The sequence below is a fragment of the Nicotiana tomentosiformis genome, chromosome 5 (genome assembly GCF_000390325.3).
Source record: "Nicotiana tomentosiformis chromosome 5, ASM39032v3, whole genome shotgun sequence".
In the NCBI taxonomy this organism is placed as follows: Eukaryota; Viridiplantae; Streptophyta; class Magnoliopsida; order Solanales; family Solanaceae; genus Nicotiana; species Nicotiana tomentosiformis.
In genome coordinates, this window is record NC_090816.1 from 28,902,145 (window position 1) to 28,974,233 (window position 72,089).

A 72,089-nucleotide genomic window follows, 5' to 3' on the forward strand; every position below is an offset into this window, starting at 1 on the left:
GGATTCAGATGAATCTGTTGCTGCAACTCTTTATCCGCCTTTGTCAGTAGGTGCAATTGCGTGCATTTACTGTCTCCGACTCTAGCATGTGCATGTATATGTATGTAATGTACATATGCATGTATATATAAAATGTGTATTAAACACACTTCGGAAAAAGTTTAGGGTATATTTGGAAAGCCACTTGGTAATTGGAATTCGTATAATTACTAGGGTAGTAATTACACAACCTAGTAATTAGATAGCCTAGTAATTACGATGACCTGTTTGTTTGTCATAGCATAATTACAGTATAATTACAAACGTACTGTTTGGTTGCACAAGTGTAATTCATAGATAAATTAAATTTTAAATGAAATAATTATTGAAACTTACAAGTTAATATAATAAATATATGCCTATAAATAATTTTTTATAAGTATAAATGATATTAGATTTGGTATGTAAGATGCATATTTTTCTTGAGTATACACTAATTAGTAATCATTTGTTTATAACTAATATTGTAAAAATAATTGATATTTTTAATTAATAATATTTAGTTTAATTAATTAATAAACTAAAAATATACGTTTTGTAATAACATCATAGAATTCATGTTTGATAAAATAATTAATATTATAAATATAATGTGTAACTTTATGCAAATGTTTGACAAAATTAATCTATCACGCTAACTAATAAATGAATAACATGTAATGTGAAATAACAAGCCAAGACTACTTTAACAAGTAAATTGAAATCATAAATATAACACACTTTCAAAATTCCAAAAAATAAAATTTAACATATGTCAAATTCCAACATGATAAAAATAAGTTCCAATACAACTTAAGATTAGGAAACATAATAAGTTTATAACATCATTCAACAACGAAATTTTACTTTAATGACATCACTCGTTATATGACAAGTTTGTTAATGACTTATTATTTCTAATATTAGGAGTTGTAGTTTGAAAAACTAGAATAATAATGCAGTTACGCTAAATGAAGAAAATAAAACAAATAAGAAAAAAATATACGAGCAATTACATGGAATGAAAAGAAGTAAAGGTAGAGAAATAAAAAATAAATAATGTACAAAGAAAATATATTTTAATATTAAAAATAAAATAAAAAATTAAATTAAAATAATGGAAACAAAAAGTTATAAAGAAAATAAATTAAAATTAAAATAAAAAGGAAAGAAATTAAAATGCAACCTTGTAATTACACAGTAATTACCACCAATTCCCACATCCCCTTGAGAATTGGAGAGTGTAATTATACATCTCCAATTACACCCAATTCCATGCTGACCAAGTAATCACTTGGTCAGACCAAATAATCACTTAGTCGGACAAACATGTCAAACTGTGTAATTATATCCAAATCCAATTCATAGGTGGCTTTCCAAACATGCTCTTAGTGTATAAAAGAGTGCGATATTAATTTGGCTACAAGCTCGAAGAGTAAACTAAGTATGTATTAATTAATAAGCCTAATTATATTCGCTTCTGTAACATTTTAATGCATCGCTTATGTTTTAACCAATATAATGCACAAGTACTCATTGTGCATAGTTCCTTGTTGACAAAAAACAAAATTGATTACAAATGCATAACTAAAGTATTTTGAGAAAAACATCTAATTCTCTCTCAAATTTGCTTGAGCATGGATTGCGGGGAAAAAAGGAATGATTCTGTAAAATATATGCCTCATTGGACCATAAGTAAATGATTCTACAAAGTGACTCACTAGAGAATTTTGAAGTCTGTGGTCGTAGCTGATCCAAATTTGTACCACCCAATATTCTCCTGTATTAATTATTATTTCAAGTGCAGAACCTTATGCTGCAATAAAAAAAAATATGTACTAGGTTTTTCTATAAATCTTGAGGATTCTGTTCGGGAAATTTTTTTTATTCAAACCCGGTGTAAATTAAGGTAATATATAGTACATACAACAACAACAATATACCCAGTATTATTCCACATTAAGATAATATATAGTACATATAAATAAAAAAACTTGCCACATTTTTTGTATCAATTATTGCCCATTTATTCTGGAATAATCTTTTTAGGAGGGACAATTTTACATATTTCTGCCAATTCCTTCTGTTATTAAGTACGACTAATACTAATTCGATGTGTTTCAAATGGTTAAGTGGTAAAACTTAGGTAAAATACACATTTGCAGCACTTCTTTGATTGTTACATGCATCTTTCATCCATGTGTATCAAGGCTCCAAATAAGCAAAATTTAGCACTTTGAACAATTCATGCGATATTTTCTTAACCTTTTTTCAAGATGTTTGAGATTTTTCTTGGTTTAATAAGAGATTATATCTAAAATATCTGTTTAAATATGATTTTGCTGAAATTATCTTGTATTGTTATTATTTGTTGTCAGTATTTCTTTCATCTTTTCTTTATTCGAGGGTTTATCAGAAACAACTTCTCTGCCCTTCAAGGGTAAGGGTAAGGCTGCGTACATCTTACTCTCCCCAAATTTCACTTATGGAAATTCACTGGATTGTTGTTGTTGTTGTTGTTGTTATTTGCTGAATTGGCTTGGTGATTATGTGACGTTTAAATTAAAAATAAATAATTATTGGATCACCATATTAGATTACGTGAACCGACTCATTTAAAAATCTAACGTATTATAGAGGATAATTTTCTTGTTTCTTGTGACTTTGTTGCCAAAAATAACTTATTTTGCACATAAATCTGATAATTAGGCAAGCATAGCGCCACAAGTAGAATAAATTCACAACATCAGTAGAATTTTAATCTTTGAAAATGAGACATAAATTTATTTGCACAAAGATGCATTTTCACATTATCCTAAAATGTTTTCTGAGGATAAAAAAAGGTAAATTATATATAAGTAGACTTTTATTTTGATTGGACTGAAGAGTTTCTCTTTCATTTGAATTAGTGGCCAAAAAAAGGAGGCATCAAATGATTCACCCTTGCACACTGTGTCAAATATGGAATCCAAGCCAAAACTACAACTCCTTTTCTTGTCAAGAATTGAGGATAATGAAATGAGAGCAAACTATATAAAATGTATACATAATGGAGCAAAAAGTAAGAGTGGACCAAACATAATTTAATTGCTATAAAGCTTTTGAGTGGAGTTCCATATTCCCACTCGAAAAGACAACCTTTTAAAAGAGAAAAAAGTGGAGGAAAAAGGAAAGAAAAGAAAAGAAATACCCTATCTTTTTAACCTCCCAAAAGTTATTCCTCTCCCACACAAAAGAACATCAACTAGGAACCAAGAAAGTGATCCCTTTTCATTTCTTCCCCTACTTTTGAGAGCACATATGCCTCCAACATATTAATCGGAGTATCAAAAAATACTTACTTATACTCCATGTTTATATCAATCAAATTAATTTAATTTCAAGAATTCTAAATTAAAGTGTTAATTTATACTCTTTGATCCATAATAAGTGATCTTTTAGCTTTTAGCATACCTCTTAAGAAAATACTAATTTCTAGAGAAATAAAGTATTTTACTAAATTACCCTTAATTAAAATTTGCATATTGTTAAATTGACACATGGAATATGTAAAGGGCAAAATTTGAAAAGTAAAATTAATTCCTTCTTGATATGTAGAAGGATACTTATTTTGGACCAAAATAAAGAAGCCAAAAAGTTACTTATTAAAGGAGTATCACTTAACTATGATTAATTGATTAAAGTCAAATACGTTATCTTATAGTATTAATTAATTTGGTATAATTAAGCACCATATGCAAAATTAATAAGATTCTATTGGAAATAATATTCTTATGAGTTATAATCAAACCCCTCACCCTAACCCGCTTCTTGATTTTGGGGTGGGGGTGGGGGGATTTATAAGGATAGGATTCCCTTTAGTACCTCTAAAATTTGGCAGACTTTCTAGGGCAAGTCAACTAGAAAGCTGACCTTTTTGTATCATTATTCTAAGAGAACATTTTTCTCTGATGGTGCCTCCCACTTTGGTAATTTAGGGCAGTGTGGTATTGTTTTTACATGCATATATAAAAGAATATAATATGATCTGTACAGCATTAATAACTTAGTGACCCTTCTAATTCTCACATGTTAATTACTTCATCCAATCCATAATAGGTGATCAATTTGACTTGGCACACCCATTAAGAAAATATAAAATTCTAGACAAAAATAGTTAGTGTGACTAAACTATCATTAATTAAATGTTACAGCATAGTTAATACGAGGAGTAAAAGACTTTTTAGGGATACGTACAAATTGGGTAATTTTGAAAAAACAAATTAAATTTTTTCTTGATTATATAAATGGACACTTATTGTTTATTATGGACCGGAAATAATACTACTCACTTATTATATAAATTGAATTTTTTCTTAATTATATAAATGGACACTTATTGTTTATTGTGGACAGGAGGAAATACTACTCTCTTAGTTTGACTAATCACTATCCAATTTTTGACCATAGCTTTGGAAACCTCAAATGTCTCTTAGTATTATGTGCTTATTAGCATTGGCTGAGCTAGGGTAGAATGAAGTTCATCTGAATTTTCTTCGCCAATTTTTTTATTTTATATAGCGACAACAATAACCTAGTAAAATTTCATAAGTGGAGTGTGAGGAGGATAGTGTGTATGCAGACCTTACCCCTATTCCGGGGAGTAGAGATGTTATTTTCAATATACCCACTGCTCAAGAAAACGAAAAGAGATAATATATCAATATCATCAACAAAAACTATATGAATAATAACAACATCATATGAACTAGTAAATAGATGAATAACAATAACCAGCAAATAGGGCTCGGTACTATAAAATGAAAGAATAGTGTAAAAACAACAATAATCGCTAGAACCCCTAAGACAAAACCCTCTCAGACTAGCCTCACACCCGGTATGAAATAGAAAAATGCTCAGCTACCTCATAACCTACAAACCTAATACTCGACCTCCACACCTTCCTATCAAGGGCCATGTCCTCGAAAATCTGAAGTCATGCCATGTCCTGCCTGATCACCTCTCCCCAATACTTCTAAGGTCGCTCTCCACCTCTTCTCGTACCCGCCAAAGCCAACTGCTCACACCTCCTGATGGGGTCATCTGGGCTTCTCCGCACGTGCTCGAATCATTTAAGTCTCGCGTCACGCATCTTTCCGTCCATAGGGGCCACACCCACATTTTCTCGAATATCTTCATTTCTAATTTTATCCATCCTGGTGTGTCCGCACATCCACCTCAACCTCCTCATTTTTGCTACTTTCATCTTCTGGATATGTGAGTTCTTAACTGGCCAACACTCTGTCCCATACAACATGGCCGGTCTGACCATCGCTCTATATAAAACTTACCTTTGAGTATCGGTGGCACTTTCTTGCCACACAGAACTCTAAAAGCTAACCTTAATTTCCTCCACCTCAATCCTATACGGTGTGTGATATCCTCGTCGATCTCTCTTGGGGATGACCTGTGATCCAAGCCTCACGTCCAAGCCCGCTTCCCCTAACTCGGCGCTAAACTTGCACTCCATAAAACTTACCTTTGACTTTAATCTATATATATATATATATATATATATATATATATATATATATATATATATATATATATATATATATATATTAGATGAATTATCGAATAGAATTGCTCTAATTTTTACTACATTTTTTGTATATATCATAACACTTCACGTATACCTCAAAACATTCATGTCAATATCTAAAAAGGATAAATCTTAATATTCATCCATCATAATTAATTATATGACTATCTTTTAATTTTGGAAGTCACTTACAAGTTGCAATGTTGTTTTATACAACTTTTAAAGATTATAAGGATTTGTTCAGTTAACTATCAAAATTTTAAACTTTGATGCGATATTTTTGATTGTTCTTTCATATATTCTTCCACTAGTACTAATATAATAAATTAAACAAATTTATATCTTAAACTTTGTATTCCACCAAACACTATCATACATTATGAGGAAGAAGTAATTGTTTCACTGAAAAGTTTCACTTCATCATGTCTTCGATGTAATTCCCTTTTCATAAGTACTGTTACGCGGCGCCTTCCTGAAGTTACTTGAAAGGGCGATGTAAGGCTAAGCAACCGATGTCAGTGCGATTGCTGTCCGCCAACTGAGGTCTCCTCCGTACGCTAGACTAGATTGTCAGTGCCATACGGGAAAACCAATATCGTGATCAATTGAAAGAGAGAGCAGAAAAGAGAATTGAGAATGAAAGAAAGCTTGATTGTATTGAATGAATACTATTACAGAAAAATAATACGGTGTCGGGGAGGGAGAGATACCAGTACAGAGAATTATTTTCTTGCTTGAAAGTTTGATTGCTTGGTTCCCCTTAATAATGCTTAAAAAAAATAAACCAAAGTTACATGACTAGACCTATGAAAGCTGGAAAATCACAGTTAAAGAAAATGCAATAAAACTACTCTATATTTACAATGAAAAGGACTTAGTCTTCTACGAAGCAGAAACAAGTTTGTTGGCAGCAACTTTGTCTTTAGCATCAGGGTCTGCGCACGCGACACTGTTGGCATCTGCCTGTGGCTGGGCGCTGGCGATGGCTATCGGTGGGGCGACAGAGGCACATGCGCGCTTGTCACTTGGAGCTGCCGAGACCACGGGGCCGACCGTGGCGACGGGCGTTGGGAGGCTGGCCAGGACGCCACGGGGCGCGTCCAAGGGTCATGGGGCATGGTTGGAAAGCCGCCCATGACATTCTCCCCCACCTGAGTTGGCGACGTCCTCGACGCCTTCCTTGCAAGGTAATCATCAATCAGGCTCTTGTAGGCTTTGAGGTTTGTTCCCCTCTCCCAAGTATTCTCATCTACATCACATCCCTGCCATTTCACCAAGAACTCCTGGTGATTTTTTCTTGAGGCGTGAATCACTCGATCATCAAGAATAGCTTCAGCACGCCTTTTCCCGGTTGAATTGGGATCTCGAATACTTGGTATTGTGAGTTGGCTTCGTGAAGGATCCTCTATATCTTCCCGAAAAGATTTCAGGAGACTGACATGGAAAACATGATGGATTTTCCACCAAGCTGGGGTATCCACCCAGTATACAACTTTCCCAATGCGCCTTTCAATGGACAAGGGTCTAATATATTTTTGCAATAGGCGAGGGTCATGGACCCCTGCAAATAAGTACCGCTTTGGGATTTTGACCATCACTTTGTCTTCCACTTGGTATTCAACAAAGCGGCGATTCTGATCAGCATGCCTCTTCATCCGCTTTTAGGCTTTGACAAGATAGCTCTGCACTATCTCTAAATTTTGCTTCCATTCTTTTGAGAAGCTAGCAGCTCGAGGAGATTTTGACATGTTTGGTGCGTTCACTGTGTGTGGGAGTAGCGGTTGCTGTCCGATAACAATTTCAAAAGCGCTTTTGTTGGTACTTCAGCTCTTTTGTGAATTGAAACACAGTTGAGCAGCATCCAGAAGCTTCACCCAGTTCTTCTGCGATCCGGTCACAAAGTGCCGGAGATATTCCTCTAGCAGGCCATTGAATCGCTCCGTCTGGCCATCAAATTGCGGATGAAAACTTGAGCTATGACTTAATTTTGACCCGAGACACTTAAAGAGTTGGGTCCAAAAATTGCTAGTGAAGCGTGAGTCGCGATCACTAACAATGTCTTTAGGTAGGCCCCAATATTTGATGACATCAGAGAAGAATAGTCGAGCTGTATCTTCTGCTGATATATATTGTGGGGCTGCTATAAAGGTAGCATACTTGGAAAACCGATCCACCACAACCAAGATAGTTGTGAGATCTCCGACCTTGGGCAATCCGGTGATGAAGTCCAGGGAAACGCTTTCCCAAGGTCTTTTTGGTACAGCTAGTGGTTCCAAGAGCCCTGCCTGCGTCAAGCGGTCTGACTTATCTTTTTGGCATACTAGACAAGTCTTCACATACTGAGCGACGTCATCGACCATTTGAGGCCAATAATATGCACGGCGAAGTAATGCCATGGTGCGTTCCTCGCCGGGATGACCGGCCCACAAAGTATCGTGGCATTCTGCAAGAAGAGTCCGTCGCAGATCTCCTCCTTTAGGAACATAAAGTCGGTTCCCTTTCACCTTCAGGAACCCATCTTTGGTGTAGAACTGGCAAGTCTTGCCCTGTCCTACCAAATCAACCAAATACTGTGCAGCAGGATCCTTGATGAGTAGATCCTGTATCTGGTCTTTTATGCTGGTGGTTACTTCGCTTCCCTTTAGGGCGGCGAGTACACACACCGATGCTAGATCAGCTCTCCGAATGAGTGCATCAACAACATGATTGGTCTTCCTACTTCGGTACTCCAGGTTGAAGTGGAATTTTGCTAGGAGTTCCTTCCACCTAGCATGTCAACCATTCAACTTTGGCTGGGTCATGAAATGGCTAACGGCTGTGTTGTCTGTCTTGACCACGAATGGGGCTCCCAGTAGATAATGCCTCCAAAGGCGTAAGCAATGAACGACAGCCAATAATTCTTTCTCATGGGCGGCATAGCGCCGCTCTGTATCCTTCAATTTTCGGCTCTCATACGCTACGGGATGCCCTTCTTGTAGCAATACTCCACCAAGTGCATAGTCGGAGGCATCCGTTTGCACTTCGAATGGCTTGGCCAAGTCAGGGAGGGCCAAGACTGGGCTACTAGACATAGCCATTTTCAATGCGTCGAAGGCCTCTGCCCGCTTGGGGCCCCAATCCCATGGTATGACCTTTCTGAGAAGTTCTGTCAGCGGCACTGCAATGAGGGAGTAACTTTTCACAAAACGCCGATAGAAGTTGCATAGGCCAAGGAACGACCTCAAGGCGTGGATATCCTTAGGAGGCGGCCATTCTGTGATGGCCTGAATCTTCTGCTAGTCCATCTTGATCCGCCCTTCTCGATGACATGTTCGAGGAAGTCAATTTGTTTCTGAGCAAAGGAGCATTTGGATAGCTTCGCATATAATTTGTGCTCCCGCAGTCGGTCTAGGACCTTCCGCAAATGCTCCAGGTATTCTTCCAGTATCTGTCTATATACCACAATGTCATCCAAATAAACCACGACGAATTCATCAATGTATTCTTGGAAGATTTGGTTCATCAAGGTGCAAAATGTGGCGGGCGCGTAAGTCAAGCCAAAGGGCATAACCAGGAAGTCGTACGACCCTTATCTTGTCACACAGGTCGTCTTGTGCTCATCGCCCTTTGCAATCCGAACTTGCCAATAACCTGTCCTCAGGTCTATTTTGGTGAATACCGTGGCACCACCCAGTCTATCAAACAAGTCTGCCATTAGCAGAATAGGGTACTTGTTTTTCACGGTGATTTTATTTAGAGCCCGGTAATCCACACAGAGTCGTAAACTACCATCATGTTTCTTTTGGAATAGCATAGGGGACCCGTATGGGGATTTGAAGGGCATGATGATCCCTGTTTCTAGCATTTCCGTCAAGTTTCACCGGTACTTCTTTGGCTATTCCACCCACTGGCTGAGGTGGTGAGTTGATAGCCTTGACACGACCTTTGCCCTTTCCTACAACTAGGCCAAGGCACTCCACCTGAGTCGAGGCTAAGTAGTTGTGGGTAGCACCCGTGTCTATCATCGCCTGAATAGGCTTGCCATTTACCTTCATGTCAACGAACATTAAGGTCCTCTCTTGATGAGGAGGAGTCCTCTTGTTCGCCTTCTTTTTCCCTTTCTTAGCGATTAGACAAGGGTCCTTCTTCTTACGGATACCAGCACTGGTTCCCGCTAGGGGCTCAGAAATAGAGCCAACAATGGCATTGAATGCACCAACTGGTTCGATCTGGTCCGCATCATCGGCATCGTCATCCGTCCCATCCTCAAAATCTTGATGGGCGTTCATCTGTACATGTGGGCATTCATTATTCCAATGTGGTCCGCCGCAATGACGGCATCCTAAGGGGGTTTTCCTCCCCCGATCATTGTTGTTAGAAGCAGCGCTAGTACTGCTTGAGGAGGGAGCCTTAGATTTGGTTGTACTTCGGTCTCCTCCACTTCTTCTAGGACCACCAGTGTTTGGCTGGCCTCCCTTGTATCCTCCTCGGACAGGCTATTGAGGCATGTCCTTCCGGGCTTCCACTTGGTAATCCCCAAGGCACTCTGCTACTTGGATTGCCTTAGGTAACGTGTCTACCCTTTGTCTTTGCAACTCCATGCTGGCATAAGGTTTCAACCCTTCCAGGAAGGTGAAGAATTTGTCTTTATCCCCCATGTCGTGGATGTTCAGCATGAGCGCAGAGAATTCCCACACGTAATCCCGCACTGATTTGGTCTGGCGGAGCTCCCGTATCTTTCTCCTAGCATTGTATTTAATATTTTCGGGGAAGAACTGTAGGCGTATGGCTGCCTTCAGTTATGCCCATGTCTCGAGGGCATCTTCACCAGCCTTGATGGCTTCGTATTTCACCCGCCACCAGAGTTTGGCATCACCCTGTAGCTTCTTCTAGGGCCCCCACGGCATCGAAGTATTGTTCGATGTCGAAGATGAAGTTTTCCACTTCTTTGGCATTCCGAGCTCTACTGTATGGCTTTGGCTCAGGAATTTTCAGTTTTTGGGCCACATGGGCGAGGTTCACAATACCCCCGATTTGGTTTTCACCTCCTCGAAGCAGGCCTTGTTAAGCAGCATTGACAACGTTGAGCTGGCCTGTCAAGTTGTCTATAGTTTGTTGCATGGCAGTCACCCTGTCTGCCTCTTGTGCCCTGTTGGCTAAATCATCGGCGCGCTCCTGTTGGAGGACCTCAAATTTACCAAAAATTTCGGCTGCCTCTATGGCTGCCATTTGCCGGTCTCCTTCAGAGTCGCGACTGATGTTTTCTATGTCAACTTCGGCCTGGATCAGTCTACGGTCCAGGTCGTCTAACCTTTGCACTAGGTTGGTCTTTAGATCAGGCACCATTTCCACGATGGGCCGTAATGCATCAACTGTTCCCTCAAGGGTCGCGATGCGATCCCCATAATTCACCATGATCAGAAATGGTGGTAATTGCAATGTAATCCCTCGTCCGATGTCGAGCCTAGGCTTTGATACCAACCGTTATGTGACGCCTTCCTGAAGTTCCTTGGAAGGGCGACGTAAGGCTAAGCAACCGATGTCAGTGTGATTGATGTCTCCCAACTGAGGTCCCCTCCGTACGCTAGACTAGATTGTCAGTGCCATACGGGAAAACCAATGTCATGATCAATTGAAAGAGAGAGCAGAAAAGAGAATTGATAATGAAAGAAAGCTTGATTGCATTGAATGAAAGCTATTACAGAAAAATAACACGGTATCGGGGGGGAGACACCAGTACAGAGAATTGTTTGCTTGCTTGGAAGTTTGATTGCTTGGTCCCCTTAATAATGCTTAAAAAAAATAAACCAAAGTTACATGACTAGACCTATGAAAGATGGAAAATCACATTTAAAGAAAATACAGTAAAACTACTCTATATTTACAATGAAAAGGACTTAGTCTTCTACAAAGCAGAAATAAGTCTGTTGGCAGCAACTTTGTCTTTAGCATCAGGGTCTGCGCGCGCGGCATTATCTGCGCGCGCGGCGCTGTTGGCATCTGCTTGTGGCTGGGCGCTGGCGATGGCTATCGGTGGGGCAACAGAGGCACATGCGCGCTTGTCACTTGGAGCTGCCGAGACCACGGGGCCGACCGTGACAACGGGCGTTGGGAAGCTGGCCAGGACACCACGAGGCACGTCAAAGGAGTCATGGGGCATGGTTGGAAAGCCGCCCATGACAATACTAATGTTTTTTAAAAGTTAGGGAAAGAATCACTTCATAAAAGCCCAACACACTGTGTAGGGAATTAATCCTTTTCTCTTAGTTAATCTAATGCTTTTTTCTTGAGATATGGATGATGATGGTGCACAAAAAAGACAATGAAAAAGTTATAGGGGAACATTATAAGTCAACTTTTTGTCCGAAAGCTCTTTGTAAGAATTATTTTAAAGGATCTCTTTCTTTTCCATCCATGCATATCTGATATCCATATAGTAAATCAACTACTAGTAACAGTATTCTTCTTCCATTTCAGCTTGTGTAACCCTATTTTTTTTTTTACCTTCATCACAAGAAGAGTGATCTCTTTTTAAGTATGAAAACAATCACTACTAAAACAATAAAAACTAGCGACAACAAAATTATGTAGCTAAACAGAAAAATTAGTTGCTAATTATATTTAGCAACATATTATTTAAAAAAAATTCTTACCTACAAGCGATTTAGTGTCGATGTTCGTAGCTAATTTCAGTTGTTTTTGCAATAAATACTTTATATTCATTTTACGCTTAATAATAATAATAATTTATAGTCACACAAATATTATGATATATATTAACACCACTAGTTTTAAAAGGTTTATAGCTATATAAATATTATAGTATATTTATAGCATATTTGAGAAGGAGAGTCTTGGCGTAATTGGTAAAGTTATTATCATGTGACCCGGAGGTCACGAGTTTGAATCGTGGAAACAACCTTTTGCATAAATGCATAGTGAAGCTGCGTACAATAGACCCTTGTAGTTTGGCCCTCGTCGGACCCCGCATATAGCGAGAACTTAATGCACCGTGCTACCCTCATTTATAGCTTATTTAAGACGATAAAAGTTTAATTTTTATAATTATTTCTTAAACATATTTGGTCAAATATATTCTTGAAATAAAGAGTAATAAATATAGTAGCTCTCTTTATTATGATGTCACATGTGTGTTGATCATAATCATCACCATTCATCATTAACAGCAGAACAAGTCAAACCTAATCTAGTAATCTATGCACCTTGTGGGGTCATTTTGCCAAACATCATGTCCCAAAATGTTCGCTGTGGATAAATATTTGAATTTTGTAAAGGCATCCTTACAACTTTACATATACATTACTCTTTTCATGACCTCTAATAATTTCTTTCTTCGTTCAACAGGTTTTCAAATTCACCCCTTTAGTTTTTAAATGTTGGATATCACTCGTTTTAAATTCTAATAGAACTGATCCTTTAATTGTTTCCTCAGGAAAATTCAAGAAAATTGGAACAATACATAAAGAAATCTTTTAACTAAGGTTAAGTATTTCATTTCAATAGTTTGAATACTCACATAAAAAATACAAAGGATTAGTTATTAAGCATTCCCTTCGACGCTATATTGCTGGATTTGATTGGAAAGCACTATTTATTAACAATAGACCGGCGACCCTAAATAAGCAAGCTTATGGTACTATTTCATATTATTTCCTCTCTTTCTTATTTTTTTTCCCTATGTTAACAGTTTAACTTTCCGAGTTGAGACAATTTTGTTATTTTAACATGGAGGAAAAAAGATGTTTTATCAGACATGGCTTTTTAGTTGAGAGTTTTCTCATAAATGTTTCTACTATTTTATTATCATCAATTATGAATTCAAAAAATTGTTAAATTTGTTAACTATGACCATAAATTTCGAGACAATGATCATCTATTTATTTATTATTCTTTTGAGTGAGTCTTAGTGGTGGCTCGGGGTGTTCGAACTTGAAAGAAGTAAAAAAAAAAAATATCGACAAAGGATAATAAATATATGTTATATACCTTTAAACTCTAATATTTTACTTATATATACAGTGTATTTTCCGACGAAGAGTGGTCAATTGACCAACCTTACCGGAGTGTAGCTTCACTCCCGGGCTCAAAGGGGGAGGCTATAGTAAAGCCTTTGCTTGTTTGAGCTCCAAAATGTTGATGCCCCAAAAAATTATTAATAGCGGGATACATAATGATATTTCCGCTTAGACAATATTGAAGTTCGTCAAAAAAGTATAAATTTTATTTTAACAAAAAAAAAGAAGAGAAAAGAGAAACCGTTTATCTTTTTAACCCTACTCAAATTTTTATATTAGTAAATAATTTTTTTACAACAAGTTTCAATTTAATGTATTAAAGCTAACATATGACTGATATCTTGTTAACTTGAATTAACCCTACTAAATATGAATAATATTGAAGTTACAAGATTTATGTCTTATAAGAAGTTACATATATATCTACTCTATTTAAAAATAAATTTAAGATCTCTTATTAAAATTTGGCTTTAGACCACTAAATTTATTGAGTCGCACTTGGTGAGTGTGACTATAGGTTCAAACTGTAAGTTTTTTCCTACGTGTGTGTGGCCCAATAGGTTTAAGGCACGTAATTAATATTGAATGAAAGACAAATCTCGTCCGGCAGATTGGTTACTTGATGGACGTACCAGATTAAGTATGAACCTCTATAGATTGGTCCTCCCCCACTCATTAGGGTTGCCACCTATTCTATTCTTCTTTTCCCTCACAAAAGGCGGTGGTAACGAAAGCTAGGGTAAGGGACGAGAAACCGATTTCAATTACCGCTTCTGCTTCGTGATAATGACTTCGGTTCAGGTATGTTTTCTGTAACGATTATGTATAAGATTATCATATTCAAGATCTCGGTATGAATTAAAGTTTATGTTTATACAAACAAGTATTAAATACACGAAAGAATTATAAAGGGTCCTACCAATTTTTACTGAAATTTTAATTTGACATTTTTGGTGCTCGGTGTGAATGAATGGAAGCTTAGCTGGGAGGATAATGGATATGTTCCACTTCAACAAATCTACACTCTTATTAGCTCCTCAAAACATAGACAAAAGAAATTTATAAATCAGGAAATACGATATTTTTTTTTGTTATATACAATGGTAAATAAACCATAAAAATACTTGTTTTATCAATAAAAAAACTTTGAGGTTATTTGAATCGAAAATATAATATATATGTCATAACATAGATATTTCTTTGGGGAATTTTTTGTAGTTACTTATGAATTTATAAGATATTCCATAATCTACAACTAATATTAGAATTACAAATTCTACAACAAATATATAAAATATACTCTAAAAATATGGTGAATCCCGTATAAATTGAAAATTTCTATTCTGAAACGTTATCCATAATTTGTGCCTAAAAAATTTTCAATTTATTAATTATTGATTACCACTATAAACATACATTAGTTTTCTTCTTCTTCTTTTTTCTAGAACATTAGATTACCACTTGCCTTAATCATCCATAATAATCCATCAATGAAATCATATATCCTAATGTTATGTATCAATCAAGCCATATCAGTTTTAATTTTTTTTTAGAAGATTTTCATTTTCTCTCTATTAAAAACTCTATGCTATACACCATCCAAAAATCCCCAAGACTTACCCCCGAATTTGATTCTTCTTCACCTCTCCACAATGTAAAATTCTGTTTGCTCCCCCCAAGTTCTTTTGCATTGTATTATTGTATATTTTTAATATATATTATTTTATGTATATTATACTGTGTATAGTATATTTATTAATGATATTTTTTTCAATTATATATATATATATATATATATATATATATATATATATATATATATATATATATATATATATATATATATATATATTGTATATTTAATTATATAACATATAATTTATATATGAAATATATCATATAGGATACATAATGGAGAAATTGGGAGAAAATTAATATGATAGATACTTTTAAGTGAGAGAGAATCTTAAGAGAGAGATATTAGGATGTTTTAGGTGAGAGAATTTCAAGAGAGATATTTTAGGAGTATGAAAAGTTATAAATTTTAAAATAAATTGTATGATATGTAATTTTATGAAAGTGGTCGTAGAAAATTTAAATAAGTATTAGAAATATTGTATTCTATGTAAATTTCTCATTTCTTTGTTCGAGAACAATGACAGGATTCGAAGACTACGACTAAAGTATCTATGTTTTGTGTGAATTCAAATAAATTTTTCACAGCAATTTTGTAGATAATATCATATCATCTCATACTATATTATAAGTATGAAGTCCCAAAGTGAAAATTATATTACTACATTACCCATTAAATATTGAGTGACACGTTTACCCTTCTCTTAAACAATATTTTTACAATAATTTTGTATCAAAAAGTAAACTTACATTACAATAAATAATAAATTTCTTCTACCTACTAAACTCCCATTTAATGTGGATAGACGAAAAACAACCAGTAATAAGAATTTGAGGAGTTGCAATTAATGATACAAATGAACCAAATTCTCTTCAATTGCTATTTGTACTCTGTTTAGTGCTACGCATTTCAACAGAAATCTCAGTTAATCAAAATCCAAAAGCAAATGAAAGGACAATAATCCCATCATTTATGTTAATAAATAAATCAATTAATACATTCAATAATAATCTTCTAAAAACAGCTAACATCTTTTACATTCCCTTTCCCTCAAATTTGTATCTCATCTTTCACTTATTGTTCTTTCCTCTTTTGATGGAAAGACTATCTATCTCAAAGATTTTAGTAGAAAAAAACATATTGTAAGATGAATGTCCTCAAAATTCAGTGACAATAGCAGGATCGGAAAGAACAACGTTCGACTACTCTGATAGATAACAAAATTTTAAATTTCCTTACTTTCATAAACAAATAATATCAAGGCAATATGATTCAATGATTTTGGTGATAGAGCAAACATTTCAGCTAAAAATCTGATCACTACTGGTATCAAGAGATTATGAGAGAGCGGAGAGCGATTTGTCGAAGACACGTCAATGAATGTGAGTTTTTTATTTTCTTGACCAAAATTCTATTCACATCATTCAAAATTGTTTGCTTTTTATTAATTTAAATTGAATATCCTTGTTGTCCTTTCAACGATGGATGCATTTGGTAAATTTCCATCATTGTTGAACTTTTTTTTAATTAGTATCACTTTGTTTGTTTTCAACGGATACAAAACAGTATAAATATATAGGTATCTATATCTCTCTATATATATATATGTTAAAAGAATAAAGTTACCATATATAAGTGAGTCAAGTGGCAAGCTAATAAATGTCAATAGTATATGGTAACTTTATTATATATTTGACTATGTTAGTCCAATATATATATATATATATATATATATATATATATATATATATATATATATATATATATATATATATATAGATAGATAGATAGATAGATAGATAGATAGATAGATAGATAAAGTTTTTAAATTTGAATTAAAATAAAAAAGAAATTTATCTTTTGTTATCATGTTATCATACTTAATTCGGTTAATGATCATATCAATCATATTAGGAACTTTTGTTATCTTAATTCAAATTATTTAAATACTACTTCACCTCTGGCAAAAAAAAAAAAAAAATATTCCATATAACTATAAAACTCTTTTACATTTAAAATCCTATAATTATAGTTTTTTAAAATACTATAGCTAGATTTGAATAAAGCGAATTTCTTTTAAAATAAATATAATATATAGGATGCACGTCAATGTTTATCCAGATAACAAAAAAAAAGTTTTAAAGTTGATAAAAGTTTACTTACATATATAATGAAGTAAACCTACATGCTGGAGAAAAAAACATTACATAAATCAGTCAATATTCAAAACAAGTTATTTTTTTTTCCTTTTTGAAAAATGTTTGTTTGAAGAGTCAATTTGTATAAATTGACATAAAATAAATAACAAAACTTTGGCTATACAATTGCTATCATTAATTTCTATTTAACGCCTTATAGGAATTGAAGGGTATAAGCCGCAACCTCTTCATTTAACTGCAGTCAAACCAACATTGCAAGGGTATAGTATTTTTTGGTTGAAGAATATTAGTTTTGAATCATTAGATTATGTGAAAGATCTTTTTTCTCGAATTCAACAAGAGGGATATTGGTTTCTAATTGATAATTTCTATAACGATTTTCAAGTGTAACAAAAAGTATATTTAAAAAATAAATTGGTATGACGTGAAATAGTTATTTTTAAAATATAAACAAATTATTTCGAAATGGGATTATTTTTTAACTTATAATATAATTTTTAAAATAAAAGATAAGATATTTTTAAATTTTAGTAGAGAGTTTTTAAAATAATTATAATAGAAGTCATATCATAGATAAAATCAAGAAACCGAAATCTTATGGATTATTACATAAATATCCGATCAGATTTATTGTTTAATTTTTATAGCTAATATACATAGATGATATACCGACAATACGCGATTATACACATGTTATATATGAATTATATATAAATTACACATCCTTAATTTTTTTAATTTAAGTCGTTGGGTGAGCACCTGTTTAGGTTGATAAGATAAAGCCAAAAGAAAAATATGACAGAATTTCAACCAAAGACTAAAAATATAAATAAAGTTTTTATGTAGACAATTTCTATTAAAACTCATCCTTTTATTACGAAATAAATTAATTTTTTGTAACAAAAGAAAGAAAGACATAAAAAATAAGATAAAAGAAAATAAATATAGAAAACAATGCATGAAAAATCTAAAAACCAGAAATAAGAGACGACCACAAATTTCTTTAATCTGTCTCATTTTTGTTGAGTGTAAAACTTTTTTGAAGCCGATCTCATCGATTTCAAATATTGTTTTCAGCTCAAATACATAGATTATAAGATAAAGATATCTTAGAATATTCTTTTTTATTTACATTGTGTGTCATTTTTAAAAAAAAATCACAATTACTAACAAACTGATATGATATTCGAATTTGAATTTAAATGTAGTTTAAGTAATTTGCATTGAGGTTAAGCCAAGTATGGTGGTCGAGAAAAAACTACTTGGCAATTTTAAGATAATATATGCAATGTTATATAATAACAATCAATTAATCTAACATTTAATGATTCAAAGAACAAAACATCTGTATATGTAGGGTATTCAAAATTCAAAATCTATTGCTAGAGATATCGATAAACTCAAAATGGAGTCATACTGAAATAAAGTTTCACCGGCCAAAGAATCATTTAAATTTTTAGATAGCCGATTAAAGTGAATTTTAAATTAAGGATAATATCTTCACTTGCATCATTATAAAGATAATCATTATTGAAATATATATATAATGTTTTAGAAATATAAATTTCAAAATAGAAATATTTTTTTTAAACATAATAGCATACAAAATAAGAATTCAAGTCGTAGTAAAAGAGTCACGTCGTAACCAAAGAATCGTTCATATTGTGCCAACCTTTGTGCTTTGCCATAGCTCATAAATACGAGTTATTATTTCTCTTTGTGACTATTTTTAGGTACCAATGACACCAATAAGAATGGTGCAAAAATAAAATTATCACTACGAGATTTGAGAAAATGTTAGCCTTTTTTCATGTAGTGTTTCTTAATTAATATCTAACGATTATCTATAATTATCTAGAAGGTTTAAATTTTAAGTTTATTTACATATAATTCAAATAACTCAGATATTTAACATGGTTAATGTCAAATATCAAAATGGAGTCATACTAGAAAAAAATCACTGGCTAAAGAATTTTAAAATTTTAGATAGCCGACTAAAATGAGTTTTGAATTAAGGATAATATTTTCACTTACATTATTATAAAAATAATTATTGTTGAAACATAAAGTTTTAGAAACTGAAATTTTAAAATAAAAATACTTTTTGAAAAATATCAACACACCAAATAAGAGTTCAGGTAGTAGTAAAAGAGTCAAGTCGTATCCAAAGAGTCCTTCATAGTCTCAACCTTTGATTGTTTTGCCATAAATATGAGTTATTATTTTGCTTCCTGGCTATTTTTTAGATCCAATGACACCGACGAAAATGGTACCAAACAAAAGAAAAATAGAATTACAACTAGGAGATTTGAGAAATGTTTAATCATTTTCATATAGTGTTTCTTAATTAATATCCAATGATTATCTATATTTATCGAAAAGGTTTAGATTTTAAGATTATTTACATATAACCCAAATAACTCAAATATTTAACATGGTTAATGTCTGCGCATCTGCGTGGGTGCTAATACTAGTTATGTAATATAAGAAGTGAGCGAGAAATTCACTATGTTCTCCTCCTTTGCAGCGTGAATGAACTCTTTAACATTGGTTGAGTGCCTTAAATCTTTTCTAGACTACTTTGGGAGGATATATATAGAGAGAGAACAAACGATTGTTTCTTATCGTGCATATTCTTTTCAGTTAAATTTTTTTTCATTTTTGCTTCTTGCTTCTTACTTATCGTGTAAATTATGTTGTTTAATTATTGTTTAAGAGTTTGTTCTCGCACATAAGTTGTTAAAGTTTGCTTCAACAAGTTTGTGATTATGAAATTTTTATTTTGATGGGGAAAATCAATTAGTGTGTTGCTTTTGTAGATAATTGGATATACCTCTCCACCAGCCTTACGTGACGTGCATCAATATAAATGTGGTAGGCGTCTTTCTAAGTTGAATGTATTTTCTTAGGCTCAGCTTTTAAAAATTCCTTTTCTAGGATAATTTCTTATTTGATTATGTAGTTTGGTATTGCCAAAAAAGGCCTCCTCATATACATCTATCTTATGGTTAATTTGATAATATGGGTACATTTTAAATTCAAAATTCTTGTCATTATAACCCTCTCATGTATGATCTTTCTTTGTTGAAATCTATGGAATATATGCACGTGGAGATTTTCAATAAGTTAATGTGTCTAGCACAAGGCAGAATTTTTTTCGATATTATACTTGGTATATGTAGTTCGCCAATGACTTAATTATTGAAGTTTTTTTTGTTACTTTAGTTTTCTTCCGAGATAATAACATAACCTTCTTGAAAACCAAGTGGCGTATTTACCTCATAAATTAGAGAAAATGTGATTACAAATAATAATAACTAAGTTAATGTAATTGTTCATCTTTCATATAGAGAAGGTTATTCAATCATTTTGAATTTGAGATTTGGTCTCTTAACGTATGTAGTTTAACATTATTATATTTATCCAAGTTTTATAAAAATAACATGGAATACATTCAGAAACTAGTAAACTCATACGTTTAGATGATGATGAATGCCTACCTTACTCGTTTCTTTAAATTTTACTCTACTTGTTCAACATTTTAAACAGAAAATCAACTTACTAGTTGTTTCACTTCCACTCACTCAGTGCCAAAAGCATGACAAAATAAGGTACGATAAGGGAGTTAACCCAATCGACAGTTTGATAAATTGCCATTGTAGATTTTCCCTATTTGTCCATTTTTTTTTTTGTTCTCATGTCTAATCCCAAACTACCTCAATGCTAATGTAATTCAACATCAAAATATTACATAGCAAGTAACTAGGTGAAACTACACAACAGGTCTTTCTGGGCAAAACGAATTCGAGTTCAAAATTCATGTAATATCCCACGATATAGAGAAACGTATAATCTGAATTACTCCCTCGTAATGATATTAGCTCTAATCCAGACTGAACAAACAATTGGAAGTAAAGATTAGACAGCCAAGGGATCCTGCAGAGCATGCCAAGCCACGACGTCTTTGTATGCCAAGTTACCTCCAAAAATATCCAAAGCACTGCCCACAGTTACATCCACACGCCCCATCCCTGCAAGTTTGATCTTCTCCAGATCAGCCATCACAGTGACACCACCGGCATATGTTACAGGAATCTGAGAGCCACATGAAGATAAAATTTGGTGACTTCATCTGGAATACGAGGGCAATGAAATCAAAGAATATATAGACTAGTGGAGAACCTCTATGTAGTTGTTTATTCGCAGGGTGATTGATCTACATCTTTCCCCTTAACCCTGGGGCTATGTCTCGGATATAAGCGACTAGCTCCTATATGGATTCCCCTTTATCTAATGCCACGCCTTGCGACAAAAGGAGAGTCCGTGGGGCACAAAGTCAAAGACTTTTTTTTGGGGGGGGGGGGGGGGGGGGCACCGGCAAAGAACTCAATTCTTCTCCGATAACCTGGTCATTGACTAAACTCCCTTAAAGCTTAAAAGTAGATCGCTGCTCATTCAGCATTCAATATCTTAAAAAAAGGGGAAAAGAATAACATGAATGCTCGCGGAGAAGCATTTTATCCCTCATTTGACAAGCATTGTCTGATGGAATCTATTTATAATGCTCCCCAGAATAGCAGAATGAGAAGCCACAATAGTGAGAAAACTAGTTAATATAAACAGCAGTCGATAATATAAACTGCACTTACAGGGGAATACTTTCCAAGCAATGCCACGAGGTCCTCATCTATTCCCAGCCTGTGTTACACAAGAAACACATCAAATTTTTGAATTCGCAGATAATTTACGAACCATATGTCCGATTAAAATGATGAACACGGATATCCAAATAATATTTCTCTTTAACAACTACTCTCACACCCCACTTGTGGGACTACACTGTGTATGTCGTTGTTGTAACCACTAGCTCTCACGAGTAACTTCGCATTCTAGTGTACTATATTTTGAGAATGCGGCAGAAGAAAATAGGCAATGGACCTTTGCTCAATCAGGCAGATTCAAGATAGTTATGGGAAATTCCTCGTTATTAAACTAGTTAATACAAGCTAATAAAAAGTGTAAAAACTCAAAGCAGATCAGGAAAATAGAAAAACATAGGTCAGATCTCAGCCAATTACAGGGCCATTTGTGGTGGTGAAAGTCGAAATAGTAGTGAAAACGAGGGGAACTCGCACGAAGGGCAGTGATTTAACTATAAGAGAAAGTTCTAATGATCTCGAGGTAATTCAAAAATACAGGCATTTGTGGGTTCAATGCGAAAATTGTTATGGGTTAAATTATAAGAAATTTTCGAAATAAAAAATGAACATTTGTGAACAATGTGGAAATCATTTGAAATGAGTAGTTCAGATAGAATTGAACTTTTGAACAATGTGGATATCGCAGCTTTCCTTCTTTTTCTTTTTCATTTTTCACAAGACATTGGGACAGTTATTGGCCTAAACGACCTAGTTGTCTATGTCATTGGTATGAGGCATATTTCAAACATCAAAGAGTCTTTCATTAAACAATTGTGTCAACTGCTATTGCAGCTCTATAATGACAGTACATAGAAAAGTACTGGGACTTACTTTTTGCCTTCAACATCAACTCCATGGACCAGAAATTCATCAGCATAGTCTGCAAGAAAATTCAGAACTTTCTCATTGAGACTCACATCAGTAAACTTCTGCCATCTGTCTGTGACAATTACGTATTCGTCCTCCTGCATGTTCTTTCAAGTCATTGGATCTATCATAGCAGAAAGAAAGGAGAGCAGTAACTGAGTCTAGTTTTACAAATTTAATCATCTATTCATGCCCTGAGACAGTCGCCGACAAGAATCTCCTCTACATTAATATGAAGAACTCTGTCTGTCTAGGAGCCACAAAAAATGGATACCTTTTTATCTTTTATTGTTTATCAAACATTAATTTCATTTAAAAAGTGAATACCTTTTTACGGCAACTAAGATCCAGAACAAGCCTCTTTCTTCCAACGAGAGAAGCAAGTTCCTTAAGTCTCTCAAAGTCCATTTGCCCATTGTTAAAGACATACTGCAATGTAGACAATAAGTATCAGATAGAGAGGATCTGGTAATATAACAATATTGAGAGGGCTTCCAAAGCAAATCATCTGTCATTTGGAAAACAAAAGAAACATAACCAATCACAATTTAAGACTATTTTCGTTTTCTGTATAAAAAAATTGAGGCGTGCCATGATTTTTTTTTTAAAACATTGGGAGAAGAGATTTTGAGGAGTTTAACAACTTTGAGAGAACCCAATTCCTATGCTAACTTTAATGCCTATTCTGAAACCTTCAGTTCATCTTGAAAGCCCTGAATTTATTTGTTGTTTCCAGCACCTTGCTGCTGCACCAGTTAAGATCAATTTTGTTCTGAGCATGTCTTTGGGAATTTTATCTAGCTTGTTAGTAGGCACTATGCAACATGTTTTGCTAATAACAATACTTCTTCTGTGCTGTTCAAATTGTTCTCTCATCAACTAGTTGCTTGGTTTATTGAATTAGGTACTTCTATTAAGAAACTGTAATCATACTTCAATATCAAGCAGAATTTGTTTTATGCAACTGTTAGCCATATTCCCATGTTTCCTACCCAGCTTATAACTTCCTCTCTTTTACTTCTACAACTATGTACTGTTCAAACAGTATTCTGCAGGCTAAACCGCCTTTGAAGTGTATTGACGTGTCAATAAATTCATTATTGGCTCTTCCTTCAATCAAGTTGCTTTCAGCCAATAGAAATGATTAATCTTAGATCCCTAGTAAGCTTAATATTTTAGAGCCGAAGGCGAGATCCTGCAGCATTTTTTATCTACTTTAAGTGCATATAGCCATATACTCATGCTGATTCAGATTACGACAGAGTCCACTCACTCTCTCACCTCTCACCTCTCACCTGACGCCACCAGCAAACTGAGAAGAGTGGACTTTTTAGTTAATTATGATAAAGAGCAGAAAGATGGGAAAGGATTGGCAGCTTCACTTTCTCTGTAGAAGACAACGGTTCAACTTAAAACTTGTTACTCTCCTTGCGGGCCCATGATTGTTGTACACAAAATAATTAAATAATATAAGGAGGAAGGATAGGAAGGTGCGGAGGTCGAGGATTGAGGTGGTAGGTTGATAGGTAGTTGTGAGTTTCTTCTAGGTTTACCAGTAGTACTAGTACTATTCTTGTATTCTCTTATTCCTGGTTCTTTACTACTTGTTATGTCATTCGCTTCCATTACTTTATACATTACTGTTGCTATTGCTTGTTGCTTTATTTTTACTGTTCCTTAAGCCGAGGGTCTATCGGAAGCAGCCTCTCTGCCTTTATAGGGTAGGGGTAAGGTTGCGTACACACTACCTTCCCCGGACCCCACGTATGGGATTAAGCTGGGTTTGTTGTTGTTGTTGTAATATTAGGAGGCATGAATCAATTTAAACTAAGTGTATAGCAGGCGCATTAGCTGCTTCTATTCTCGTGAAATGAGCAATCAATCAATCCCCTATATCGTTCCACTTTATCTAGGTCCTATTTGTCTTTAAGGCAAATTAGGGGTTTCAACACTAGTACAAAATCAAATATATATATATATATATATATAGAGAGAGAGAGAGAGAGTGTGAGTGTGTGTGTGTGTGTGTGTGTGTGTGTGTGTGTGTGTGTGATGACTGTGAGATATCAATCAATCAGGTCTCAAATTTCAAATTAGTTAGGGTCTTTTATGTAAATCCCCAGGAACCATTAGTCCATTACACTCTATTCAGGTATAATATATTCCAATACTAAATAATTTGTCTTTTAAGACAAGAAAATGACAGTGAGATATTTTCAGAAATCGTAACATGAGAAATATGACACAAAAAGTTGCTTCTTTACAAGAAATTAATCATGAATACATACCGAGGTGACAATGACATGGCTGGCTCCTTCTTCAATATAACTCAAAGCATTTTCAGTTCTGATTCCCCCTCCAACTTGCAATCCACCTAGATGTTTCACCCTCGAAGGATATCACCAGAGGAAAAATCTGTAAGTCGAGACATTGTATCAACCCTATATACACTTTAGTATAACACCGAGTACCTGTAATATATATTTGTAGTAAACAGTTTCAAATAAAGTTACACTAAAAGTGGCCAACAGCTTAAAGATTACATGCAGTTACTAAGTGCATAGACAACCAAGTCAAAATGATTTAGACCTTTTTCCCTTTCCAATTTGATTTTATCTTCAGTTGACACTAACATGTAGCAACCAACAACAATCTCCAAAAGCAATATGAAACCAGCTTCAGCCCCTATCTATTGCTGACATTTCTTTTAACTAATACTAATAAATAGTTCTAAAAAGTTCTCGTGTCTTACCAGTTTAACATAATAACTCTGGCTAATCTTTCAACATCTACGGCCACCTATTAGTTTCATAAATACTGGGAATTATGTCAAATAATAAGACAAACATTTATGTATGAGAGTGATACTCATCTATGGCACTTCGATATATCTAAGTGTGACAAAACATCTAGTTTTATGTCAAACATAGTTCTAAGATTGAAATTTCTTATGCAGCTAATGTCATTCAGTCACTGATTATTAGAAATTGGCCTCTATACCAAACAAATATCTGAACTGGTTGTTGTTATAGTGTTTTGATATAGCTAAGGTCCAAAATATGGAATAAGCAAGCATTTCCATGACTCTACGTCTCTACCACCCGCTGGTGATAAAATCCTTGAGCATTCTAGTGGACATTATGTGCTTGTTACACGACAACCCCTTAGAGGAAGAGTCAAACAAGCGGGACAATGAGAAGGAGAAATGGAGGTTTGGGCAATAGAAGGATTTGGGGTTGCTCATATTTTACAAGAGATGCCAAAAAGTGAAAACAACCATAAAAGAAGAGAAGGACTGATGCCCTACCAGGGTAAGCATGTAACGCTTCAATTGCAGCTGATATGCTCAAGGGATCAGCACCAAGCATAATTACATGGCCACCTACAAGGTCGTCGTCTCTGTAAAGCTTTGCATATTCTGCAGCTGATTTATCAGATTCAAAATTAGTTACCAGGCTTGTATCTGCCTCCTTAGAATCTCGAAGAGTGGATCCAACAATTTGCTTCACTTTTCCCTAAAAAATGAAATTTTCAAGTAAATATCTTCCTAGTATCTTGAGGAATTTAGAAACCTGTAAAAGTAAGCACCTCTCTGAAAACCTTGAAAAGTAATTAGAGAAACATAAATAGTTTGGTCTCCTACTTATCTATTTGATACAACTTCCCAAATGAGGTATGCTATTACCAGTAGTAATGGACCTTTTCTCTTTTCTTCTTCTTTTTCCTTCTATGCAACCAAAATACCAGGTCCATTTTAGTTTCTGCATTTACCTGGTATGGTATATACATATACTCCGTACTGTAAACACTGAACAATGATGTCACTACAAGTCATTTGCTAAGGCATAACACGAAGGTGGAAAGCATAAAGAAACCCCAATATCATACTCATCTAATGTCATAATCCAACCCATAAATGCAGCGAACAGTTTCTCGAACCTTCTCAAATACATAATCTCAATTTATGACTAAGGGCACCAGGACTTGCATAATTATTCGCAATACAAGCTCAAACAACGGAAGATGTAAAAAAGGAAAAGAAGAAAAAGACCTTATGTATGTCAATGCAAGGGCGGAACCGAACCCCACATTGTATGGATAACCTCTGCGGTCCTGTACGGTATTCAAAATAGAGTCAAATTCATATAGCCTACACAAAAAATTATGCTATTACATCAGACATACCAGATGGAGGCGATGTCATAGCGGGTCTGAAATCTTGCATTCTGTTACTGTTAAGAGTATACGGTGCAAAGCTGAGATTCCTCCCCCAAAATAAGTTTTGGGGTGATGAGGCTGAAGTTGCTGGGATACTTTGCATTGTAAAAGTCAACTTAGCAATGTGAACCCTAAGTTAGTCAATTGAATTATAAACGAACCAAACAATTACATATATACATGTAACACATGATGGGCAGCCGCATACGGAAGAAATCGGGTGAAAGCACGGCCTTTGGCTCAAAGTATTAAAAATTACGAAAATACTCTCTCTAACACATTATGTGACACGATTTCGATTTTAGTGTAATCAAAAGGAGTAACATCTTTCTCTATTTATTTAATCTTAGCATCCTGCAAAAAAAAAAAAAAAAAAATTCTTAGCATCCTTTTACCGCATGACTGGTTTGGACCCTCACCACTACTCATTTAAAATGAAAATACACGTGCAACTCTCATCACTACTTGTTCAAAAGGATACTTTTGGTACTTTGTATACATTTGGCTTGCATGTCATAAGTCTACTTTAATTCCTTAAACTATGCATTTAGTCAAACACCGAAATATATATTTATACTAATTCCGAACCCATTATTACAAAGAAGAGAAATAGGTGTACTAGTACTTCGCACGCACTAAAAGTTTTATGGAGTTGCACGTTCGTCAAGTATAGACATCTAATCTTATAAGTGCAGACAAGAGAGAAGTAAATCGAATTCCCACTGCTCCACGAAAAAAAAGTCTTTACATTTCTAATATCAAGAAAAAAAGGGGTCCATTTTTTTATAGCAAATCAGGAGCCATAGAAATCAAACTATAAAAGAACCTGTCATTTTCAGACATAAAACTCACAATAATCAAGTGAGTATGTATGTGTGAGAGAGGGGGGTGGGATGGGGATGGGGGCAAGTAAATCCATGTTCAAACCAATACAAGGAATAAAATTCAGCAAAATGGTACTAATACCAAGTCAATTAAAGAACAAAAAGATAGAAGCTTTTACGGAGAATGGAAAATTTAAGCATAAAATTCAAGATTACTTCCCATCAAGAGTAACAATTTCCAATCTTGCCAATAAAAAGCTATATCTACAAGTAAATCTGACACTTCTTACCTCTCGTATACTCAAGAAACTAACTGTTAAATAGAAAGGTGAGCAAAGGTTGCAACTTTGCAAATAATGGCGTAGTAGGGTGAGTGAAGAGGTTGGTATCGAGTATATGGGAGAAATTGCAGCTGAGATGGCGGCGTAGCACCTCTTACTTAACATGTATATTCAATATCATTAAAATTGAAATTCGTATTCCAACAAAATTTTGCATGATGAATAGTTCTATATTGTGCTTGGTATTAGAGCCATGTGGAAGAGTAGAAATATATGCTAAGTTTAACACAGTTTTCTTTAATGAATATCATTAGAAAGCAAACTAATGTTAAGAATAGTAGTAGGAAAGAAGAGTATGATATGCCCCAACTACTGTTAAGAACAGCATAAAATTCAAGATTACTTCCCATCGAGAGCAACAATTTTCAATCTTGCCAATAAAAAGCTATATCTACAAGTAAATCTGATACCTCTTACCTCTCGTATACTCAAGAAACTAACTGCTGAATAGAAAGTTGAGCAAATATTGCAACTTTGCAGATGGCGGCATAGCAGAGTGAGTGAAGAGGTTGGTATCGAGTATACGGGAGTAATTACAGCCGAGATGGCGGCGTAGCACCTCTTACTTCACATGTATATTCAATATCATTAAAATCAAAATTCGTATTCCAATAAAATTTTGCGTGATATATAGTTCTATATTGTGCTTGGTATCAGAGCTATGTGAAAGAGTAGAAATAGATGCTAAGTTCAACCCAGTTTTCTTTAATGAATATCATTAGAAAGCAAACTACTGTTAAGAACAGTAGGAAAAAGAGTATGATATGCCCCAACAATTAGATCTTCTTAACAAATAGAATATTCCTAGAATCCAACCTAAGGTTATATACCAACTAGGTACCTTTGAAAAATTAGGTTTAAAACAAGTAGTTAAAACTACTGAAGAGACTATCAAATTGGGCGAACGCACTGCCTTTGGCTCAAAGTATTGAAAATTACGAAAATACTCTCTCTAACCCATTTTATGTGACACACTTTTCTTTTTAGTATATCCAAAAAAATAACATCTTTCTCTATTTATTTAATCTTAGCATTCACATCTTATCTTTAACCGCTTGACTTGTTTGGACCCTCACCACCACTCATTTAAAATGAAAATACATGTGGAACTCTCACCCCTACTTGTTCAAAAGGATACTTTTGGTACTTTGCATACATTTGGCTTGCATGTCACAAGTCTACTTTAATTTCTTAAACTTCGCATTCAGTCAATACACCGAAATATATGTTTATACCAATTCCGAACCCATTATCACAAAGAAGAGAAATAGGTGTGCTGGTACTTCGCACATACTAAAAATTTTATGGAGTTGGACGTTCATCAAGTATAGACATCTAATCTTATAAGTGCAGACAAGAGAGAAGTAAATCAAATTTTCACTGCTCCATAAAAACAAAATCTTTACATTTCTAATATCAGGAAAAAAAAAAGGGTCCATTTTTATAGCAAATCAGGAGCCATAGAAATCAAACTATAAAAGAACCTGTCATTTTCAAATATAAAACTCAGAATAATCAAGTGAGTGTGTGTGAGAGAGAGGGGGGTAGGGGGTGGGGGGCAAGTAAATCCATGTTCAAACCAATACAAGGAATAAAATTCAGCAACATAGTACTAATACTAAGTCAAATAAAGAATAAAAAGATAGAAACTTTTACGGAGAATGGAAAATTTAAGCATAAATTTCAAGATTACTTCCCATCGAGAGCAACAATTTTCAATTTTGCCAATAAAAAGTTATATCTACAGGTAAATCTGATACATCTTACCTCTTGTATACTCAAGAAACAAACTATTGAATAGAAAGTTGAGCAAATGTTACAACTTTGCAGATGGCGGCATAGCAGAGTGAGTGAAGAGGTTGGTATCGAGTATACGAGAGTAATTGCAGCTGAGATGGCGGCATAACACCTCTTACTTAACATGTATATTCAATATTATTAAAATAATTCGTATTTCAATAAAATTTTGCATGATGAATAGTTCTATATTGTGCTTGGTATTAGAGCCACGTGAAAGAGTAGAAATATGTGCTAAGTTCAACACAATTTTCTTTAATGAATATCATTAGAAAGCAAACTACTGTTAAGAATAGTAGGAAAGAAGAGTATGTTATGCCCCAACAATTAGATCTTCTTAATAAATTGACGATTCCTAGAATCCAACCTAAGATTATATACCAACTAGGTACCTTTGAGAAATTAGGTTTAAAACAAGTAGTTAATCGATTCTGGACCAGATTGTGCACTTTCAATCCGTGCATGTTGTTCGCCAAGCTATGTTATATCTACGCACAAATTTACAGAGCTTTCCTCCCCGCCAATCGTCATCCCAGAAGCTCTTCAGAGCAGGTGGGCTACAGCTGGACAGATATGGAGTTCCGGCGGTCAAATTTGTACATAACAAATACGAAGTGATTTCTGTTGTTAAGGAGATAGTTACTACCATCAATATCACCAACATCAACAGCCTAATTGTTGTAATTTCGCAAAAACATAATTTGTAGAATCCAACTTTGCAGGTGTTCGACGATTTGCTACAGCAAATAGCAAGAACCAAATTGACAGATAATCTATCCAACACAAAGCCCCTATGGCCGTTGACGCAGGAGGCCAATCATCTTCGGCTGGTCAGCGCACCCCAAACCTCATCTCAACAAATATGAATACCAATAACATAAGCAAGCCACTAGACTACTCGAAAATATTGAAACCAAACACTTTGAACAATGCGATGCACGACAGAGCTTCAAATGTTGATCCTATACCCCTTCGACGAGCTACAATGCTTTATGGGCAGCCATTCATAAAATTTACCAAAGCAGAAGTGGAGAGAATGAATGTGATCGAAGGCCTGCAATATGCAGTTGTAGGTAAGCTATCGTATGGTTGGCCAGACTTGCAATAATTATGTACAATCATTCCTTGACAGTGTGGAATAAAAGGTGGATGCAACATTGGTTATCTTCGAGATCGGCATGTGTTGATACGATTAACTTTATGGGAAGATTTCATTAATTTTATGTCAAGGAATGCTTATTATATCAAGGACGAAGATGGTTATAAATATCAATTGAGACCGCTAATTTATGATGCAAAGTTCAAGGCCGAGGAAGAAACTCCAAAGGCTATGGCGTGGATTTTGTTTCCTGGTTTGCTACCTACTTATTTCGTTAAGGAATGCTTATTTTCATGGGCCTCAGCTGTGGGTAAACCATTGCACCTGGACGTGGCTACTATCAATAAAACATGACCTAGTTGTGCGAGAGTAAAAGTGCTAGTTCATCTTCTATCTGAATTGCTGACAAAGGTTAGAATGGATATTGAAAATGAGGCTACAGGAGAGACACAATCCGACTGGGTAAAGATCCAATATGATATATTACCTAAGTATTGCAAAGAGCGTAAGTTACAATGGCATGATGACATGGAGTGTTAGAGATTACATCCACATTTGTTTGAGGACAGGGGCAATGATAAACAGGATGTGAATGATATTCACCAAAATAAAGTTATTTAACCTCTGATGATCCTATCGAGTGGAAAAGTTGTGGGTAATGTAACTGGAAATATGAAGGAACATTAGAAGGAAATTAAGGATAATCGTATTAAGTTTAGTGCTAATCATACTGGAGCTTAAGCAAATACTGGGAATGAAATAATTCCCGTAAATCAAGGATTAGAGCAGCAGGTACATTTGGGAAGTAGGGTTATAACAATTACAAAACAGAAGGACGTGCAAGTCACTAATGGGAAGGAAACCGTGCCACTAGATCCAAGAGCAAACAAACAGGTTCAAATTGGAGACAAATTTGCAGTTTTAGAAGTGGAGGATGAGGAAGAAGAAGCAAATAACCAGCTTGTTTTGGTGGAAGAAAAGTGTTAGCATAGTCATTCAGTTTCAACACTAGCAAAGGGAAAGCAAAATGCAACTCAACAAAGTTAGAGTCAGAAATATAATACTGCTACTGCTGGCCAGTTAAATCCAGTTGCCCCAATGTTTAAGCCTATTCCAGCTACATTGACTATCACTGAACCACATAACACATATTTATCATCTGCAGTCTCATTGCCTCATCTCGAGGCAGCATAAAAGCAGGGGAAGTATCTCAAAGAGCACCACTTTTTAGGATAAAGAAAGTAGGAGTTGGACCAGCAGAAACATACTATTTCCACTTGGAGACAGTAAACACAGCGGCTCAACAGTCACCCACAACTAAGATTAATGAGACATGTGCTAATGAATAGGAAACAACTGCAAAACAGGTGGAACAGTGCCAATTCAACAAGTCTTCTCTTTCTAGACTAGAGGATGATGAATACAATTAAAAGCATCAAACATTGGAAACCAATAGGAATCATGACAACCAACATGTGAGGACTATTGCAAAGATCATATCCAATCCTAGGGATTCTGGGACTACTAGGACACCTGCTCCTACTGATACTGGGTTAATGATGCAGTTACAAAAGAAAAGATAATTTATTGGGTTCAAAGGAGCTTTGGAATGCACAAGGAAGTTCTTAATGTTACCCTAAACCATTCATGCCATGAAATACCTTCACAGACATTTGCGAACTCACATAAGTCCACTGGAACCACTAGAGGAGCTAGACAAATATGTAGTGATGATGCACGGCAGTTTGCATACAGTTCAGAGGCAAATACAAGTATAAGACTGGAAGATCAAAGGGCTAAATCATCGACAGAACAGGTTCATAAAGTATTATCCAGGCAGGCTTTGAACAATACTTCAACTGTAGAGATACTTCCCAATTTTGAAGGTACTATGGTAAGAGTTTCAGCTAAGGAGCAAGCTAGTAATATTGATGCAGAAATTTCCCAACATTCAGTGAGGTCAGAATCTCAAAATGAGGTTGAGAAGGATTTAATCATGGCTTATGATGAGATAGGGTCAGCTCTAGTTCTTAGGGAGTCAAGTCCAATTGAGACAATGCCTATTGCATGTGCATTAGGTACTGGATCTCCTATGCAGATTCAAATCAATGTACCATTGAAATCTCCTAATCAGGTAATGCATGAGATTATTACACACAACAACATGCCTATGAAAATTCATAATGCTTTGGAGCTTAAAGAGCAATAAGCAGATGAAACTGATGATGAATCTACCGCTGGGAACTTCAAAGATGTCGCATGGCAAGGTGATTTATCACCTATAATCTCAGCCAGAAAGGGAAAGAAAGGGAAGAAGCAAACTCAAGTAAAAGAACAACACCCACCTACAAGAATACTGCCCAAGAGAGAAGCCTTCACAACTAGATGATGATTAAAATACTCATATGGAACATAAGGTCTGTTAAAACTCAGCAGGCCTTTCAGAGAGTTATCAACATGCAAAAGGAACATGACTTTTTCATTATAGCACTTATGGAACCTTTCTAAAAGAAGAGGTTTATTCAGAACTACAGGAGGAGGCTAGGCATGGAAACTGCAATATCAAATGTCAATGGGAAGATATGGCTCTTTGGAGATGATGTGGTGCAGTGGGATTTGTTGATTGACACTGAACAACAACTAACTATCAAGGTGTATCATCAAGATATTGGAAAGCACATAATGATGACTTTTGTTTATGCAAAGTGTTCATCACTTGATAGATTAGAATTATAGGATAATCTATACTACCTTGCTAGTGATATGGAGTTACCATGGGTGGTTGGAGGGGATTTTAATGTAGTTTTTAGTGAAGAGGAGAAAATTGGAGGACTGTTAGTGTACCCTCTAGAATATGAAGATTTTGCTTTCTGTGTAAACTCATGTGGAATGTTTGACACTGGGTATAAAGGAAGCCCATTTACTTGGTGGAATGGGAGGCCAACTGCAGACTACATATTCAAAAGGTTGGACAGAATTCTCGTCAATACACCATTTCAGACCTTATCTTCAAGTACAGAAGAGGAGCATCTCATTAGAACAGGCTCAGATCATGCTCCACTCTTGATGAGTTGTGGTGATCAGACTATGCAATTTGTCAAACCATTCAAGTTCTTGAATTTCTGGACCAAACATGCATCCTTTATGGAAGTTGTCCGACAGAATTAGAGGGCAGAATTCACAGGAGATCCCTTCTTGACGTTCAAGCAGAAACTAAAGAGAGTTAAGATTGCTCTTTCTAAATGGAGCAAGCTCACTTATGGGGATATCTTCAAACAACTGGCATTAAGAGAAGATGTGGTCAGAGTGAAGGAAATGTTATTTAAAGAAAATCCAACAATAGAGAATAGAATTATGTTTCAGAAGGCACAAGCAGAGATGAAGAGATATCTGAGCATTGAGGAACGGTACTGGAAACAAAAAGCAGGAATGAATTGGTTTGTAGACGGGGACAAAAATACTAGATTTTTCCATAACCATGTCAGATAAGAGTAGGTTGCTCTAGTGGTGAGCACCCTCCACTTCCAACCAAGAGGTTGTGAGTTCGAGCCACCCCAAGAGCAAGGTGGGGAGTTCTTGGAGGGAGGGAGCCGAGGTTCTATCGGAAACAGCCTCTCTACCCTAGGGTAGGGGTAAGGTCTGCGTACACACTAGCTTCCCCAAACCATACTAGTGGGATTATACTGGATTGTTTTTGTTGTTGTTGTTCCATAACCATGTTAATGGTAAAAGGCAGAAGCTCCAGCGAATTCAGAATCATGATGGAACATGGATTGATACACAGGAAACTATAGCTGATGTTGTAGCTGTATTCTTCTAGAATCAGTTCACACAACCGAAGGAGCCTACAAACTTTGAACTACTACACAATATTCCTACCATGGTATCTGGCGAACAACACTTAGAGCTATGTAGATTTCCAACAACAGAGGAGGTCAAGGCAGTTGTTTTTGCTTTAAATGGTGAAAGTGCAACTGGCCCAGATGGTTTCATTGGCATTTTCTTCCAAATATGCTGGGATATAGTAGGTGAAGACATACACATCATGCTGAAAATATTTTATGGAGGAAGCTCTTTGCCTAAATCAATAACTCATACAAAACTTGTTCTTCTACCAAAAAAATCAATTGTCCAAACATTCTCAGATCTAAGACCTATAAGTTTGAGCAACTTTATAAACAAGGTAATATCTAGAGTGGTACATGATAAGTTGGAAAAGATATTGCCTGTTTTGATCTCTCCCAATCAGACAGGCTTTGTCAAGGGCAAGAGTATTTTTGAAAACATCTTGTTAGCTCAGGAAATTATTACTGACATAAGATTAAGGGGTAAACCTGCCAATGTAGTGATCAAACTTGACATGGAGAAGGCATATGATGGGGTCTCTTGGAAGTATTTGATGCATGTACTGAGGAAAATGGGATTTGCAGAATGCTTCATCAACATGGTGTGGAATTTACTATACAATAACTGGTATTCAATTTTGATTAATGGTCAAGCTTCAAAAAAATTTCACTCAACAAGAGGAGTCAAACAAGGTGATACTCTATCTCCAGCCCTGTTTATACTCTCAGCAGAGGTACTATCTAGATCTTTGAATAAACTATTTGAAGACGAGTTTCAAAGGATATGGAATGCCTAAGTGGACTGACCCATTGAATCATTTGGCATATATTGACGACACTATCATTTTTGCTTTTGCTGATCCTTACTCTTTACAAAAGATAGTGGAGCTCCTGGCCAAGTATGAGCACACTACCAATTGATTAACAAGGCAAAAACTTCATACTAAAATACTTCTGGAGCTTTGGTTATCACAGTAGGAACCCTCACAGGCTTTTCAAAGGAGATTTCCCATTCACCTATCTTGGATGCCCAATCTTCTACAAAATAAGAAGAAAGGTGTACTACAATGATCTTATTAAAAAGGTCAAGACTCAACTACATTCATGAAAGGGTAAACTACTGTCATATGGAGGCAAAGCTACTTTGATTTCAAGTGTACTACAAAGTATGCCTACTCACATACTATCGGTCCTTGATCCACCCAAAAACGTATTGGAACATTTGCATAAAATATTTGCTAGGTTCTTCTGGAGAAACAAAGATGAAGGAAGAAGCATGCATTGGAGTAAATGGCAGAATTTATGCATGCCAAAGGAGGAAGGTGGACTAGGGTTCGGATCCCTGTTTGATGTTTCAAAAGCATTATTGCCTAAACTATAGTGGAAGTTCAGGACCACTAAATCACTCTGGGCTAATTTCATGTGGAATAAATACTACAAAAAGGAACTCCGCACTACTGTTCAATTTAGGAAAGATTCACATGTTTGGAGAAAAATATTGGAGGCAAGGGAAAAAGTGGAACATGAAATCATATGAGAGATGAACAGAGGAACTACCAACATATGGCATGAAAACTGGACGGGCCTAGGTATATTATATCATGTTGTTGAACCAGACTTTGACATCAATGAAAACATTCAAGAAGTAGCAGAGTTGAGAGAAGGAAATGATTAGAATCATCATTTGTTGGAACAAACATTTTCAATAGAGATTGCAGATCATATTAGACAGGAATTACATTTTGAAAACAATGGTGAATATTGGGACACACCTAAATGGATGCCTACTGCATAAGGGAGATTTTCAGTAACTACTGCATAGTAATTAATGAGGCACATATCACCCACAATGCCTTAGTATAAGCAACTATGGACTAGAGGATTGCCTTTCAAAATATCTTTCTTTATGTGGCAATTATGGAAAGGCAAAATACCAACAAATGATATGTGGAGAAGGAATGGACACATGGTGGTATCAAAATGTTGGCGTTGTATTCAATCTCAGAATGACACTTTTTAACATCTTTTCCTAACAAGTTCAACAACAGATAGAGTGTGGAGATCATTTGGGCAGGCAACAAGCATAATAGATAACTTAATGCAGGTTCATCAAGCGATAAAAACTTGGTGGAATGTGGACTGCTGTCCAAAAATGAAACCATTGTTCCAGGCAGCCCCGACAGTGTTAACTTGGGAACTTTGGAAGAGGAGAAACACCATGAAACATGGAGGAACAATGTCATGCAACAGGGTAATTCATGAGGTAAACAAGACATTGCATAATTTAGCAAAGATTAGATATCCCTGGTTGACAAATATACCCTTTCTATGGACATACATGATTACATTTTTTGAAGGGTACAAACCATATGAGGTAACCAAGAGAGTTGCATGGCATTCACCCTATGAAGGATGGTTCAAATGCAATACAGATGGAGCCTCAAAAGGCAATCCTGGACAAAGCTCTTCTAATTTTTGTGTGAGGAATTGGAGAGGTGATTTGATTTTTGCTAGGGCAGAAAAGGTAGAAGACACCACTAATATTATTGCAGAAGCAAAAGCAATCACAGAAGGGATGGCATACTGTGTAACTCAACAAATTCATCCACTAATAATTGAGACAGATTCTCTAGTAATGAAAAGGATAATAGAAGGTGAATGGGAAATGCCATGGTGCATAATAAAGGAGGTGAAGAGGATCAAGGGGATGAAGGACAATTTCAATATGATTTTCCAACATGTTCTAAGGGAGGGCAACACACTGGCGGACTATTTAACTAACCTGGCTTTCTCTTTTGCAGGTACAATAACATTTAACTAATTCAATGAGTTGCCAAGTGCATGTAAGAGATTAATCAACCTAGACAAGGCCCATATCCCTAACCTTAGGATAAGGGTAGTAAAGAGGAGGGCCCCAGATTGATGTTATTAAGCTATTACTCTACAGTTGTTGTTCTTTATGGAGATCATCAAATAGCAGTTGGGTTCCGAGAAGAGATCACAAATTTCAGGTGCTCCACAACTTATAGTCGACCACAGCTACAACTACTCAAATATTCATCAAGCATGGATTACTGGTGCAACAGAGCTGGTCAAGGTAGTTTCAGTTGCTGCTCATCTTGGAGGTCAACTAAACAACATTTGGTTGGCCTTCTACAACTTCAGTTATTCAAATTCATACTACTGTTAGTTAACTTCTTCATTTCTCAACTAACCGAAACAAAGATACAATAGCTTCTCGAAGATATTATACACATGACAAGCAGTGTAGTCTCGTTACTTTGTTCAGTGATTTTATTTCACGATCATTCTGGACATGAAAAGGCACTATTTTGTACATAATCTTCGAGCATGCAATGCTGTAACAGATTTGTTCTTGGAAGCCTCAGCATTTGGACATGAGGAGGCAACATATTTTACATAGTCTTCTAGCATGCATTACAACTGTAACAGGGATGGTCTTGGCAGCTTCAGGAATGGATATATATATATATATATATATATATATATATATATATATATATATATATATATATATATATATATATATATGTTTCACAGGTTGTTAATAAGATCCATGGAACTACTGGTTTTCTTCCACTGATTGCGCTGGGCAGCTTTGGACAAATTTTAAATGTATGGGGTTGTATCGTTTACCAGTGGTGTTAGTATTTTATAATGCTCATTCTGGAATGGTAGAGCACCATTCGGGAAAGAATTGTAACACTTGTTCTGGATTATGGAATCTGTGCAACTGTTCGGTTTATTGAAATTATCCATGCAAGCCTGGATTCAAACAAGTCTGGTTCAAAATGGTCTTTTCTATCAATACTACTGTTGGAATTCCAATTCTTTCATACTCGATCGAATATGTCAAAACTCTTGTGGTGTTTCTATCAAAATAGTAGAATACAAAGACATACAGTAAAATGCAACAACATCCATCACCATGCATCTTACTCGGCAAAGCATCACAACATTTTGAAAGATAAAGGTCTCAAATTTACTTGCACGCTCCATCACATTCATGGACAGCCACAACAATTGAAGGTGTACGTTAGAGATTCAATTTGTCCAAATCATTTTGGAACGCAAAATATGGCGCCTGATGAGAGCGTTTGAGGTGTTACATGCAGGTTTTGCACTTGGCTAGAGGATACAAACAACACATTCGACTGGAACCTGTCCAACTCAAAGTATTGTAATAGCTAGATTTTATTTCTTTTTCCACCTGTTTGCTTACTTATTTTACACATCTTGTACTGGATTCCTATTTTGGATTTTATTTATATATTAACCACAAGGCATCAAGTTGAGTGGTATCTTTGCTAAAAAAAAAAACTACTGAAGAGACTATCACAGTAGATAGTGATCATGCTACTTTTAGATTATTATTTGAAAATGATTTAGCCTCTTATAGGGAAACTCATAGATTTTTAAATATCAGTTTAATAAAAGTTGCCTTCAAGTCACTTACTTTAAGAGGCTTACCTGAAAGTTGCTCTCAGAGATGGCAGAAATCAAAACTGGAAAAAGTCCTTTATAGGGATAGTACAAACCAGTTTGGCCTATGGCCCTGTATATTTTAATGCATATCCTAACTTGTAGATTTTTTTGAGTGATGAAAACTCTTTAAATGCTTTAATATTGAGTATTAAGCTTCATAGTTATGATTATATGCCAGGAACAAAAGTTATATATGTTATAGGATTTATTACAAGCCGTTATATACTTTGAGACCTTTGTGCAAAATTATGGATTTCAAAAATGAAACTATTCTTATAGAAACTAATTTTGGTAAGTCTAAATTTACTACCAGAAGACCTATTAAGTGGGATGAAATAGATTTCCCAAAGAATGGGTCATTGAGGAAGCAATAGCTCCTCGAAATAACATTAACACTGAAATCACCCAAGTTGAACAAACTTCTGATGGAACTGTTAAGATCAGGTTTAATGAACCCGATCACACTGATAATATCAGTTATTCATCTAGATTAACTAGATCAAATCCCTCATCTGTGGATTATACTGTAGATTTTCCATCAAGAACTTCTACATCACAAATTAGAGAAAATAATAGAATAGATGTCATACAAATTAGTACAGATAATATTGCTAGTGCTATTCCTGATCCAACTGAAACCAAAATGGATTTTTCTAATGGTTTAAATGGATAGAAACCAAATAGATTTTAGTCCGGGTTCACCGGCAAGAAAAATAATTTTCGAAAAATTTAAAAAACCCAGATGAAAACTTTTTAGAAATTGATTTTTTGACAATTTTGATGAGGAGTTAATAAATTTCTTCCAAAATGAATTTTATAACAATATTAGTGGTCACAATAAAATGATTGCTTTTGTACCATGGTTTATGTCTAAATATGTTGATAGTTATATTTCCATGCTAGAAAGAGATTATAAACTCAATAGTAGTGAAATTACTAGATCCGTTCCCCCCTCCCCCCCTCCCAAATATCTTTTCAAATGGGAGAAAAGGATAAAGTAATTTATTATACTGCCTTTTCAAAATTATTTTAAGATGATACTGGCAAAATTACTGCTAGGAATTTGAATACTATGCTCACACAGAATAATTATACTAATATATATATATATATATACAAATAGTTTCCATTAATGAAAGACTGGACAGATTAAAAATAAAAGTCCAGAAAATATCTAGGAAGGATACTACAAAAGGTAAAGAGCAAATTGCTACCGCAAGTATCCAACTTCCTCCTGAGGTCAAATACTTTAAGTTAAGAAGTTTAGAGGACCTAGAGAAATTATTAGATGAAAAAGTTGAAGGATTCAAAATTAGTCCTTTAAATTTAGAGCACCTATCTGATGAAGATAAGAGAGTAAAACTCTCTGATGAGATTAACAAAATTCAGAAAAGTTTGCTCGAAAATCGGTCCAAAGGATGTTTTATTATCCTAGGCCAACTCCTCAAGATGTACTCATAGAGGAGCCTGATGCTAGTCATTTTTCCCAGAGTTATAATGGCACAAAAATCTATAAATGGAACATAGATGGTTTTACTGACCGTCAGATTTATATTCAAGTACATAGAATGCTTATGTACAACACTATCTGCAAGGTTAATAAGAATCCTGAGAAAACCATTGATGAAATGATAGTGACAGGTTTTACTGGCCAACTGAAAGGCTGATGGGATAATTATTTGACTAAGGAACATCGCACCGAAATAATGAACGCGGTAAAAGAAGAAGAAGGATAGAATGTTCATCGTTGTATCTATTCTTTAGTTCTTAATATTATAGAACATTTCTCTGAAAGATCGTCAGACAATAGTGAGACCTTAAGGACTATGCTTCAAAACCTTAGATGTAAGACTTTAACATCTTTTAGATGGTATAAAGATATTTTTCTATCTAGAGTCATGGAATTACTAGAGTGTAATATCACTCATTGGAAGTCAAAATTTATTAATGGACTCCCAACACTCTTTGTTGTAAGGGTTAGAAAAGCTCTTCGTGGGACAACAATGAGTATAGATTATAATAGCTATTCCTATGGAAAGCTTATTAGTGTCTGTACACAGGACGACTTAGCCTTATGCAATGAAATTAAGTTAAGCCAGGAAATTAAGAGACACCGCCTTAATGAAAGACAACAGTTAGGGCTGTAGGCATTTAAAATAAAGAATTTCAAAAGTATTTTGATGATCAGAAGAAGCAGGGGGATCACCTTAAGAAGCTAGAGAAGGCATATGCTGATTTGGCCACGGCGTATGGTACTTTGAGTACTTCTTATGAGAAACTGGCAAATGCACACACCAGGATGAAGAAAAGGGAGAAGAAGAGAGATAAATTCTTCATCCGCATGTGAAAGGGTGTAAAGGGGCTATGGAAAGTTCTAAAGCCTCAAGAGCCAGTGCCATCGACCGAGCTGGAAGATGATGATGATGCTCCAGTTCATTGGTCCGAGGAAGACGAAGAGGAGAATGCGACTGAGTCAGAGAAGTATCCTTCTACAGTAAGATAAACTGTGTTGATAAAATAAATTTATCATTACATTATGGGATTGTTACACAAATAGCCAGCAAGATTTAATGTTTATTTTTTCTAGCTTGTATACATAGATATACATTGATTATATACAGTTATCAGTCGATATAAGTTAAATTTGTAATAGGGTAGCATTCCTACTACTTTAATTTGACACAAACTAAAATTCATGTAATTATAATAAGGCTAATCATTTTTCTTCTATCATATGTATATAAACTATAGGTTATTAATGAAGTCCTGAGGCTAGGAAATATTGCACCTGGACTATTCCGTCGAGCATTGAAGGATATTCCAGTTAATGGTATGAAAATAAAAATAAAAATTAAAAGTCTAAACCACATTTGTTGAAGCATAAAATTGGAAAATGGATTTATTTTCTTCTTTGTTTCTTTGTTATTTAGGGTATACAATACCAGCAGGTTGGGTAATTATGATTGCAACTGCTGCTCTTCACTTAAACTCAGACCAATTTGAGGATCCACTTTCATTCAATCCATGGCGTTGGAAGGTATAAAAACATATAGTAGTTCGCCATAGACATCCATAGGAATAAAAAGGAGTCTCATAGACATAAGAAAGAACTTTATAGGTATAATAAGAAGAAGAGAGGATCTTTTGATAAAAAGATTTGAGCGGAAGGAAAATAGAAGAAAGGTGTATAAGCATAGAAAGGATTTTATAAAATATAATAAGCCTGATGCTTGTTACAAATGTGGTAGAATAGGTCATTATGCTAGAGATTGCAAAGTCAAGGATAAAATTAAGAACCTTGATATAGATGATAGTATTAAGGACTCTTTATATAAGATTCTGTTAAATTCTTCTCCGAAACATTCCCCAGAAAATAGTGATGGAGGAGATTCATCAAAAAAATTCCCCAGAAAATAGTGATGGAGGAGATTCATCAACTGATGAAGATCTAAGGGTTCTACAGGAGGAATAGTACATTTTCTTAGAAGACGAATGTGGACCCTACAAATAGAATCAGAATCAGTGTTGTAATAACAACACATTTGGTGAATTGTTTAATATTTATTCTCAATTTAAGGATCTAGAAGTCAATATCCTGACTAATGATAGTCTATTAGAACTTCTCAGGGTTATTAGAGACCCAAAATTAAGGTCACAGATAATTGATCAGATGGACAAAAATCAGGATAAAATTCCTACAAGTCTAGAGATTGAACAAATTTCTTCTCAAAAGGGATCATATACAATGTCTTATGTTAAAAGGATTTTAAGAGAAAAATCCCAGGCCATTAATAGACCAATTACTGTTCAAGATTTGAAAATGAGATTAATAATCTCAAAGGAGAAATCTCGAACTTAAAGGCTTCAAATATAGCCTTAGACAAAAGAATTATTAGATTAGAAGATTCTCATGGCCCTATAAGTCAGGAATTCAGTACTAATATTACTGAAGAAGGTTTTGATGATATTAATGCTGGTACCTCTAAGGATGCGGCAAAAAGTAATTTTCTAGGAGCAATTAATATGGTTGATAATGAGTTTTTACAAAAACTTCAGCCTTTTTGTCACGACCCAAAATTTAATCATGGTCGTGATGACGCCTATCGTTTTACAAGGCAAGCCTACTTCCCAAAATATTACTACTAAACCGATTATAAAAATTTAATAAAATATTTCAACATTTAAATTTTTTCATAAACTAAATCAACTCTAAATATAATATAGAAAAATATGGAAATGAGCCCCAAACATCGGGGTATCACTAAGTCATGAGCGTCTAAAACTATAAACTAAGATATATAAACTATCTAACTGTCCAAAAGAAGAAATGAAAAAAGGAGTAACAAGGTCCTGCGGACGCTAGCAGCTACCTTGCAATCTCCACAGATAGCCGGCCTGAACTCAACGATCGCCGCGCTCTAACTCACATGGATCTGTACATAAAGTGTAGGGTATAGTATGAGTACAACCGACTCAGTAGTAACAGAAATAACTAAGGAACTGAGCAGTAGTAACGAGCTAAGTAAAACAGTCCAATTTTTTATTTTCACAATTTAAAAATAAACAGGTAAATTCCATAACTCAGTAAATCCCACAAAGAAGTTTAACAGATAAATGCAACAACAATAAAAGTAAATGCAACCTCACAGCAATGTCACTCCAACACTCAACACTCGCACTCAGCCCTCAACGCTCAAAACACTCAACACTCTGTGCTCACTGGGGGTGTGTACAGACTCCGGAGGGGCTCCCAAAGCCCAAGCGCTAAGCACGAATAACTCACGTGCCATCATATCAATACCTGGATCCACACGGCCAACTCACGTGCTACGCGGACAACTCACATGCTATGGTATCAATACTTGGACCCGCATGGTCAACTCACATGCTACGCGGATAACTCACGCGCTATGGTATTAATATCCTCACAACCAGGCACTCAGCCTCACTCAATCATGTACCTCACTAGCCTCACCATCATCAACAAATAAGGGAACACAACCCACATCAAGTATCACAACATATTAGCAAATAATAGAGACTGAGGTTAACATGTACAATAATTTCTATGACTGAGTACAAATAATGTGAGCATGAATAAAGCCTAAGCATGATCTCTAACATGAAGGCAGACAAGTTCAACAACAAGTAACTACGTAAACACAGATTATGGCCATGAGACCTCACGGGACGGACCAAGTCTCAATCCCTCGAGGTATACACCCACACGCCCGTCATCTAGCATGGGTATCACCTCCAAACAGTCACACGATATCAAATTCTCCAAGTTTATACCCTCAAAGCCAGAGTTAAAACTGTTACTTACTTTAACAGCGTAAAATCCTACTCCGGGATTCCCTCGTCTCTGGACTCGGTCTCCAAAAGCTCCGAATCTAACCAAAATCAGATTAATGCCATCAACATAGGCTAACGAATCGAATTCTACAATAAAAACTACAAAATATGCCAAAAATCCGAAACCGGCCAAAACCCGCCCCCGGGCCCACGTCTCAAAATCAGCCAAAAATGGTAGAATTAGAACCCTCGTCTGCTTTCGAGTCTAACCATATAAAATTTATCAAAATCGGACTCTGTTTGGTCCCTCAAATCCCTACCTAAAACTCTCCAAAACTCAAGCCCTAACTCTCTCAATTTCACTTTGAAATCATCAATCAAATCCCAAACACGAAGATGGATTCATAAAATATAACCAAAACCGAGTAGAGAACACTTACCCCAATCCCTATGGTGAAAATCGCCTCCAAAATCACCAAAATCCGAGCTCCCCAACTCAAAATATGACCGAATGAACAAACCCCTATTTTATATATTTTTCTGCCAGTTATTTTGCCTCGTTTCTCATGACAAACGATCCCTAAACTCTCTTTTTATGCTTCCAATAGATTCTTTGTGAAATTCTAGTTAAGTTAGGCTTTTGAATCACTCAATTTGACCTTATAATGAAGGAGATATGTAGGTTTTAATATTTACAAATCTTGCAGATTTTTAAATACACCGTCAGTGGCAATTGCGTAATTAATCTGACAAATCTGGCAACCTAATTCTTAGTAAAATGACCATAAAATTCTCATACGATGTCCAAATTCAACGATTCTTTTTGCTACGGGTCCGTAATTATGATACGGATATAATGCTTCAATCAAAAAATAAACCGGAGATCATTTGTTCAATATGATATCACTTATACTTGAAGAAACGACGTTGAAACATAAGAAAAACGAGCGCAACACAACCCAAACTTATCCGAAACTCACCTGAGACCCTCGGGACCTCAACCAATAATTCCAACAAGTCATATATCACTACCCAAACTTAGTCGAACCTTCAGAACACCCAAAATAATACCAAAATACCAAATCAAACTCGGATTCAAGCCTAAGAACTTCTAAACTTTCAACTTTCGCCAATTCAAGCCTAATTCTACCACAGACCTCCAAATTACATTCCGGACACACTCCTAAGTCTAAAATCACCCAACAAAGCTAATCTAATCATAAAAATCCACATCCAAATTCGTTTACTCATAAGTCAACTTCCGATTGACTTTTCTAACTTAACTTTCTAACTAAGAGACTAAGTGTTCATTTCACTCCAAAACTACTCCGGACCCAAACCTATCAACTCGATACAACTCAACACCGCTGAACAACACATAAAGAAGAAGGAATAGGGAAACAGGGCTATAACTCTCGGAACGACTGGCTGGGTCGTTACATCCTCCCCATCTTAAACAAACGTTCGTCCTCGAACGTGCCAAGAGTTGTTCTCAAAACCATCAAGAACTCTCTCCGAACCCCAATGGCACAAAACCAATCCGTCAGGACTGAATCTTTCTAACTCAACCAAGCTACGCAGACCACCAAAAACCCAAGGACATTGCCACAAAACACCTGTAGAACACATTACCTCATACACACCCAAAGAAATAATCATAACCATTACCATGCCGATCCAACCTACTACCAAGATGTCTTATCTATCTGATTTCCTTCTGAATTACCTTCAAATGGATACTTTGCCCCGCCATAACACCACAATCCTCAACCCATACTCACCACACGAGACCCAAGCATAAAACCACATCGCCCTAAGGCTCATAAGCCGCTGAATACTCTCTTAAATATCCCCAAAAGTACCACAAGCACGCTCTCACACAATCAACACCTCAGTGCTCAAGCTATAGTCAAAACCCAGCCTCATGTCCTCCAGACTGGCCTGATATCAACACACAGAAATCACATCTCGCACCTCATCTAGGGAATCACAAGCCGTCGATGCACAACTGATACCGAACGCCCATGTGCACATACAAATGCGTGGAAGGAATTCAAAGAGTTACACTTCAAGCTGAATCAATACCGCACGAAAAGAATTCAAGAATGTGAAATTTTCCTAAAGGTTCTGCAACCTCTCGAAGATAAGTACGGACGTCTCCATACCGATTCGCAAGACTCTACTAAATCCGCTCATGAATTGTGAGACCTATGTAACCTAGGCTCTGATACCAACTTGTCACAACCCAAAATCTAACTATGGTCGTGATGGCGCCTATCGTGTTACAAGGCAAGCCTACTCCCCAAAATATTACTACTAAACCGATTATAAGAATTTAATAAAACATTTCAACATTTAAATTTTTTCATAAACTAAATTAACTCTAAATATAATATAGAAAAATACGGAAACGAGCCCCAAACATCGGGGTGTCACTAAGTCATGAGCATCTAAAACTATAAACTAAGATATATAAACTGTCTAACTGTCTAAAAGAAGAAATGACAAAAGGAGTAACAAGGTCCTGCGGACGCTAGCAGCTATCTTGCAATCTCCATAGATAGACGGCCTGAACTCAACGATCCCCGCGCTCTAACTCACCTGGATCTGCACATAAAGTGCAGGGTGTAGTATGAGTACAACTGACTCAGTAGTAACAAAAATAACTAAGGAACTGAGCAATGGTGACGAGCTAAGCAAAAAAGTCCAATTATTTATTTTCACAATTTAAAAATAAACAGGCAAATTCCATAACTCAGTAAATGCCACAAAGAAGTTTAATAGATAAATGCAGCAACAACAAAAGTAAATGCAACCTCACAACAATGTCACTCGATCACTCAGGACTCGCACTCAACACTCAACGCTCAAAACACTCAACACTCTACGCTCACTGGGGGTGTGTACAGACTCTGGAGGGGCTCCTAAAGCCCAAGCTCTAAGCACGGACAACTCACGTGCCATTATATCAATACCTCGATCCGCACGGCCAACTCACTACGCGGATAACTCACGCACTATGGTATCAATACCTGAACCCGCACGGTCAACTCATGTGCTACGCGGACAACTCACGCACTATGGTATTAATATCCTCACAACCAGCCCCCCAGCCCTACTCAATTATGTACCTCACTAGCCTCACCATCATCAACAAATAAGGGAACACAACCCACATCAAGTATCATAACATATTGGCAAATAATAGAGACTGAGGTAAACATGTACAATAATTTCTATGACTGAGTACAAATAATGTGAGCATGAATAAAGCCTAAGCATGATCTCTAACATGAAGGCAGACAAGTTCAACAACAAGTAACTACGTAAACACAGATTATGGCCATGAGGCCTCACGGGACGGACCAAATCTCAATCCCTCGAGGTATACAACCATACGCCCGTCACTTAGCATGGGTATCACCTCCAAACAGTCACACGATATCAAATTTTCCGGGTTTATACCCTCAAAGCCAGAGTTAAAACTGTTACTTACCTTAACAGCGTAAAATCCTACTCCGGGATGCCCTCGTCTCTAGACTCGGTCTTCAAAAGCTCTGAATCTAATCAAAATCAGATTAATGCCATCAACATAGGCTAACGAATTGAATTCCACAATAAAAACTACAAAATATGCCAAAAATCTAAAACCGACCAAAACCCAGCCCCCGGGCCCACATCTCGGAACTAGTCAAAAATGATAGAATTAGAACCCTCATCCTCTCCCGAGTCTAATCATATAAAATTTATCAAAATTGGACTCCGTTTGATCCCTCAAATCCCTACCTAAAACTCTCCAAAACTCAAGCCCTAACTCCCTCAATTTTACTTTAAAATCATCAATCAAATCCCAAACACGAATATGGATTCATGAAATATAACCAAAATCAAGTAGAGAACACTTGACCCAATCCCTATGGTGAAAATCACCTCCAAAATTGCCCAAATCCAAGCTCCCCAACTCAAAATATGACCGAATGAACAAACCTTTATTTTATATATTTTTCTGTCTGCTATTCTGCCTTGTTTCTTACGACAAACGATTCCGAAACTCGCTTTTTATACATCCAATGGATTCCTTGCGAAATTCTAGTCAAGTTAGGCTTTTGAATCACTCCATTTGACCTTATAATGAAGGAGATATGCATGTTTTAATATTTACAAATCGTGCAGATTTTTAAATACACCGTCAGTGGTAATTTCGTAATTAATCTGAAAAATCTGGCAACCTAATTCTTAGTAAAATGACCATAAAATCCTCATACGATGTCCATATTCGACGATTCTTTTTGATACGGGTCCATAATTATGATACGGATCTAATGCTTCAATTAAAAAAGAAATCGGAGCTCATTTGTTCAATATGATATCATTTATGCTTGAAGAAACAACGTCGAAACATAAGAAAAACGACCGCAACACAACCTAAACCTATCCGAAACTCACCCGAGGCCCTCGGGACATCAACCAATAATTCCAACAAGTCATATATCACTACCCGAACTTAGTCGAACCTTCGGAATACCCAAAACAACACCAAAACACCAAATCAACCTCGGATTCAAGCCTAAGAACTTCTAAACTTCCAACTTTCGCCAATTCAAGCCTAATTCTACCATGGACCTCCAAATTACATTCCGGACACACTCCTAAATCTAAAATCACCCAACAAATCTAATCGAATCATAAAAATTCACATCCGAATTCATTTACTCATAAGTTAACTTCCGGTTGACTTTTCTAACTTAACTTTCTAACTAAGAGACTAAGTGTTTATTTTACTCCAAAACTACTCCGGACCCAAACCTACCAACTCGATACAACTCAACACCGCTGAACAACACATAAAGAAGCAGGAATGGGGAAACATGGCTATAACTCTCGAAATGACTGACCGGGTCGTTACACTTTTACTACTCATAAATTCTTAATAAAAGTTACTCTTTTAATAGACTATAATTTCAAAAAAGAGTTTACTGCTTTATTTGATAGTGATGCAAATTTGAATGTATTAAAGAAGGAATAATACCTTCAAGATATTTTCATAAAACTACTCATAGATTAAGAAATACTAGTGTTGATATGCTGAGTATTTCTTATAAATTGCCAAAAGCTTTTATTTGCCAAGATAAGGTTTGTATACCTGAAATATTTATTTTGGTAAAAGATATATTCCATGATATCATATTAGGAGTCCCATTTTTTCTTCATATAATTCCTTTTACTAGATGCGATGCCCAAGGTTTTACAGGAACCTTTGATACTAGAGAAATTAGTTTTGATTTTACAACTCAACCATTTAAAAGATTTTTAAATGAAATGACTGAGAATATCTCTACAAAAAATAGACAAATTGATTTTTTAAAAAATGAAATTTGTAGTCTTACTATTGCAGAAGACTTATAAAACCTAAAGCTTATAGAATAAATTAATTTTTTGAAAAATTAGTTTTATTACAAATATGTGGGGACCATCCAAACCAATTTTGGAATAGGAAAAAGCATATAGTTAGTCTTCCCTATGAAGAAGACTTTTTGGAAGATAATATTCCAACTAAGGCTAGCCCTTGCCAAATGAATTCAGATTATTTGGAATTATGCAAAAAAGAAATAGATTCTTTGCTGCAAAATGGTCTATGAAGAAGACCTTGCTCTTTAACTTTTGTACATGAACGAAGAGTTCCAAGATTAGTTATCAATTACAAGCCCCTTAATAAAGTTTTCAAGTGGATTAGATATCAAATCCCTAATAAAAAGGATTTATTGGATAGATTGCATGATGCCATAATATTTTTAAAATTTGATTTAAAATCTGATTATTGGCAGATTCAGATATCTGAGTCAGATAAATATAAAATCTCTTTTAATGTCCTAATGGGTTAGTATGAATGGAATGTCATGCCTTTTGGTTTAAAAAATGCCCCTTCTGAATTTCAAAAAATAATGAATGATATCTTCATTCATGCCTTATACAAATTTTATAATTGTTTATATTGATGATATTTTAGTATTTTCAAAATAATATTGAAATTCATTTTAAACATTTGGATCTTTTTAGAAAAATCATAATTCAAAATGGCTTAGTCATTTCTAAACCAAAAATGGCCATTTTTCAGATCAATATAAGATTTCTAGGTCATAATATTCAAAATGGAAGAAAAGTTCTGATCCAAAGAAGCATTGAATTTGCATCCAAATTCCTTGATGTCATAACTGATAAGACTCATCTCCAAAGATTTCTAGGAAGCCTTAATTATATTGCTCATTTCATAAAGGACTTTGCTAAGGATACTTGTAATGACCCGACCGGTCGTTTTGACCATTTGCACTTCGATCAGTGGTTTGAAGTCTTGAGTAGCTTCATATGATGTATTATGACTTGTGTGAATCGTCGATTTTGGTTTTCAGGTGTTTCGGAATTAGTTTGGAATAATGAATTTCATGTTTGAAGCTTTAAGCCGGAAGAGTTGACCAAGTTTAACTTTTGAGTATTTGACCCCGGATCAGAGTTTTGATGGTTCCGTTAGATCCGGATGGTAATTTTTGACTCAGACGTATGCCCGTATTTGCATTTGGATATCTCTAGAAGGTTTCAGCGCTAATTGGTGAAAGTGGAAAATTTGAAGGTTTGGAAAGTTCATAAGTTTGACTGGAAGTCGAATTTGATGAAATCGGGTTCGGATTGTGGTTTCGAGAATTGGAGTAGCTTCATTATGTTATTTGGGACTTGTGTGCAAAATATGAGTTCATTCCGAGTTGATTTGATAAGGTTCGACAAGAGTTTTGGAAGTTGAAAGATTCAAAGTTCATTAAGTTCGATTCGAGATGCGATTCATGGTTTTGATGTTGTTATGCGTGATTTGAGCCTCTAGTAGGTCTGTGTTATGTTATGGGACTTGTTAGTAAGTTCGTACGGGGTCCCGAGGGACTCGGGTGAGTTTCAGATAGGTTTGGTTTCTGTTGCGCTCGTTTATTGATGTTTCAACGTCGTTTCTTCAAGCATAAATGGTACCCATTAAGATAATGAGCTCCAATTTCTATTTTGATTGAAGCGTTAAATGATTAGACTCGTAATTGAATGGGTTGTCAGATTTTGTGAGTTTTGTCGGGTTCCGAAGCATGGGCCCGGTTTGACATTTTTGGTCGATTTTGGAATTTTGATTAAAGATTCGACTTTTATCGACTGGGTTTGTTTCCTTTGGCATTATTTGTAGTATCTGAGTTGCGTTTGTCTAGTTTCGAGTTGTTGAGAGGTCGGTACGCGCGTGATGGCATCTTTGGAGCATCGTTTGGCTTGCTCGGTATTGGATTTGGCTTATTCGAGGTAAGTAACACTTCTAAACTTGGTGTTGAGGGTATGAACCCTGAATATATGTGTTATGTGTTTGGTGTTGAGGTGACGCACATGCTAGGTGACGGGCGTGTGGGTGTGCACCGTGTGAATTGTAACTCTGTTATTTCTGTTGTACGGTGTAGTTACCTGATCTTATTTGTAACCATGAAATCTCTATGTACTAGAGCTATTGAGCTGTGATCTATGTTAGAAACTATGTCTAGGCTACATGCTTATTCTGTTGGGACCCATTGAGGTCATTTTTGCTGTTGAGTTATTTGCTTACATTGCAATTACACACTCAGTCGTACGCCTTCATATGCATATCATATCTAGTCTATGTTACCATTTATTGATACATCACATCATTAATTTTGGGATAATTTTCATGACATTGTGAGTCCGATAGACTGGAGAGATTGATGATTGAGCGAGGTCAAGGGCCTGATTGTGAGAATATTGATGGGATCGGGCTGCACACCGCAGCAAGTATTATTATTTATGATGGGATCGGGATACACGCCGCAACAAATGTTATTGATTTATCCCATGATTGGCTTATTATAGCGCTTGGGCTGAAGGAGCCCCTCTGGAGTCTGTACATACCTCAAGTGAGCGTAGGTACCTACTGAGTGCGAGTGCGAGTGCCGAGAGCGAGTACTGAGTAACTGGGAGGACTGAGTGAATTGATACTCTAAGTGTATGCATATGGTTTTATCACTGAGTTGCATCACATTCGACATGCACACTTGACATACAGACATATAGATGCATTTTCCTCATACTGTACGGTATCACGTCATTCATGACTTCTCATACACATTGACATGTAGGCGTAGAGATGGATTTTTCTCATGCCATTTGATAACGAAACATCTTATCTATTGTTGAAAAGGTTTGGGAAAAATCACAGTTTTACAAACCTACTCATATTTCGGTGATTTCGGTAAAAAAATTGGGTTTTCACTGATATACTTGAAAAGCATGCCTATTTTTCCGGAACTGTGAATGAGTCGAGCATCTTATATCTGAGTATGTTTCTTGTACCATTATTGTTATTTTGTTATGAACTGTTGTTGGCTATTAGTGTTGTACTCCGACCTCTGTTCTAGCTCGCCACATTTTTCAACCTAAGGTTAGGTTTGTTACTTATTGAGTAAATGGGGTCGGTTGTACTCGTACTACACTTCTGCACCTTGCGTGCAGATTTGGATGCTGATGTTGCGGTGCATGATGGGAGCTAGCATTGAAGACGTACCTGTGTTCCGGTCATAGCTGCCTCTTGTTTATGGTAGCTCTAGACTTATGAAAAATCTATTTATGTATTATTCAGACATATGATGTATTTATTTTTTTACACTAGCTTTGCAAACTCTAAATCTTTGAAGCTCATGACTTGTACTACCAGTCCTTGGAAAGTGTATAAGAGTTAAGTTATTTCATCATTTATTTTTTTATTAAATCTCATTGAATTGGATTGTTGTTAATTGGCTTACCTAGTGGGCTGGGTTAGGTGCCATCACGACTAGTTTGATTTTTGGTCGTGATAAGTTGGTATCAGAGCTCTAGGTTCATAGGTTCTACGAGTCATGAGCAAGTGTTTAGTAGAGTCTTGCTGATCGATATGATGCCGTCCATACCTATCTTGAGAGGCTACATGGCATTTAGGATAAATTTCCCATCTTTCTTTCCTTATCGTGCGACATTAATTCTACTTGAAGCGTAACTCTTTGAATTCCTTCCATGCACTCGTATGCGCATATGAGCGCTCGGTATTAGCTATGCATCGACGGCTTGTGATTCCATAGATGATGTGCGAGATGTGATTTCGGTGTGCTGATGATGGGCCAATTTGGAGGACTTGAAGCCGTGTTTTGACTGTAGCTTGAGCATGGGGATTTCAGTTGTGTGAGCACGTGCTTTTGGACTTATATGTCCGGTAGTGTCCTTATGAGTAGAGTTGTGGCTCGATGAGTGGTTGGATGGCTATATGATGAGTAGGATGTGACTGCGGGATGTGTTCAGATGGTTTGAATGTGACGAGAAGAGTTCGCTGGAGATGTAAAAAGGTTTATTGGGTGCTTGATTTCTTTCTTGACATGATGTACAGTCTCGGGTTATGAATGTGTTAAAGGATCTTTCATGTTGTTTAATTATGGAGCGAATTAGGTTCTCATGTCTTTTTGATGAGTTCGGACTCAGGAAGATTAAGTGATTACGTAGTAGTTGTGGTTGTGAAAGGGTATACAGAGATGTCAGTTTGAGGCTAAGTAGGTGGGTTATAACCTGTGGGGGGGTGCGGGGTAATCTATGGATGTGTGATCCTTATGATGTTGTGAGGAGAGTTTCTTTTCTACCAGTGGGTTATAAGTATTGCGATTTGAGTTTGGATTAGTTGAGAAAGTTGACCTGACCATCACAAGGATGAATGAGAGTTTAGCAGATGATTTCAGGTACTATATGGTTTGTGTTATAAGAGCTTATGAAGGATTTAGTTGAATCTCACTACGGTATTATGGCAGTAATAGAGTATGGGCATTGTGAGTTATCGAGTGTTTTGATCCATGGCTTTGAGTCAAGTGGGGGAGTATGCTATCGACGATTTGATTGCACGGTTATGTGTTGTATTGGTTTTGGTATGAGGCATACTTGTGGATTAGTTATGGCTTTCAAAGGTCGGTTTTGAGGATGACTTGAGTAAGGAATTTCTGGGTGTATGGTGTATTGCACTTTATAAGTATATGAGAATCATGGAATGATTTGAATTGTTATTCGTGAAAGATGTAGTGCACATGGAGTAGGAATTTACTCGATTTCTTAGAGGTATCGATTACTTCTTTGGGTGTTATTGTGCTAATGGGGCACATGTCGTTTGGCCGTTTGGGCGGTGCAATTGAGATTTGAGCAGAGTAGATGACTCTTGAGAAGGTTCTAATGGATTCAATATTTATATGTAGCAATTGAGAATTTTTTGGATTTGTATATGGCTAGAATTTGAGATTTACATTGGATGGTGTCGAGACTCACGGTATTTCTGTATCATTATGGATTCTACATTTCAGTATCAGGAAGGTGAAGAAAATGGCTTTATATTGATAGAAGGCCACTTCAGAGTGGATGTCTCGGTTGTGCTGTTTTTGGGTGCGTAAGAGGGAATACAACGGCTTATGGGCCTTAGGGCGATGTGGTTTTATGTTAGGATCTCTTGTGGTGAGCTTTGGGTAAGGATCGTGGTGTTCTAGCAAGGAGAAGTGTCAACTTGAGGGTAATTCGGAAGGAACTCGGAGAAAATGGGACATCTTGGTAGTAGGTTGGATTAGCATGGTAATGGATATGATCGGTTCTTTGGGTACTTATGATGTGGTGAGTCTCTGCAGGTGTTTTGTGGCAATGCTCTTGGGGTTTTGGTGACCTGCGTAGCTTGGTTAAGTTAGAGAGATTCAGTTCTGATGGCTTAGTTATGTGCACATGGGTTTTGAAGAGTTCTCGATGGTTTCTACCACAGTTTGAGGCAGATATTTCCTACTGGCGTGAGGAGCATGTTGAGTGTTGCGATTCTCTACTAGATGGGATCCTGTGAAAGGCTCCTAGATAATCGAGTATGTAGTTGGATAATGACTCAGAATTGATTATAAAATTCTCGTACTTTTCATATAATGGCATGATAGATTCGGTGTGTTGTGTAGGATTAAGATTTGCATATGCAAAGTCATGGTTCAGTTTTGAAGGGAAGGTCATGAATTCTTAGACAACATGGACAGTTTCAGATGCCTAGATGAATGCTATTACTAATTGGTAATTCCTGAGAAGGGTGCGCATTTTAGAAGGCACATTGTGTTCTGACCTACGGATGCTTCATTGGTATTGCGGTACTCGTCCGGTTGATCGACTGCTGGTATTCATATTTTTGCGATATGGAACGAAAGAACCATAGAAGTATTCCTCGTGGGATGATCGTGTATGAGAGATGTGTTAGACATTCAGGCGGTGGAGTTGGGATCAAATATGGTGATTCATGTGTTATATGGATTTGGAGTCCGGGAATTCTCAGAAGCAGATTGTTTCGTGGTTGTGGATTGTGAAGATGTGGCTAAAGTTAGATGGTGGTATGTGTTATAGTTAGATCATTGTGGACTTTGGGAGGTCTATTTATCCATTTGGTGAATGACCAGAGTTAATTTGGGGGCCCATTGGTAGGCCGAATGAGGATGCGTATTCTACACCGGGTCGGATTTGATGACTCATAACTGTTTGTGCTGAGGGGTGCGACATTCAGTTAGAGTTGAGTTTGTTAGTGTTCAGATATTTTCTATGAGTTACTCTTCTATGCTTTAAGAGGTTGTGATTAATTGGTTATATGCACACATGATGCGGTTTTGTTGGGCCTTGTAGCGAAATTCGAGCGAGATGGTTACTAGGGTGTTGAATAGTTAATTACGCCTTGGTTATGGTCTTTCATGTTTGTGGTATATGGTGCTATCCGTTCCTCCATGGTTATAGTTATGCACTTCGTGCACTTGATGTCGAATTGCGTGTGGTTGTTGATTTTTGAGCATTGTGGCTTGAGGTATTTCATATGGACCAGTGTTTGGATAGGGTCAAGCATTGCAATATGGCTATGTTGGGATATGACCCTTTATGTTAGATTCGTGTGTCTTGGTCCTACTATGTGTGATAGGTTCATAGCATTGCGTTGTGGTGGTACTTGTTGAGCTTGCGAGATGGTTCTCTCATTTGAGTCATTTTTCATGATTGAGTACATTTGAATTGTTGCTTATTGGTGCACGGATTACCCGGTTTGTAGCTTTAGGTTGTATTGGTGTGGCATGTCAATAGGATGGTTTTGTTTGATGAGATGAGGTCATTGGACCTAGAATGGGTACTGTCAGATTTGATTACAGTATGTATGGAGGAATAATATCGGAAGTTGGCTTAGGATTTGGCTTTGGTTCTTGTGGATGAGAGAGGGCTCCATGACTTGTTGATCTGATAAGTGGTTATGAGTTTCTGCGTGTTTCATCATCGGCAGTTTACGAAGGTTTTAGAACAAGGTTTTGTTTGATATGAGGTTTATTACTGGTACTGGGTTTGTTTTGAGCAATTACTATGGTAGGAAATTATTGGTACGAGTATGCAAGTTATGTGGTATTTAATGCGATTTCATCTTGGGTATGGTTATGGCTTGATATAGCTTTATCAAACTTATAAATTGTGTAGATGCGAGATTTGGGTCTTGTAAGGAATTTCAGATGTTGGAAATTGGGGTTCTAAAGTTTACGGACTAAGGTAGAAGTAATGATATTCAGTTATGTTGTGCAGTCAGGCTTACAGGGATTGGGGTGACGTGGGATCACCCCCGGGTATGTGCGTGGATAGGTTACACGGTGATTGATGGCTTTGGAACGACTCTGGGCACGTTTGAGGACGAACGTATATTTAAGTAGGGGAGAATGTAATGACCCGACCAGTCGTTTTAAGCATTTGCACTTCACTCATTGGTTTGAAGTCTTGAGTAGCTTCATATGATGTACTATGACTTGTGTGAATCGTCGGCTTTGGTTTTCAGGTGTTTCAGAATTAGTTTGGAAGAATGAATTTCATGCTTGTAGTTTTAAGCTGGAAGAGTTGACCAAGTTTGACTTTTGAGTATTTGACCCTGGATCGGAGTTTTGATGGTTCCTTTAGGTCAGGATGGTGATTTTGGACTCGAGCATATGCCCGTATTTGCATTTGGATATTTATAGAAGGTTTCGACGCTAATTGGCAAAAATGGGAAATTTGAAGGTTTGGAAAGTTAATAAGTTTGACCGGGAGTTGACTTTGATGAAATCGGGTTCAGATTATGGTTCCGAGAATTGGAGTAGCTTCGTTATGTTATTTGGGACTTGTGTGCAAAATTTGAGTTCATTGCGAGTTGATTTAATAAGGTTCGACACGAGTTTTGAAAGTTGAAAGATTCAAAGTTCATTAAGTTCGATTCGAGGTGCGATTCATGATTTTGATGTTGTTGTGCGTGATTTTAGGCCTCTAGTAAGTCCGTGTTATGTTATGGGACTTGTTGGTATGTTCGTACGGGGTTCCGAGGGACTCGGGTGAGTTTCAAATATATTTGAGTTGTGTTGCGCTCGTTTATTGATGTTTCGACGTCGTTTCTTCAAGCATAAATGGTACCCCATTAAGCCAATGAGCTCCAATTTTTGTTTTGATTAAAGCTTTAGATCCGTATCGTAATTTTGGAACCATATCAGCTGGAATCATCAAGTTTCGACATCGTATGAGGAATACATGGTCGTTTTACTAAGAATTGAGTTGCCAGATTTTTTCAGATTAATTACGAAATTGTCATCGACTTCGTATTTAAAAATCTGCACTATTTTCAAATATTGAAACCAACATATCTCCTTCATTATAAGATCAAATGGAGTGATTCAAAAGCCTAACTTAACTGAAATTCACAAGAAATGCATTGGAGGCATCAAAAGCGAGTTTTAGGATCGTTTGGCACACTAAACGAGGCAGAACAGTTGGGAAAAAATATTTAATATCGAGTATTTATTCATTTGGTCATATTTTGAGTTGGGGAGCTCGGATTTGAGCAATATTTGAGGCGTTTTTCACCATATGAATTGGGATAAGTGTTCTCTGCTCGGTTTTGGTTATATTTCATAAATCTGTCTTCATTTTTGGTCATTGGATTGTGAATTTTAAAGAGAAAATTGGGGGGTTTTGCCCAAAGTTTCATAGTGTGAATTTTTGAGTTTTGAGCATCGATTCGGAGTCAGATTTGGGTGAAAATAGTATGGTTGAACTCGTAATTGAATGTGTTGTCGGAGTTTGTAAGTTTTGTTGGGTTCCGAGGCATGGGCCCGGGTTTGACTTTTTGGTCGATTTTGGAATTTTGATTAAAGATTCGACCTTTATCGACTGGGTTTGTTTCCTTTGGCATTATTTGTAGTATTTGAGTTGCGTTTGTTTAGTTTCGAGTTGTTGATAGGTCGGTACGCGCGTGATGGCATCTTTGGAGCATCGTTTGGCTTGCTCGGTATTGGATTTGGCTTATTCGAGGTAAGTAACACTTCTAAACTTGGTGTTGAGGGTATGAACCCTGAATATACGTGTTATATGTTTGGTGTTGAGGTGATGCACATGCTAGGTGACGGGCGTGTGTGCGTGCACCGTGTGAATTGTAACTCTGTTATTTCTGTGGTGCTATGTAGTTACCTGATCTTATTTGTAACCATGAAATCTTTACGTACTAGAGCTATTGAGTTGTAATCCATGTTAGAAACCATGTCTAGGATATATGCTTATTCCGTTGGGACCCACTGAGGTCATTTCTGCTGTTGAGTAATTTGCTTACATTGCAATTACATACTCAGTCGTACGCCTTCATATGCATATCATATCTCAGTCTCTGTTACCATTTATTGATACATCACATCATTATTTTTGGGCTAATTTTCATGACATTGTGAGCCCGAGAGACTGGAGAGATTAATGATTGAGCGAGGCCGAGGGCCTGATCGTGAGGATATTGATGGGATCGGACTGCATGCCGCAACAAGTATTATTGATATATGATGGAAGCGGGCTGCACGTGGCAACATATGTTATTGATTTACGCCATGATTGGCTTTTTATAGCGCTTGGGCTGAAGGAACCCCTCCGGAGTCTGTACATACCCCTAGTGAACGCATGTACCTACTGAGTGTGAGGGCGAGTGCCGAGAGCGAGTGCTGAGTGACTGGGAAGACTGAGTGAATTGATACTCTGAGAGTATGCATATGATTTTATCACTGAGTTGCATCGCATTCGATATGCACACGACATACAAACATAGAGATGTATTTTTCTCATACTGTACGGTATCACGTCATTCATGACTTCTCATACACATTGGCATGCAGGCGTAGATATGGATTTTCCTCTTGCCATTTGATAACGAAACATCTAATCTGTTGTTGAAAAGGTTTGGAAAAAATCATAGATTTACAAACTTACTCATATTTCGGTGATTTCGGTAAAAGAATTGGGCTTTCACTGACATACTTGAAAAGCATGCCTATTTTTCCGAAACTGTGAATGAGTCGAGCATTTTATATCTGAGTATGTTTCTTGTACCATTATTATTATTTTGTTATGAAATGTTGTTGGCTATTAGTGTTGGACTCCGACCTTTGTTCCAGCTCGCCACAACTTTCAACCTAAGGTTAGGTTTGTTACTTATTGAGTACATGTGGTCGGTTGTACTCGTGCTACACTTCTGCACCTTGCGTGCAGATTTGGATGCTGACGTTGTGGTGCATGACGGGAGCTAGCATTGAAGACGTACCTGCGTTTCGGTCATAACTTCCTCTTGTTCATGGTAGCTCTAGACTTATGAAAAATCTATTTATGAAATATTAAAGAAAAATCCAAAAGCCTGGACTAATGATCATAGTAAATTAGTCAAACAAATTAAGCAAAAGGCTGATAATCTTTCATGTTTAACGCTTGCTAATCCAAGTTGGGCAAAGGTTGTTGAAACTGATGCCTTAGATATTGGATATGGTGGAATATTAAAACAATATTCCCCAACTGATAAACAAGAATATCTTGTTCAATTCTATTTGATAAAATGGAATAATTCCCAAATGAATTATGCTACTGTGGCTAAGGAAATCCTTGCCATAGTAAAATGTGTATTAAAGTTCCAGATTGATTTATACAATCAAAAGTTTTTAATAAAAACTTATTGGCAAGCAACAAAGTTTATCTTTAATAAACATTGTAAACATGATGTTTCTAAACAAATGTTTGCAAGATGGCAAGCCTTGTTAGCTCCATTTGATTTTGAAATAATTTATAAAAAGGGGTCTGATAATAGTCTCCCTGATTTTCTTACTAGAGAATGTCTGAGTTAATAACCATTTATTCATATTTAATAGGATGAGACCCAATTTTAACCCCTCTTCTAATAGAAGGGGAAGAGGAAGAACAAATACATGCAGAGATAATATCCTTGTACAAATGGGAAATCAAAATCTAATAGCTTCGAATATTGCAAATACATCTGGGACATAGTCCCTTTCTTCATTTGAAGCTTCTTGGGTATTTGACTGAATGGACTATTCTCCATTGGTTCTTCTGAAAGTGATCATGTTTGCTTCGACCATTTTCCCAATTGTCGCAGCCAGCGCCTTACTAGTGGTGTTACTTGGTACAATTACCCCACTTAGTACTTTTAACATGGCGTCCTTATGACTGTCGGAGCTCATTAATAGATCCATGATTGATATTTGTGCTGGAGTTTTCTTCAGCTTCTCCTCCACAAAATACTCTTTACTTGACATTCTTTTCCAAAACTCGGCGGCTTCTAGGTCTGTTATGTCCCTTCTTGGAATTTGTTCTCTCCCCGGGTTTACTCGATTGACGTCTTCAGTAGTGTAGCATATCCTAGACTTAGTCATACCATGGGCTGCAACCGAGTCTGTCATTTTGGTCTTTCCCTTTTGCTGGTACGTCCATGGGACAGTTTTGTACTCCCGACTTTCTTCATCTCCTATAGCAGCAGCAGGTTGTTACAGATAAGTTTGAACCGTCATTGTAGGCCTCAATTGTACCGTAATCATTGGAGCTCTTTGAGGAGGGATCCTAGCAACTTCTGCATTTCTTATAGTGACAATTGTTCCCTTTAGGTCATACTCTTTGTCCGATGTGATCATGTTAGCTCCCTAGTTTCTGTGATTTGGCAGCAGATTGCGATTCATATTGGTGGTGCCGGAGTGCACTAAATGGCTCCGCTCTGGATCAGGGTTTCAATTTCATTTTCCAACTTAAAATAATCTTCATTATTATCCACAAGTATATTGGAGTGGTACACGCATCTTTTAGTGGCATCAAAATACTTGGAGGGATGTTCAGGAAACCTTCCTTCGATTGGGTGTATCAATCCTGTTCTTCTCAATCTCTCGAACAATTGGGCCAAAGGCTTAACAATCGGGGTATAAGTTCTAGGACCCCTCTCTTCAAAGTTGGGACGAGGGCGCGGTGCATAAGCATGCCAGTTTTGATGAGTAGTGATTTGGATAGGAGCATATGGTTGTTATGGGTTTTGGTTGTTGTTGGCTCGAGGAGGGTTGTGTTGTGGTTGAGGATGGTAATATGGCTGGGTATTATAAACTGGAGAGTAAGTGGGTGGTGGTGAATGGTTGTTTGGGGAATAAGAAGTGCTTTTGTGATGCGGGTTAGGTTAGTAGTAAGGGATAACTGCTGAGACCTCCTCTTTCTTCTTCTTTCCGCTACCGATTGATCCTGACTAGATGGCCTTGCTGGCCGCTTGCAGTACTGCCATGGATTGTACTTTACCAGATTTTATGCCCTCTTCTAGGAAATCTCCCATCTTATCCAGCTCAAGGAATTTTCGTCCCATCATTCCCATCATCTTTTCAAAGTATATTCCCTCTTGGGATATGATGAAATACTTGGTTAGTTCACTATCATCCAACGGAGGTTGCGCCATGGCGGCCTTTCATCTCCACTGGCGTGCATATTCTTAGAATGACTCAGATGGTTTTTTCTTCAAGATCACATGTGCCAACTGATCGGGAGTGATCTCTGTGTTGAATCAAAAACGATTCATGAAGTCCTCCACCATATCTTGCCAAATTCTCCAATTTCGGGGATCCTGTCGAGTATACCTGGTGAGTGCTTCTCCCGTCAAACTTCTAATAAATAACTTCTTTCTTAGCTTCTCGTTCTTCCCCACTCCGACTAACTTGTCACAGTATACCCTCAAATGTGCGTGAGGGTCCCCCGTCCCATCGAAGATATCGAACTTTGGGGGTTTGTACCCTGCTGGCATATCTACATCTGGATGAATACACAGATCCTTGTAGTCTAAACTTTAACTTCCTCGGGCAACTTGAAGGCTCTTCATTTGCCTTCTCAACATTTGTAACTTCTCAGATACTGACTCTTCTTCCTTACGTCTAGCTTCTCTCTCCATCTCGACGTATTGGTCGATCTCATAAGGAACCCTGAACGTGATAGGTGCTGTAAAGGTAGGTTCATAAATGGCATATACAGGGGGAATATATCACTCATGGGTGGTGGCATGTGCCACAGGTATGTGCTGGTTGGTAGTAAAAGTGACCCTGTAACAAGGAGAGGTAGTTGCATTAGTGGTAATAGGTGGGTTTTGTGATGTCTGAGTGTATTGTGCTACGTAAGGAGTGTGAATAGGGGGATTTGGTGGGTTAGCGAGGTTTACTAGAGGTATGACTTGAGTGGTAGGAGCTGAAGTTTGGGTGTTGTTGTTTTGGCGTGATGTGGAAGGAAAATGGTCAGGGAGTGAATCCAAAGAAGGGAATCGGGGTGGTTGAGGAAGTGTTGTCATGGCTAGGTGCTCTAGTTCCCTGATATGCTACACCTCCTCCATTAAAGACTCCATTTCCTAGGCCATCCTGGCCACGTGTTCATCATTCCTGGTGTAGTCGTTTTTCCCCGATCACTCGGGTTGTCAGCTATGACCAGAGCATGTTCAGTTGGGTATTCTGCGGTTGATGTCAACAGGAAAGATATGACCAGACCAGGTCGTTGCACTCTTCTTGTAGCCTTCTTATCTTGGGAATTGGAATCTGCCCATTGTACGCATCCTCGTATAGCGTTGTTCTTATCCACAGAGGCACATCTTGGATCATCCCGAACTGTCAGAGGACCCGTAAGGGTGAGTATGGTTGAACACCTTCTAGTCAGATCAGCTCAATAAAGTATTTCTGAGGAGTCTTCAAGATTGCCCTTCCACCTAACCGGGAGCGTTTTTAGTTGATCCATTCTCTCGTCAGATTGGTCAGCGTTTCCCTCCATTCCTCTTGGCCATGTGGGGAGACCCAATGTCTCATTCTTTCATTGTGATTGCGGATCATATTGCTAATATCCACGAAGTAGTCGATAGTGTCCTCTCGCTGGAAGAAATGTTCAGTAACCCAGATCTAAAGCAACAAGTTACAACCTTTAAAGAAATCATACCCTCGTGCACATGTGGATAAAGCCCTCAGCATCTCAGCTAACCTTATTGGCACCAAAGTAGCTTGAAGATTACCGAGGAAGGTTACTAGAACCACAGGTAATAGGTTGATGTTAATCTGACCCCTTCTCTGCGGGAAGACCAATAGTGCCAATAGTGTCATTAAGAAAGTGATAGGATGTCATGTCGTTGGGTGCATGACCCATTGACATTAGGGTGGCTTTCCTAATTGTGTGTCGGTGCCAAGAACCGACTCACCTAAAGTTTATATAGTATGACCTATTTTACTATAGTAGAGTGTTTCCTACTTTTGAATTGGACTGAAGGCTGTGAGAAGTTATGTCAGTTGACCCGACAAAGCCATTCTCTAAAACTAGAGAGTTTTGAAAGGAAGGTTAGGAGGGGTGTAAATGACAACCCTCGCGTGCCATTTTGTGTGATAGTGTATGCCCAAGACTCGATTGGAAGAAATGCGATGACAGTGTATATAAAGCAGTAACAGACAAAGGGTAGCAGCAATAAGCATGATAATTATAATGAGCAAATAAAGCAGGTAAGCATGTAATTTCAAATTTATCTATAATTAAAGCAATGTATAAATAAATCTAGATGCCAAATTAGTCTAAGTCTACTAAGGTCAGAACCTAAGTGGGGTTTATCCCCAGTAGAGTCGCCATCTTGTTGCACCCTATTTTGCACTAGTCAAGATAGGATTCAACTTGTGGTTTCTTTGTTGTTAATGAAAGAGAGTGGCCATCTAATATTTAAAGGTATATTAGGGTACCTAGTTCGTTACTAAGTCATATTTTTTATGGTCTGCTAACCGGTGAGATTACGGGTAAGAGTTCTTGTTCTTCTAAGGGGAAAGTGTTAGGCACCCCTTAAAATCTACCTGAGGTAGCTCCGTAGGACTTACACTAATTTTAAGGAATCAGTTATTTATACTATACCTAATTACTATTAAAAAAATGGCTTACTATATATATCTGAGGGAGGGTATATAAAGAGATGTAAGACTTTAAGAGGGATTGTGAATTTATAAAAGAGTCTAGAGATAGGTTAAAAGAGTTCTGAAACTAGTCCATATTTTATAAGGCTTGCAAAATGAAATTAAGTTATGGAAGCGGTTGGTTTAAGGAATAGATGTTTATATAACTCTTAAAGATGTTTGTAAGAAAGTGAATCTAAATGTACCTTGATTTCTAAAATATGAAGAGAGGCAGTCTTTTAAAAATCCATTTTTGGACGATAGTGCTTCACTGTTTTATAAAATTTTGATTTACCTCTTGTTAGTAAAACCGGCGATTCTTTTCTAATCTTCCTTTTTGAAAACGGGGCACTGTTTTGATTAAATTTTGGGCTTCAAAATCTGTAAGAAAAAAGCAAGTGAGCGAGAACATGGTAATGATATGAATAAATTATAATTAGCGAAGTAAAGATTAATTTCTAACTAATTCCCTGTAAATCCTATATTATTTAAAGGTTGCCTATGTTTCATGTGATATTAGAGAATTAAGGTAAAGTATACGATTTAATATATAAGTGTTAAGTACATGATAACAAAATACGATAAAACGACAAGGGCAGTATGCGAAAGTGATGAAGCAATAAACTAGATTAAGGAAGCAATAAACTAGATTAAGGAAGCAATAAATAGTAACAAAGAAAATGAGGGAAAGAAGACTGGACTCTGGTTGTTGGGCCTCAAGAAAGTAGGCCCATCAATTGAAAGATACGGCTATAGCTGACTGGACCCTCCAGAAAATGCAACAAGGTTGGTTTGGGCCTGAGTTCTTTAGGAATTTAGCAGGCCCAAATGTGTACATGCCCAAAAATAAAGAAGGTCATTAGATGTATATTCCATATTTTCAGCATTTTCAAACATGTATGAAATGTATCTAGACAAACGACTGGAACAAGAAATTCTCAATATTCAAATACTATGGGAAATTATATTAATGTGGTAGTGATACACGACAACAAAATTTACATTGAAAACCTTTCATTGTCATTAAACATTAAACCCCTAAAGAACCAAATGTGTCAATGAATTAAGGGCTAAGGAGGAAGTTCTACTCAAGGTCAATGCCCCCTTTAAATCCCCCGACACTTCAAAGTTCCGAAGGGACTCAAGGCCCAGGGCAATGCTTGTGCCAGGGAGGGCAATCCAACCTAGAGTTAAACTCCACTCCCAAATACCCCTAAACACTAACAACATATTTTCCTTATAGGTTTAAATGCCAATGAGGCCATTTCAATGTAAACTAAATACTATATCATTACTTACCACAAAAATATATTTTTCCTCCTAACATAAGAACACATAGTATACATTTGATACCAAACAAAAAAAATACATATCAAGTGAATTCAAAGGTCTGACTTACGAACACACATAGGTAAGGAGTAGAAACACCACAAGCATACTGTAATGGTATGAACATTAGAGAAGAGCACACTCAAAGGGAAGGCGAGCTATACGGGGTTCATGCATGCAACAACACCAAGATGCAGATGTTCCTGTCTCTGGCAAACCAATTGTGAACTGATTGGTTTGCTTTCAGCACATGCATGGGTTGATGATACTACTTAGCACTTTAAGGGTCATCAATAAAGATTCAGGCAAAACAGTTATGACTGGCCACATTTACAGAAGATATCAGAAACAAGATTGAACTTTCAACATGACTACAAGTTCACAGATTTGAACATAAAATCCCTAAGGGCTTAACAGAGTTATATCCCTAACAGTATTAAACTTAACAAGTCATCATGTTCAGACAATATCAACAAAGGACCTCATAAGATTTAAGGATCAGGTTTAGTTTCAAATTAGCAATATGGAAAGGACTGGGGTGGTTCAGGTCTGAGCATGAAATCAGGAGTCAAACAGGAACATATAATATTCAGTTAACTTCAAGTGAGGTTATGACTTCATATAGACAGGGGAGCTTTGCACATTACAGAATCAGGTTAAACATGTCATGAGGAGAGGGAGTTACAGAAAAAGGAAGCATTGTATCAAAACAAGTTTAAGTTAGATATAAGTCTAGCTTAGTATCTAAGTGTGAAGTAGTCATGCTTCAGCCTTTATTTTTTTTTAAAATTTCATTTGATTATAATAGAATAACTAAGTCCTACTTTTATGGGAGATAATCTTAAAAAAAAACTACATATAAGCATCATAAAGTCAATAGTGGTTTAAAGAGATTAAAGACAAGGAACTATTACACCAAGTAGGTTTTGAACGGAACGTATAATTGAAGGTTTTAACTAAACATGAGATAGCTAAACAACCACCAGTCAACTATAACAAAACATGACCGTGACTTGTTTTATGAAGGAAGGATAACTTAATCCTAACAGAATGTGTACAATAGTGCTATTGTTATTCATGAAAAGAAGAAAGTTCAATTCAAACAAGTCTAAGTCAATAGATGCAACCAATAGTTAGATGAGATCATGATAATGTCATAGTGACAACCCAGAAGTTGCTTTAAAAGTTAACAGACACACGTATAGATAAGAAAAACACCTAAGCACTTAGATTTGCATACTTATGGTAGATGATATAAACTTAGGAACCTTCAGATTCATCTCAGTTATGATTATCAAATAATAAACTCAACCACAAGACTAACAGAATACAGAGAAGCAGCATATAAAGGTAAAGATCACTGCAGAATCATCAATGAAAAGCTATGAAGTTTATGTGAGCATGAACAATCATTCAAGGCACATTACTACTTTAGTTGTGCAGATTATTTAGACTTACAAATAAAAGTCACCAACAATCACATAATAGTTTGATCAATTACTAATTAAAGATTCAAGAGACAGGACATGTGATCATAGACAGACAACATATTGTCACAAACGAAAGATAAACATTTCCATGCTAATGGTAAGCATCATAAGTAACTATAATTCACAGAAAACCAACAACATATTCATAATGTTCATATAAGGTAATTAAAAGAGAGAAATTAGGAGTACACTGACCTTTTTGATGGCAACAGACCAAACGAAGACTCTCTTAGTTGCTTAAGGCCCCAAAAACTTCAAGTTCGAAGTAGTGACAGTACTTTGAAACAAAAAGGAAAAGAACAGTAAAGAAACCTAAAATTTTGATCTCAAAATTGCTCTTGAGTGATTATGTAGATGATTTCAGTGTTAGGTGTGTTGGTGAGAACATTAAAAAGTTCTATTTATAGTTCCATTGAAGGCTCTTAGGGCTTTATAAATTCAAATCAGTAGCGGAGAGTGATGCATGGTAGATGATGATAGCAAATCGAGTGAAAATCAGAAAGTAACAGAAGGGAAAACAGGGTCGATTTTACCTAAGAGGAGGGATTGATCGTTGAAGGCAATGAGCCAACAGACAAACCCTAATGTCCAAAGGTCACTGCGTTTGACCTCTAGACAAGAATAATGATGATGGTGCTGAAGAAATTCAACCATGCATGCCATGGATTTGAAAACATAGAGGAAAGAACAAGCGAGCTCAGTAACAACAATTTGGGATCTTAGGGCTTAATTTGGTTTGTGAATTCTATCGACAAAATTGTAAAGAATAACAGGATTCACGGATTGTAGGGGACATATAGGCGTTTCAGGCTTTGATTGAGATGACTTTGCATAATTTTGTGCAAGGTTTTGGAACTGATGGGTTAGGGCAGGGGGAGAGTAAAGAGCATTTTGGGAAATTAGGGCGGGTGAGTGAGGGGGAAATGATTAGGGTTTCTGGGGGATTGGTTTGGTCTTTAGGCTTAAAGATGAGAGACGGAACAGGAGCCGTTGGATCTATTGATCAACGACTCAGATTATTTGGCGATTGAATTTTTTAAAAATGTTTTAAATTGAAAAATCGATGGCCGTTAGATGATGGGGTGTTGGGCGGTTGAGATTAGATCTTTAGGGGTAGGTATTTAGATCAGAAAGAAAAAATCAGAGAATAAACGTGAGCCATTGATCAAATGGATCAACGACTCAAATGTGGATGTGTTTGTTCTGTGAGTTGAGAGTGAGGGTGACATGGTGTGTTTTGATTGGTGCAAATGGGATGGCTTGGATCGCCAACAGGAAAGAGATGGGTGTTTGGGTTGGGTAATTTTGGCCTGGGCTTGAGTAATTGGGCCAAAAATGGTTTAAAGAATGACCATTTTGTCTTTGATTTGGGAATTGCAATTGTGGCCCTTTTGTCTTTTAACCCATTTTGAATTTAATTTAAATAAACTTAATAATTTTCAATAAAATGTGGTAAAAATTATAATTACTACATATACTACTAATTACTTAATTAACTATTAGTAAAATACTTGTTTTTTCCTAAATTGTAACACTAATTTCGAGTTTCATATAATAATCTAATTAACTAGAAATTAAAGAGTAATTTATCAAATTAATTACGGATCCTATGTAATGTATATATAAGAATTATTTTATTAATCTTAAAAATAGTAAATATATTTATAATTATATAATGTTAATACTTTGCGATTAATTTAAAAATGAATACTTGGTTAATTTGTAAAAAATAGATATTTATTACTAGTAAGTACTTTGAAAATAATTATTGTAAATTATTAACTATAAATAAATTAATTTTAAAAAGGAGGGTCAAAATTGGTCGTCAATAAGCACGAGGTGCCGTGAGTATGTGTTGGTGGGTTGAGACCCATGACTTGTGACTATGAGATGAGGTATCATAGAGTGATTTCGTTGTGAAACTTGTGATAGAACGACTTGATTAATTGGTTGTCCTCTGTGTTCTTTATTTAGTTTGAATGATACTTCACAGTGTTCTCATTTCTTTACTATTTATATCACTTGCTGATTCTTTTTGCCATTTATTGATTTCTGCTCTCCATTATTAGCGTTATACTTCTATACCGCACAAGTTATTTTGTCTAGTGAGTGTCTTGACTATACTTCATCACTACTCTACCGAGGTTAGTCTTTATACTTACTGGGTACCGACCACGGTGTGCAGAGCTAGGTATTGGAGATATCGGACCCAGACAGAGTTAGCTTGTTGATCACGAGGATTCAAGGTAGAGCTGCTTGGTCGTCGCAGTCCCTTGGAGTACTTTTTTTATATTGTACTGTCAGTTTGTCATTTGAACAGTATTGTATTTCAAGCCTCTAGATCATTCCATGTATTCAACTAAAGTTCGTGACTCTGTATTACCAGTCTTGGGAGGTTGTTATGATTATTGCCGCGTAGGCCCATTTCATTTTGTTTCGGTATTTTTATTAAACTCTGTTTTGAATTATCATTGTTAAGAACTGGCTTAATTGTTATAGTAGTCGGCTTACGTAGTCTCAGACACTAGGTGCTATCACGACATCTTACTGAGAAAAATTGGGGTCGTGACATCGGGCATACTTCTAAGTCTCCGTAAAGTAGCTAACAGATGATCACTAACGACTGGCACAAGCAGACGTACTTGGATCTGCACAAAAAGATGTGCAAAAGCGTAGTATGAGTACACCACAACGGTACCTAGTAAGTATCAAGTCTAACCTCAATAGAGTAGTGACGAGGCTAGGTCGACACCTACTAGGATATAAATAAATAGTATGAAAACATAATAAGGATAAATAATGGAAGTCGGAGAATTAACTGATACGAAATATGTGAATAACATGAACTAATATTGGAATTGTAAGCATGGAAATAACATAAAGAAATCAATTAAAGAGAACCACAATGATCATATACGGACAATAACTGATAGAACAAGGAAGAACAAAATAATAAGAAGTGTTCCCACCAAAACTCTTTGCAATATAATATAAACAATAAGAATCACAGCGAGATACCACCTCGTGTATAATAAGAATTACAACTAAGGTACCGCCTCTTATAAATCAAGAATCACAACCGAGGTACCGCCTCGTATTCACGTTTCACACTTTCAATCACAATCTTTCCTTATACCGCCACGTGAGCCTTACATTTGAAATAAATTTTGAAAATAGTTTTTCCGAAATAGCTACATGCACTTTAGCCCACCTTGACGCCGTGTGGCTTTACGTAGTTCCCCTACAAGCAACACACACATAAGTCAGACCTTATACCACCATATGCACATTAACCCCAAGACTTATACCGCCGCATGCACATCAATATCACATCACAATAACAACTCACACCACAAATGCCCATACATCACAACTTGCCATCAACCAACAATATTAATATTTCCACAATAATAGCCTATGGCTCTACCACAATGTGTGCAAGAATATCAACAACAACAATGAATGTAAAATACTCAACAAGGAAGATGTTTCAACAATAACAATTTCGCCTTAACGTGATAACGACTTTCACAACTTCGACACCAATAACTCAACAATGAGAATTAATGTATAAAAATAATATTAAATAAGAATAACTCACAATGGAAGAGATTAACAATGGCTTCAAATAATGAAAATCAACAAGGAAAAAGATAACATGAACAATAACTTCAAGTAATGATAATAAATAAAGAAAGAGATAACACGAACAATAACTTCAATTAATGAGGATCAACAATGAAAGGGATAACATGTAACAATAATAAAGGCAACAAGTTCAACTAAAGCATGAGAGAAATTTATCAATTAGGATGTAGAACAAGTGTTAACAAAATCATTTAAGGCATGTAAGGATAGACTTACACACGTACGAATAGATTGACTATGAGAAACATGATATGACAATTCAATTAAAGAATGAAAAGAGTCTAAGTAGCCTAAACCGGTCAAATACCACGTACAGCCCGTGTATCCACTCGTCACCTTGCGTACATGACTTTCACATAGCACCAAATGAATCAATCAATACCAATCCTATGGG

At 36.3% G+C, this 72,089-nt stretch overlaps 2 protein-coding genes across 2 annotated transcripts; one reads left to right on the top strand and one right to left on the bottom strand.

Annotated features, from left to right (window-relative positions):
- Positions 1 to 21,138: 21,138 nt before the first annotated feature.
- Positions 21,139 to 27,396, bottom strand: LOC104115100 (1-(5-phosphoribosyl)-5-[(5-phosphoribosylamino)methylideneamino] imidazole-4-carboxamide isomerase, chloroplastic-like). Its single transcript, XM_009625670.4, has 8 exons — positions 27,162 to 27,396; positions 27,028 to 27,089; positions 26,284 to 26,491; positions 25,265 to 25,350; positions 23,304 to 23,405; positions 22,941 to 23,074; positions 22,059 to 22,107; positions 21,139 to 21,504 (listed from the first exon to the last, which is right to left on the bottom strand). Exons 1-8 carry the CDS (start codon positions 27,295 to 27,297, stop codon positions 21,328 to 21,330), a joined length of 954 nt encoding a protein of 317 aa, XP_009623965.1. The 5' UTR covers positions 27,298 to 27,396; the 3' UTR covers positions 21,139 to 21,327.
- A 6,622-nt stretch (positions 27,397 to 34,018) lies between these two features.
- LOC138892087 (uncharacterized) lies at positions 34,019 to 35,075 on the top strand. Its single transcript, XM_070175781.1, has 3 exons — positions 34,019 to 34,351; positions 34,466 to 34,692; positions 34,988 to 35,075. The coding sequence occupies exons 1-3, from the start codon at positions 34,019 to 34,021 to the stop codon at positions 35,073 to 35,075; spliced, it is 648 nt and encodes a 215-aa protein (XP_070031882.1).
- The last annotated feature ends 37,014 nt before the right edge of the window (positions 35,076 to 72,089 follow it).

Bases quoted from the DNA above. Each gene is read 5' to 3' on its own strand.
- LOC138892087 (XM_070175781.1), top strand. From the start codon at position 34,019: ATGGAGTTACCATGGGTGGTTGGAGGGGATTTTAATGTAGTTTTTAGT. The intron at 34,352-34,465 runs GTCAAACCATTC...ACGTTCAAGCAG, and splicing joins GTGATCAGACTATGCAATTT to AAACTAAAGAGAGTTAAGAT. The intron at 34,693-34,987 runs GTTTGTAGACGG...TAATGGTAAAAG, and splicing joins CAAAAAGCAGGAATGAATTG to GCAGAAGCTCCAGCGAATTC.
- LOC104115100 (XM_009625670.4), bottom strand. From the start codon at position 27,297: ATGCAAAGTATCCCAGCAACTTCAGCCTCATCACCCCAAAACTTATTT. The intron at 26,492-27,027 runs GTCTTTTTCTTC...TTCATTTTTTAG, and splicing joins CTTGCATTGACATACATAAG to GGAAAAGTGAAGCAAATTGT. The intron at 23,075-23,303 runs GTATTCACTTTT...AAGAACATGCAG, and splicing joins ATCTTAGTTGCCGTAAAAAG to GAGGACGAATACGTAATTGT.